We start from the raw sequence: 59,745 nt of genomic DNA, 5'->3' as shown, positions 1-59,745 counted from the left end.
TCATAATCACTGAATACATGGAGCTTTTTCAGAAATTCAAATTAAATAGTAAGATAGAGTTAACCAACTGTGAATTTTTGCATTGCTGGAAAAGTATATTTATAGTGTCCTTCTGCAATTTTTGAAGCACATAATTTGTAACACTCTACTGAGGTAGTTATTACTGTATCTCTAGTTTAGATTTCATATTCCCATCCTATCTCCCTTATTGATTCTGGAAAGCAAAAATCATATTTGTAGTCCATCTTCAATTCCCAACGTGATAACAAGCACAATAAGCATTGAATTAGAAAATGGCTGATAGTCAATCATTTTTATAGCAGGACTCCTCAGATTCAACTGGTATCAAAAGCTACACAGGATTTTTTTCATCTTATTCCTGCCCCATATCTTCCTTCCCTTTACTTCTCTTTCCCTTCCTGAATAATTCACTCCTAATGCCATTAGATGCAGTCCAGCAATGTGAGGGCACACTTTGTGGTAAAGGGGGAATAAATGGTGGCTTCAAGTCAGATATGAGATACAATTGGGAAGGAGTCCTCAGAATGGACAGCCTGCCTGAGTATGGGAGCCCAAGCAACCTAAGATGGGCTCCACAGACAGAGGTAGCCTGTCATAAACACTCGTTGACAGAATAGGGTAAAAAACACCTCGGTGAGCTAAGGAGGGCATGTGGTTTTAGAATAGGATGAATGGAATTTAGCTGTATAAAGAGAGATTGTTTAAAGAAGTAAATACATCAAGGACAATGAAATCCAGTTTTCATAGGAAATGTTGGTAAAGTGACTCTCTGGTTCAGGAAAGAAAACTGGAATTAGACCTGTGAAGGAGGACTGAAATGGAATGTATCACTGTGAATTCATGCTTTTCTAGATAGAAAAATAAACTAGTGTGTGTGTGTGTGTGTGTGTGTGTGTGTGTGTGTGTTTGGGTGTTTGCAGAAATTTAAATTCATACTTGTCTGCACTAATGGGACTGGGTAAAAGTGACATTTTAATAGCAAGGACCAATGGATCAGTCTTGGTGATCAGATCCTTGAATTAAAATACCATATTTCACTATAGGAAACAGGGTTAGTTAGATAAAAGACTGATTCCAGGTTAAAAATTGGGAAAGTCCAAACTGAACCTTTAACACCTTTTTGTGCAAAATGCAAGAACACATTCAAAAAAGGGAGGAAGGTGTCCCAGGTGTACCCAGGCCTATCCCACCTCCATCTTGGGCCCCTGTAAGCATCTCCATGGCCCTCCCCATGCAATAGCCTCCACCTTGGGACAATAGGTAGGGATTGGAGGCAGCTGCATCTCAGAACCGGCAGCCCAAAGTCACTGTAAGGCCCACTTTTTTAGCCCCATCTCTGAAAGTAGTTGCATCCATTTTGACACAACTTCACAGCTATCTTGAGTTATCTCCACTATTGCCACCACCTCATTTATTTGCAGTAGCATTTATCATGGGGCATTGACTGGGGGCTAGAAGTCCAAAACCAAGGTGAGGTACAAGTAATCTTCAGGGTCACTATAAGATTATAGGGTAGAAACTGTAATAACTCAGATTTGCACTGCAATAAAGTAAGACACATAGACGACATGAAAAAACACACCAAGATACTACAATAATAGAATTCATGGAAAGTGCAGTTGATGAAATGTCAGAGAAGGAATTAAGAATATACATAATTAAAATGACCTACAAAGTAAAGAATGACCTAAATGAGAAAACACAGGCAACCATTGATTACACCAACAAAGAGATAAGGGGGCAAATACAGATAGCTAAAGAGTACTTCAAGAAAGAGAGATTTTGAAAATAAAATCAGAAATCAAGGAAACAATCAACAAGAAAACAAACAAACAAAAACCCAACAGAAAGCATAAAGCGCAGATTAGATCACTTGGAAGAAAAATGTCAGAAAATAAAGACAAAATATACAATCTTGAAATTAACTTCAGCACACAGTGAAGATGTTAAGAAAGCATAAACAGAACACCAAATAATTATGGGATAACATCAAAAGACCAAATATAAGATTTATTGGGTTAGAGGAAGGCACAAAGATTCAAACCAAAGGAATGCACAATCTCTTCAATGAAATAATATAACAAAATTTCCCACGCATGAAGAATAAATTGCAAAATCAAATACAAGAGGCCTATAGGAAACCAAATGTATAAAATTAAAACAAATCTACACCAAGTTACATTATAATGAAAAGGTCTAGCATACAGAGTAAGGATAAAAATTTAAAAGCCACAGAGAAAGGAATGAGATCACATATATGAAAAAAATTAGGATCTCTGCAGATTTTTCAATCCAGAACCTCAAAGCTAGAATATCCTGAAAAAATATGTACCAAGCTATGAAAGAAAATGTATGCCAACCAAAAATCATATTCAGAAAAAAAAGCTTTAGATTTGATGATGAAATAAAAAACCTTCCATGACAAACTTAAGATAAAAGAATTTACAACTAGAAGGACTGCAGTACGGAACATCTTGGGAAAATAGACAATGAGAAGAAAATGAAAAACAACAATGAAAATCAGCTAAGGGAGTGATTACACTAAAGGAAAAATCAGCCAAAAGAGAAACCAAGTCAATATAAATATCAAAAATAAACAAAAATGACTGGGAATACAAATCATGTCTGAATAGTAACCCTCAATATTAATGTCCTGAACTCACCAAATAAAAGACATAGACTGGCAGGTTTAATTTTTTAAAAAACCAACAATATGCTGCATTCAAGAGGCTCATCTCATAGGAAAAAAGCATCCACAGACCAAAGGTGAAAGGTTGGGAAAAAACACACGCACATGGACTATGGAAACAAGTAAGGGTTTCCACCCTCATATCAAATAGACTTCAAGCCAAAGTTAATCAAAAGGGAAAAAGAAGAGCTTTTCATACTACTTAAGGAAACCATACATCAATAAGACATAAAATTATAAATATGTATGCCCCAATCAATAGAGCATCTATGCTCATCAATCACACTCTTCTCAACTTCAAGAGTCAAATAGACCACAGTAAAGTATATATTTCTGGATGACTTTAACATGCCTATTTCACCACTGGATAGATCTTCCAAACAAAAGCTAAACAAAGAAATTATAGAACTCAATAATACTATCAATAACTTAGACTTAACAGACATATAGAGAATATTTCATCCACCAATGAGTGAATACACTTTCTTCTCACCAGCACATAGATTCCTCTCTGAAATAGACCATGTATTATGCCACAAAGCAACTCTTAGCAAATACAAAGAAGTAGAGATACTACCCTGCATTCTATCAGATTATAATGGAATAAAATTAGAAATCAATGATAAAATAAAAAATAAAAGATACTCCAAAACCTGGAGAGTAAATATTATGCTATTGAATGAACAATGGGTTGTGAAAGACATCAAAGAGGAGATTAAAAATTATTAGAGGTTGTGGCTCAGTGGCAGAGTGCTTACCTAGCATATGTAAGGCTCTGGGTTTGATTCTTAGAACTGCTTATGAAAATAAGTAAAATAGACATGATGTCCATGTACAACTACTCAAAAAATCTAAAATAATTTTTTAAATTCTTAGAGGTAAATGAGTAGAGTGACGCAACATATCGAAATCTCTGGGACACTATGAAGGTCATACTAATCACATCAATAGACTTTATTCATTATAAAATGTAATTTATTACATCAATATCATATGATCATCTCAATAGATGCAGAAAATACAAAATACATCACGCCTTTATGTTAGAAACACTAGAAAAACTAGGGATAACAGGAATATTTTCAATACTGTAAAAGTTATCTATGCTAAGCCACAGGCTAACATCATTCTAAATGGAGAAAAATTGAATGCATTCCCTCTAAAAGCTGTAAGAAGACAGGGATGCCTTCTTTTGCCACTTCTATTTAACATAGTTTTTGAAAATCTAGCCAAAGAAATTAGATAGATGAAAGAAATTAAATGGATATGGATAAGAACAGAAAAACTCAAACTATCACTGTTTTCCAACAACATGATTGTATGCCTAGAAGATCCAAAAAATTCCACCAGAAAAATTCTAGAACTAATGAATGAATTCAGCAAAGTATCAGGATGTAAAATCAATACCCATAAATCAAAGACATTTCTTTATATCAGTGACAAATCATCTAAAAAAGAAACAAGGAAAATCACCCCTTTTACAATATCCTCAAAATAAATAAATAAATAAAATACTTGGGAATCGACTTAATGAAAGAGGTGAAAGACCTCTAAAATAAAACTACAGAACACTAAAGAAATTAAAGAAAACCTCAGAAGATGGAAGATGCACCCATGCTCCTGGACAGGCAGAATTAATATTTTCAAAATGATTATACTGCCAAAAGCACTATACATACTTCATGCAATCCCAATCAAAATTCCAATGACATTCCTCATAAAAATAAAAAAGCAATCATGAAACTCATCTGGAAAAATAAGAGACCAAGAATACATAAAGCAAACTATACCAAGAAGAGTGAGGCAGGTGGCATCATTATACCAGAACGTAAACTAAACTATAGAGCAATAGTAACCAAAACAGCATGCTATTGGCACCAATGGTACAGAAAAGAGGACACAGAGACAAACCCATATAGATGTAGTTATCTCATACTAGACGAAGGAGCCAAAAATTATATTGGAAAAAAGATAGCCTTTTTAAAAAATGGGGCAAGGGTAACTGGAAATCAACATGGAACAAAATGAAATTAAACCCCTGTCTCTCACAATGCACAAAACTCAAATCAAAGTGGATCAAGGACCTAAGAATTAAACTAGAGACACTGCACCTAATAGACAAAAGTAGGTTCAAATCTTCATCGTGTTGGATTAGGCCCTGGATTCCTTAATAAGACTCCTATAGTCCAAGAAATAAAATCAAGAATGAATAAATGGGATGGATTCAAACTGAAAAGCTTCTTATCAATGAGGTGAATGGAGAGCCTATAGAATGGGAGCAAATTTATAACCACATACACATTGATAGAGCATTAATATCTAGGATATATAAAGAACACAAAAAACCTTAAAAACAAAAAACAAATAATCCAATCAATGAATGAGCCAATGCATTGGTTAAGACCTGGAACATAATATATTTTAGTCCTAAGCACAGATTAGCCTATTGATATTGAAGTCAGTTTTTAATTATTCTATTTGTGTGTTTTATATATAATAGTGGAGTTTGTTTTGATGTAAACATACAAAAATAAAATATAAATTGCTTCACTTTTGTCCCCAGTGCATCAACTATCCCTACTCTCCCCTTTCTCTTGTTCCACTTCATTTAATCTATTGGTGTTCTATTTATTTATAGCTTTTTAAATTAGTGTTTGTAGATGTACATAAAGGTGAAATTCAATGTATGTAATACATGCATTTATGGACATAGCATAATTTGGCCAATTTTATTTTATTTTTTCTCCCTTTTTCCCATTGCTCCTCCCTTCCCCTCAATCCCCTTTCTCTGCCCCACTGTTCTCCCTTTCACTTTCATGGGATTCCACTCCCCTTTTTATTTCTTAGTTTGGTATAGCTTCTGCATATGACAGAAAACATTCAACACTTGTCTGTCTGAATCTGGTTTATTTCCCTTATCCTGATGTTCTGTGGTTCCATGCATTTCCTATCAGATGACATAATTTCATTATTCTTTATGGCTGAGTAAAACTCCATTATGTCCATTTTAACATGTGTGAGCTGTTCCTCATGTAAGCAGAGCAGGTGGAAAGTCATCTTGGATTTAGTCATAACATCATCTCAGAAAAGCACATGCTTTTATAACATTGAAACATATAGTTTCCATAGAAATGTGTTTCCAAAAGAAAATAAAAAGTTTTGGGGTTTGAGTGGACTAATTAAATTGTTTATAGTCATGAAATAATACGCCAAACTTTCCTTGTTGAATGAATGTTGTTTTACATGCATTCAAATCTTATCATATTTTGCCAGTGAGAAGCCCACATTTTCAGGCCAGTGTCAGGAATCCCTGGGGATTTACAGACCAGAGGGATGGGAAGAGTTGTCTGGGGTGGTTATAAGTTTATACAGAAGGTTAACACTAAGAACAGATAAAAGAAGAATGACCTGCTTGTGCTGCTTAAATTTCTAATCTTTCTGTTGATTTTTAAGAAATCATTTTGAAGATTTATCACCTAATTCTTTATTCCTTAGACCAAGTAGACACAGAATATTAAATAATGTTCCAATTAGATAGATAGTCCATCATATGGTGACATTAGATAATGAACTCGTGTTATTTCCAAGCAAACAGGGGATGTCTTTCATCACTAAAGTGATGGGGGCTCACAGGCAGTAATGACACCTGTTACAGAGCTGTTCCTCTCTTAGCTGTCCAGACTCAACGTCTACCCATTTAATTAATCATCTATTCACAAAAATCATGAGGCCATATATTCTGACTTATCACAAAGGAAAAGCTCAAATCATATTTTGGTGTTCCTAGACCTTGTATCTGCTCTGGCATTGCACCAAGGGGTTTGGAGGTCTATGTGTCCATGCAGGCCGCTGTTTTTATTTTCCCCTCTTTAACATCCATTGGTTTGGGACATGCAGACTTTCCAGAAAGCATGAATCTCTTTTTTTGTCAAAAATTTGGGTAACTTGCTGTATACTGCAATATTCCCTCAGGAACTGCACAGCAACATGAATACACACTGGTGGGACCATCAGCTCCATCTTGTCTGTGTCCCATCTCTCCTTGAGAGGCTATGTTCCCAACAGAATTAATACAGAATGGCCTGAAAGTATAGTGAAGGTGACTGACACAGAGCCAACTCTTCTTGGTATATTAACAAAGCAGGAAGATGGAGTGGTCACCAAAGATTCCCGAGAAAGGATCATGCACAACCACAACAATCTCACCCAATTCAACTCAGCCAACTTTTCTTGATGCCAGTGGTAAAACCTTCTGCTAGAGATCTGGCTACAATGGTGGATAATACCCAGTCTTGGTCCTTGAGAAACTTAACATCTGGTTCAGAAAAACACTGGTGGAAACAAGCAATGTGCTAGAAGAGTAGAGAGGACAACAATGGAAGTGAGTGCAGATCACAGAAGTTGCTTCTGAGGAATAAATGCTGTTGATGGTGGTGATGGTGGTGGTTTGTTCATTTCTTGGTTTGTGAGGATTGTTTTTGTTTTGTTTTGAATTGGGAATTGAACCCAGAGGAGTCTCTCCACTGAGGTGCAGCCTTTATTCATTTATTTTTTATTTATTTGTTTATTTATTTTGGTACTGGGGATTGAATCCAGGGGTGCTTAATCACTGAGCCATATAACCAACACTTCACTATTTGTTCTAATTATTTGTACATGACAGTAGAATGCATTTTGAGACATTATACAAAAATGGAGTATAACTTCTTATTATTCTGGTTGTATATGATGGAGACATACACCAGTCATGTAACCATATATGCACATAGGGTAATGACCAGTTCTTTCTACAACCATTCATATATTTATATATATATGATGCTTAGAGGATCACTGCATTTCTGAAGCTGATTTTGAACTCTTGATTTTCCTGCATAAATCTAGAGTCCTGAGGAAAAGAGACAAGGAATAAGTTGTCCTACTCTTTGAGATTAGTAAGGAAAGACTCTACCAAAATAGGTGCTATAAGAGCTGGCTTTTGGAGGCTCAGCAGGGGTCTTTTATGAGGCACAAAAATATTCTAGGCAGAGGAACCTGTGTGGGCAAAGATATATAGATGGAGCTTGTGTTGACAAAGGTCTCATGACTGGGGTTGTGCTCAGAGGTAGAACGCTTAACTACCATGCATGAGACACTGGGATTGATCCTCAGCATCACAGAAAAGTTAAATAATGATGTTGTGTCCACTTATAACAACAACAACAACAACAACAAAAAGACAAGCAGCTAGGATCCAGGAACATATAAGGATATTTAATGCCAGTGGCTTCATGTGAGTTTCTCATAATATAACATAACCTTTGGCATTATTGATTATGCAGTGATTTCTTGATTTTCCACAAAATAAGAATTGAAAGAATTACAGGAGTTCCATGCCAGGTACAAAATACAGGTCTGTCCACACATCACACACTCCTCAGAAAATCCAAAGAGTAATTGCAAAAATCAAGAAAAGAACTTTAGTCAGTGTGGCCACACCAGAAAGACAAGGGAATCCATGTTTTAAGTCATATCTTCTGGGTGCTGGAATGACCTGAAGGTTTAAATAGAAGCAGAATTGGAACAGTGGGGAAGAGGTATGCATTGTGAAGCAGTCTTGTCCAAACTGAGGTCTGAAGGATCACTATCTCACTTCTAGCACTGTTAGGTGGCTCCTGAGAACTCCTTATCACTTGAAAGGAATAAATTTTATTTATTGTTCTAGATGTTTATCTACCAGACCTGGAATCCTAAAAGGAGCAGTGTAGGTCCCAATGGATGATTGCTCATGTTGAAGGAATAAACTCCTGTGTTTATCTGTCTACAAGGGTCTAACTTAACTGGAAGTAAATGAACAATGACTGAAGACTACTTAGAACCACCCTGGAGTTCTGAAACAAGATACTGTAAAAGCTGACACTAGAGGAGCTGGGGTTCTGGCTCAATGGTTGATCACTTGACTGGCATGTGTGAGGCACTGGGTCTGACTCTCAGCACTGCATAAAAAAAATGAATTAAACAAAGGTGTTTTGTTCATGTACAACTAAAAAGAAAATTTTTATAAAAGCTGATAGTTGAATGTCCCTTCAATCTTGCCTCAATCTTCAAGGGGGATAAGATAGGTTAGATAAATTTGTAATCTATTGCTAGTTTTTATATGAGCACTCCTTAAATTATTAACATGTCTATGTGCAGAGCTGAGAAGTCACAAATATTAAGTTAGGAAAGGATATTAAATGAAGGCAGAATGCCAACCTTTATCCTGCTTTTAGTTACTCATTGTACAGCTGCAGGCCCCAGAGTCATTGTCTTTACCCAAGGAAGTATCTGTAAGTCCCTGTTTTCAAACAAAGGTCAAAGTAGGAGAGTGCATGATTCTTTGCCAACTGCAAAGAGGACACTTGACCCCTCCAATTCCAGGAGATGCAAAGGTGGCCTTTCCACTGAATTCATTTCTGGCCTCACCTCCTTCCCCAGCACAAACTGGCCTCACTGAATCGTAGCTTTTGAAGGGGCACTCTGCAGGCACAGTTCTGCAAAGGGCAGCCCATATTGCTGAAAGATACAGAATTCAAAACTGATGAAGTAAAGTGGTGAAGAATCTGACCCCAAATTCTTCCATAGAGACCCGGGTCCTCCTGGATATCAGCCTTATGCTTTTCTATCTGTGAGTCACTGTCCAGCCTTTTCTCCTCCAGGAGCCTGGAGTTGGTGGCCTAATCAGGTTCCTGTTTTCCTTAACTATTTGGAAGATCAAAATAGATGATGGAATTGAAATTGCTATAAACACTTAAGAATTTTCTATTGATTTTAGGCAGACTGCTTGAGCTTCTCCCTGTCCTGAAATCTATTTTACTATGGGTTTGGGGATTCATGAGGAGGTGTGTCCCCAGGGGTAATCTGATTGGATCAGAGTTTGCACGTAGAGCGATGAACCAGAATTCACCATATATAGCTCATGCATAAGTTCTTATCACATGTAGTGGGAATCTCACCCTTTCAAGCTTTGGGAATTCTGGGGCAAACCAGGTTCCTTGGGTTTTATCTCTCCATCTTCTGGGTTTTCTGCAAAAAGACATTCTGGAGAACTGTACCCGTTCATATAGTGATTCCTATGACCTCCTGGCTGTAGAACCATTTGTACAATGCACCATAGCCCCTCAGACTCCCTGAGAGGCTGACTGAACAATTCCCTCTTTTCTGTGAACCTCTCCTAGCACATCCTTCCCTCCTAAAATTCCATTCTCCCACCCTGAAATTCACAGAAATGTCTAAATGGTGAGTGTCTAGAACAGAAAATACCTGACAGAAATTTTAAGAAGGTTTGATTCTTTTCATTTGTATGATCTTTCCTCCCTCTGGGAGATTAGCATCAGTAAAGAGACTTATTTACCCCCAATATGAAATCTATATTTGGGGTGACAAATACCCCTAACCCAATTGGGCTTTTCTTTTTTATTTCACTCTACACTCCAGCATGAAAGAACGAATCTATACCATCTAGAAGTGATGTAATTTAATTTGATTATATTGTTATAGTTAAAGCTTCGTCCCAGGGCTTCATAAATTGACTTCCATACCACTCGCATATAATTGCATCAACCCTTTATTGAAGCACACTAGTGGCCACAGATGAGAACATAAAGCTGTTCCCCCGATCAGCCCTGAACAATTGCAAGGGTACTCCTTATAAGCCTGAAAATCTCAAAAGGTATATTCAGGAGTCTAGCAAATGCAAGCAAGCCAGGTTACAGAAGCAGGAGAGTGCAGTCAAGTGTAGGGAAGCCTAACCGATCACAGTGATCCCAGTCACCCCAGTTACAGAATCAGAGCCCCGTTACCCTAGTTACAGAAACAATGTCCCATTAGGTACTTCCATATTCTTAAAGGTTTCAATAGCAAAAGGAAAAGAACATCTTGACCCAGTCATGACCCTTCTACTTGGCATGGTTGTTTTACAGAATGGAGTCACAAAACAAAATGGAGTCACATTAGTTTTTGCTATCACATTCCCCACTGGTTTTAGTAGATTTGATATCAATCTTGCACATCATTAGAACTCAGTTTCTTTTTCATCCTTCTGTGTCTAAGGGACCATACTAGGCTCACAAGACCAAAATTCGGACCTCAGCTACACACTAGTTTAAGAGGCAGGGCCCAATAGTAGTCCCAATCAGGAGAAGGACTAGGGGCCCAACTATGTCTGAGATGATGGTAGTCAGCCAAGGAGACCATGATAATAGGTTTTGGAACTAATTGCCTGAAGCTTCTTATGTATTTTTTTTTCTTTCTCACTAGCACCAAACTGTTTTTTATTTCCCCAGAATGGTTGCATAAAAACAACACTTTTTTCCTAGGGCCATACAAAGTCCTACGTGTTTTAGAAAGAGAGGATCTAGACCCCATCTGTTTGTAATACTATTTCTGTCAGAGAGTCTAGTGAAAACTCTCGTTTGGAGATTGACATTTTTAGTTCTCCTAAATCTCTATCTATTTGATGGCTGAGGGACTTAAAATTTTTAGAGCCTGTGATAAGAGCTGCAGTTCCCAAAGCAGTATACTGATCCAGCTATTTCCATACCAGCCAGGAGGGGAACTAAAATGGGGGCAGCCTGTCTATGTTGATAAATCAGTGGGCCCTGGCCTTTTAATAAGCCCAGTTTCTTTTCCTTTTTCTCCCTGAAAATAGTAGGTTACATACTTCAGAGTATTGACAGTTTTGAGATTTAGACAAGGAGTTTGAAGTGGAAGCCGGGAAGCACAATTTTTGGTGAACAGGGAGTTGTCCCACATATAATTTGGGTTGTGGAAGCAAGTGTCTCTTTCTGGGAGATCACCCAGGGTGATCTTGGGGGTAGTTCCCCAGGTACATCTTCCTGAACTAGACATATTGGCGAACATCTATACTGATCATAATTTTTTCTCTAATATTGGGGACTTACTACTGCTGTAAGGGAAAAGGGCGATGACCATTCTTGCTGCTTCGAGCTGAGAGGGGGCAATGCAGAGTGACCAAGCAGTTTGGAGTCCCTTTGTGGAAACTGAGAGGGTCAAGGAGTCCATGGTAAAAATCTGGTTCAGGAAGAACAGATTGTAAATTCACCTGGGGGTGGGTACTTCTCGGAGAGAAACAAAAAGACATGAGTACTGAAATAAGATTAATGCAAAATAGCAGGTGTAGCATCTGAAATCTTTTCATGAATATTATGAAAATGACAGAAATTAATTATTGCTTACTAGGAGGTAGAAGACCTGAGAAATTGTCCCCATAACAAGGCCTAACAAAGCCTAATAAGGCCCTTTTTCTGGACATAAATCTTTAACATTGTCAGAATTATCAGGAATGTAGACACAACATTTAGTTAAGTTAGTTAATGTCATCTGATTTTTGTAAAATATCTTTATTGGCATGACCTCTACATTCAGTAGAGATTTCTTTGTTACTTAGGGGTAGATAATTATACTATCGAACACTGATTATGTCTACTTGTGTATGAGGTTAGGGAAATATGTAGGCCTTAATCTGACTAAAAACTTCTGGCTCTGGCAATTTTTATTATCAGGCATTCTTACCTAAATTTTTTTCTTTTGTTGCCTCCAGTCTTACTTATTTTTTTTGGGGGGTGAATACACAAGTGTACATTTTAAGTTACATTAAAATAACTGTTGTTTATTTTAAATGCCCAGGAATGGCTGTGCTTTGGTTTTTAACTGTTTTTGCTAGGTGTTTAAGACCAAGCTGGTCAAACAGAACTTTTTCCTACCTCTTGGTAAGAGTCAGCTGAGTTTTCTTGGAGGACACTCTTGGGGAAATTGTGAGCCACATTTCAGCTCTGTTAGTGCCATCTGCATTAGGATGGGTCAAGGTCTTGCTGACCATGTGGCTTCCCTTGGAAGCATCAGGCATGTCTCCCCTTTTTAATGACCCTCCTCATTTGCAGCATGTATACTCATTGGCTTTCTGTTCTCCAGTACTCATTAATCTCCCTTATCAGGATGTTATGTGGCCCAGAGTTGCAAAGCTCTTCCTCCTATCCTGGGTTCAGGCTGACTCAGAGGGCAAGAGCCAAATATTGGTTTTCTTGTCCCCTTTATTTTAACCTTAATTTTTAAGTTTGACCCTAAGCATCTAGCACGTCAGTTATATCAGTCTTAAACTGAGAATACTCTGTTTTAACTTTAATGTTTATAACTTAAAGTTATTTTTACATAATACAATATTTTTATTTCACTTATTAACTTATTTAATGTTGAGGATTGAACCCAGTGACTCACACATGCAAGGCTAGCACTCTACTGCTGAGCCATAACTTTAGCCCCTTTACCGTTAGTTTAATCCCTTTTAATTATTATCTGTCTACAGATGATGGCTTAATATCTCAAATTAACTTAGGTTGTGTGTTCATGAAGTATTACCTCTGTAAAACAGTAACAGGCATCAGTTATTGTTAGTTGCGGAGAAGGCTGAACAAATGTTAGCTTCACTTGTTTGCCTCAAGTCTGAACACTCAACCCCACTCAAGGTTGAACACTCGACTTTCACCCATCTGTTATAATGGAAACCCACATCTGGCCCCTGCCTGATCTGCCTGAAGGCAGAAGATGACACCCTTAGCAACTACAGTGATACAATCACTGTATGCCAACAAGGCAGCTTGTAGACCCAGAGAGCCCATTAGGTTTGGCTACAAAATGTCTCTCTTGCCAGGTCCCCCTCTCTTGTTCTCTCTTTCTTATCTCACTTTTGCTCTCTTTCATTCTCCCTCTCATTCTCTTTCTCTTTCTTTCTTTCTTTGTCTTTAGTCCAACATAAAAAAAAGAAGAGAGAGAAAAAGATTAAAGGAAACTGGGGGATTCTATCAAAATAGAAGTAAGATAAGTGGACTAGATAAGGTGGAATGAGAAGGGGGAGATTGTACATGATAAGGGAAGAACAGCAGAGTGAATCTGAACTAAGTTTCACATATAGGAATATATGTAAAATACCACATACATGGATATTCCACAAGGAATCTCACCATAATGTATATCCACATGTTTCTATTTAAAAACCCTGAAAGTAAATAGCAGAAAGATCAGTAGAGTAGAAGAAATAAAAGGGAGAGGGAGGAAGGAAGGGAAAGGGAAATACTACGGACTGAATTGGGACAAATTATATCCATGCTTTGTAATTATGTCAAAATGAATCCTAATGTTAGACATAACTAAAAAGAAAAAAAAAAGATTCAACACCTTCTGTCATATGTCACTTGTATTACAAATCCTTAACCCAAGTTGACATAGTTGTGTCTGTAATTCTAAGGAGGAAAAAGACCCCTCATGCTTGTTAATCACTATATAATCAGTACAGTTCTTGGAACCCACCAGGCACTCATAAAATATTTCTCAAACAATGAATAAATCATATAAATGCCAAGACTGCCTAAATTAAAACTATATTCTGTCATAAGGAAAGTACAAGATACAAGTAATAGCCTGTAGGTTTTGAAGCAAGTGATAATACATTTCCTCTACTTAAACAACAAGCCATGATATAGAGTTAAGATAAACTCAGTGAAGCAAGGCATTTTAATATCTGAGTTGAGAAAAGAGAAACAAGAATAGCTCAAATATGCTCATGATGAGAGGAGGGCAGTGAGTTAATAAAACATGGGAGTAAATGAAATGTAGGGAAATGCACTGTTCTTTCTATCTCTCCTGACAAGCTATTTTGTGTGGTCCTTAGAATTGAAGCACCAACAAGACTGAATGTGGAAATTACCTGCTGCCATTTCTATAATATGACACATGTGAGAAAAACAGAAAGGTGGCCACTGGGCAAGAAGACACTCAGACTGTCTTCTCAAAAGAGTAGCATGGAAAGGGGCTACAGAGACCTGGGTTCTGTAATAAACAGAACAAATCAGGGACTGTAGGAACAGTTACTCTATCTTATTAACTAGACCCTAGAGAGAGTATTCCCATGTTATCTTCAGAACCAGATTCCCCAATTACCCAGTTCCCCCACCCCTGCAAACAAACTTCAAGTACAGCACCATGGGATACTCACTTCAGTGCACACTGCACAGACTAATTGGTATCTTGGGTAATGGTGCCCAGAAGACATCTGGTGTGTCTTCTGAGTGGGAATCCCTGATGCCATCAGGTCTTCAGATTTCTATTCACCTCTGCTGACATCAGAGGTCCTGAGGACCAGGGGGATGTTTCATCCCTCATGGAGTATGCTCCTCTTTCCTCATGACTGGCTCAGGTCAGGCCAATCTGGCCTCTTCTGACCCCTTTTGATTACTGTTGAGGAAACATCTCTGTGGTATGGAAGGAGCTTAGTAACTGCATAACATACACATACTTGTATGTTACTACTAGGGAATGAGGGTAAATCTATGACGAGGGTGCTATAGTGATCAAAACCACAGAGACTGTAAAGAGGTTTTTTGTTGGACTCTGGGAGCATTGAGGATTAACCTGATATTATGTTTAGTACCTTACTCAGGTAACATGAATGGCCATTTCTATTTCCCAGGCTCCCGATCTGGTAATGGAAGGAAGTTCAAATATAAGTTCAGAGTCAAGAGGAAACATATGCACCACACCAAGTCCCAACTAGTAGGGGCTAAATGTGTTCAGTTTTACTTAATCTGTCTGACAGGGCTCAAAATAATGAACACAGATTTTGAGAGGCTCCCAGAACACCATGTTCTATTGTTTGTGTGATGCTCCATCCTAGGGTAATTAGTGCAAACCATGATGAGTGAGCTGGACAAATATTCTCTTGATATTCTGCTAGAAGATGCAGCTTCCAGGGTTAGAGGAGGAGTCTGAGGAGTACTTCAGCAAGTACTTTTGTGGAAGACCAATAGCCAATGTGTGGCTGGGAGGACTGTTCTTCTCAATCCATTTCACTTCTGTGCACAAATCTCTGCAGAGAAAATTGCAGGTAAGATAGTGTTGGGGCTTGAGGTGTTCAGAAGCCTTTATCAGAAACTAGGGCATTGTGAGATTATCCTTTAATCAATGGTGACATTTCATCAGCACAGGAGGATGCTTCCTGAGAAGATAGAGAAAAACATAATTTAAGGGGTATAAGTAAGAATGGGTTGCCTAAGGAAGGAAGAGAGAATAGAGCCAGATCATGGAAAACTTATACCAAGGAGGTTCATAGAGATATTCAGAAACTAATGAAGAAAGAGAAAGAGATGTGTATCTATAATTAGGTAGAAAAGAAGTATGCAGATCATGTTGACTGGGTTGGAGTAATCAGGGGCATCAGGGTTGAAATTGTTCTCTTAGTCCACAGAAGCTGATCAGGAAGTAACAGTGTGACATGACTGTCATTATAATCCTAGAGCGACCCTAGGACAGAAGAAACATAAATGTGAGCTCGTTTTTACTGGCGGAGTTGAAATTTGATCAGAATGCATTAAGTTCTGTGTTTTTTGCTTTTATTTTTGAAGTTTATTTTTTATACTCACATAATTATTTGTAATTACTGGTATTCACTCCTATAATTGTCATGATCACCTTCCTTCAATGGTGGTGGTTCTTTCCTGTTAATGTACATCAGTGATTAAGAATATGTGAAGCATAGGAAGATATTTAGGAGGTAAGACACAAGAAGTCATAGAAGGCTCTACTTAGTTTATGACTTTTTTGAGTCTAATTTCCCCATGGAGATCAACTTCTCATTCTGATTAGTGTTTGTGGGAGAACTGGAGAGAGGGCAGATTGGCAAGTGTGGCTGAATCAATGTGAAAAACCTAGTTTTGTCAGCATTTTTTGGCCTTTTGACTCACAAATCTACGCAGGATATAGGTATGGTTGCTTTTTTGTGTGTCAACACAGCACTCAGGCATTTTTTAAAAATTTTGCTCATTATTCAAATAAAGAAAACATAAAATATCCTTCTACCTAATCTGATATGACTATTCTATGTATAACCTAAGAGATCATCATCTTTTCCAAAGTAGATTATATAAAATAAGCAACCCTTTCCTCATTAAGGGAGAAAAATCCTTTATTTTGCATTTTGTGTGAAATATATTCTGTTTCTACTGAGTCATACTCCTTCATTTATATCCAGTTATTTAAACACTGAGATATGATTTTAGGTATTATCCACACCTCATGTTTGATAGGAGGACGACAATGAAATAAACAGTTAATTTGTGTAATATAAATATACAAATTCTTATCAGCATTAAGAAGAAATGCAAAAAAATGGCAGTGTGTGTTCCTGAGAGTTGTCCACATGGTCATTATTGGTGTTTATAACTATCCTATTTCACTCCACAGTCCATACTGCCTTGGTTCACAGCTGGTCATTGTTCCTGGTCAGTTGGGTGACCCAAACCTTCATCTCTGAAGTATCTGAGCCCTTATCAGTGTGACCTGACTTGGGCTTTAGTTTCCTATTGCCCTCCATCACAGGACCTGGGAGTTTGAAGAGGCACCGAGAAAATGTCCTATGTCACACTTGCTCTTCCTCTCTGTATTATGTAGTAGCAACTCAGTTTCCCTTCCTAGTCAGAATCAATCACTCCATGCCACAGAGTGACCTTCTTCTTCACCTGTTGATTCAGCTATAATGAGCATCCTTAAGTAGCTCCCTCAACTCTCAGGGATAAATTTTACCCTTGATGCCATGTCCCGTTTGTTCACGGATCTATTGGGCAGATGCCAGGACTGAGTGAGGAAACAGGGGCTGATATCCAAAGTTCAGGTTAACCCTTTTTTGCATAAGAATCTCTATTCAGTGGGTGGTAGTAATGAGTTTTTCTTTCTTGTTTCCATAAGAAAATGGAATCACTTTGTGTCTGGGTGGAAGAATCTCTCCCTTTGTGGCTAAGAGTTTTCTAAAGCAGCACAACAGAAATGATAGTGGTTCATAGGCATCAATCTTATAGGGAGAGAACACACTCTCATTTCTATCCATTGAATTCTTGGTGGTCTGATCCTATGAATTCTTGCTGTGGGAGAAGCAGTACCATAAATTAGATGCAGACCTTGAGCATGTATCACATCCTGGAGGACATTGCTCCAGCAATGAGAGGTGTTGCCACCTAGGTGTTGCTTGAGGCAGAGTCTTCCAAGGGTATTTTACCATTCTATCAGGTTCTGTGTTTCAGGAAGATGGAGGACCTATGTTAAGTATAACAAATCCCATGAACACAGGCCACATTACACACTTGTTTGCTGTGAATCGAGCTCCTTGTCTGGAAGCAATGCTGCATGGAATACCCTTATGGTGAATAAAGCATTCTGTGAGTCCAGAGATGGTAGTTCTGGCAGAAGCATTTCAGGAGAGAAGGAAAATCCATACCAAGGGTGAGTGTCCAGTCCAGAAAAAAAAAGGAATGTCCCATTCATGTTGAATGTGGTCCAATGTCATCAATGTGCTATGCAGTGGCTGGCTGATCACCTCAGGGAATGGTGCGATGTTGGGAACTCACGATGGTCTTTGCTGTTAGCCATGGGTATTCAGCAGTGGCTTCAGACAGATTGGCCTCGGTGAGTGTAAGTTTATCATGATGAATCCAGGGATAAACTTTGCCCCTGATGCCATGTCCAGTTTGTTCATGGATATATTGGGCAGATGCCAGGACTGAGTGAGGAAACAGGCGCTGATATCCAAACTACTGGTTAACCCTTTTTTGAATAAGAATCTCTATCCCATGGGTGGTTTCCATAAGAATATTTTTCATATATATTATCCAGAAAATTTTGAAGTTCCAGGATATTAAAGGGAACGCATGTATCAGAGGAATGAATGTCTCCCCTAGGCAAAATAAAGAACTTTGGATTTTCTTCTGGAGAAAGGGTTATCGTGTTTGCCTTCATGCTGGATGTATTCTATTTAGTTACACAGGTATCATTTTTGTATTTGGAGGTTAACCTGACTGATGGAGGTGTTCATGTGTACCAAAAGGGCAGAAGATGGACTGCAGTGACTTTGCGATGTGTGACGTTTTCTAGGATGAACTACATCTCACCAAATTCCCTCTAATCCATCGTTTCTGTTTAAGGTGGGTCTCAAGAGGAGCTTCCTGGGAGATTAGAGGGCAGAAGGGAAGCAGCCATCCTGTAGTACTAATACATTTTTGCTGGTCTGCTGGCTCACACCTCACTGGTAGGGAGCAGTGGCTGGGCCTGCAGTTGCTCTATCTTTCCCAGGATTCTCCTTTAGGCTCTTGGAATTCTGGGCTAGGGGTGTGCATTCAGCTTCATTAGAAATCTGACCTAAATTTCCAATGTGCCTGTATGAACATACCATATGGATCTCATCTTTATGTATAACCAAGTAACTATTAAAAAAAAACATAAATAAATAGCAGATCAGAAGAGCAGAGGGAAGGGATCAGAGGAAGGGAGGAGAGGGAAAGGGGAAGTATGGGGACTGAATTGAGGCCTATTTTATGCTTTTTAATTATGTCAAAAGAAACCCTAATATTTTGTAGAATTCAAAAGAGCCAATACAAAAAGAAGAACCTTAGTGCCTAATTCTATAGGCAAACAGACTGACTCTTTTTGTTTTCTCTTGTGAGGTCACAGCTCATGCTTTGGGATTTCGTCTGTCTCTTGTCTGCCCTGCTTTGTACTGTCTTCCCTTTCTACTGTTTGTCCTGTAGACTTTAAGTTTCCACATCAGACTTAAACATGACAGCAGTATACCAACTCCTTAACCAGCTTCCACAAAGAAATAAGGCCAAAGTTCTGGAACACAACCAATAACAATTACATGCATAACTAGAAACATCTTAGTGGTTCAGCTGCTCTTGTTAGAACCTGCCTGGTAAAATAGGAAACATCATCCAACAACCATACAAACACAGACACACACTAACACAAATCATACACATGATTACACACACATAGGCCTATATTTAGTAAGAATAGTCATAAATTCTGGCCCTTAATAGAGTCTTGGAATTTCAAATGACCATGATCGTGATGACAAATTTTAGGTTTGTCTTGTTTTGAAAAAAAATGAATTTCAATAATTTCAGTTTCTGGATACTTACAAATAGAGAAAAAACTCTTCACTAATGTTTTCTGGGATCAAGAGAGCTTATCACCCTGTACACAGGATCCCATATTTCTGGCACCACACTTTGTCTCCACTCCCTGTTTCCCCAGGGACTTTGAAGGGACCATGTGGCTGAGGAATCAGACGTCTCTGGCAGACTTCATCCTTGAAGGGCTCTTCAATGACTCCCCAACCCACCTTTTCCTTTTCTGCCTGACCATGGTGGTCTACCTTGTTGCGCTGAGTGGCAACACCCTCACCATCCTCCTCATCTGTGTGGATCGTGGGCTTCACACCCCCATGTACTTCCTGCTCAGCCAGCTCTCCCTCATGGACCTGATGCACATCTGCACAACCATCTCCAAGATGGCTACCAACTACCTGTCTGGCAGCAAGTCCATCTCCTTCCTGGGCTGTGCCACCCAGCACTTCCTCTATTTGTCTCTGGGTGGTGCTGAGTGTCTTCTGCTAGCTCTCATGTCCTGTGACAGGTATGTTGCCATCTGTCATCCTCTGCATTACACTGTGCTCATGAGCAGGAAGGTGGCACTGATGATGGCCCTCACCTCATGGTTGGGGGCATCTCTGAACTCCCTAATTCACACAGTCATCTTGATGCACTTTCCCTTCTGTGGATCTCGGAAAATGTACCACTTCTACTGTGAGTATCCAGCTGTTGTGAAGTTGGTATGTGGTGATGTCACCGTCTATGAGACCACAGTGTATATCTGTAGCATCGTGCTTCTCCTCCTCCCCATCATCCTGGTTTCTACATCCTATGGCTTCATCCTGCACAGTGTCATAGAGATGCGTTCAGCTGGGAGTAAAAGAAATGCTTTTGCCACTTGTAGCTCTTACTTCATTGTGGTCTCTCTCTGGTTTGGTGCCTGCATCTTCTCATACATGAGGCCCAGGTCCCAGCGCACTCCACTGCAAGACAAAGTTGGTTCTGTGTTCTATAGCATCATTACTCCCACACTGAATCCTCTGATTTATACTCTCTGGAATAAGGATGTAGCTAAGGCTCTGAGGAGAGTGTTGAGGAGAGGTATTATCACCCAATGACTACACCTGTAGTTGGCCCAAGTATAGAGTGTTATTATGGGTAAACCTCTAAGAATTTTCAAGAATCCAGATCCATGATGTACTTTGACTATCCCAAGAATAAAGTGGTTTACGTATACCTTCACTATTTTAACTGAGATGCAGGAATTCAAGTAGCATTGTGTATGTGTCTATAATCCTTCAGAGCATTATGGAAAAACCTTTACAAATCCCATTTAAAGTAGACATATGAAATTCAGTGATACTCTAAAAATATTAAGATAAATATATAAAGACCTTTTCTATCATTATTTTTATTGATAATACATATGTAAATCATGACAGCAAAGACTATTTAGGGAGTATAAAATTAGAATTTGTTGATTAATGTTAGAAACCTGTGAAATAAAGCATGTTTTGAAAGAAAAAGTTGATGATAAAATATTTGTAGTCAGATCTTTTGAGTTACTGAATCAGTGTTTAAGAATCTATAAGGGCAGATATGAAGAGGTGAGGGTGCAGAGGTGGGTGGATAGAATCCCCAAAAAACCAGAGAGGCTGAGTCTTCATATCTGGCACACAGATGGTCACCTCCTTTCCATCACACAACACATAATACTGTGCACAGACACTGAACAAGCCCAGCAAAGGTCCAGCCTCCTTAGTAACTCAAGAGCATCATCCACCCATAAATCCAACTTCAATATCAATTTTTATTCACAGAGAAAATCAATATGTCTTTTGTTCTGATGTACATCTTCTTTGAAGAACAGAGCAGAGATTTTCAGGGAGATTTAGACTCTACTTTCCAGGCTCATCTCTTGACACAACCTTTAGAACAATGGGTTTTTCTGGTTGAAGAAATGGTGTCTTCCTTAATTTCAGAGGAATCTGCAAACATTAAGCAAGTATATTTAGATGTAGTAAATGAAACCCGAACAACAGAAAGAATTGGAAAAGGTACATTTCAGACAATAAAGCTATACAAACATGTAAAAACTACTTTCAGCCTCTTGTGTCTTGGATTCCTTACCTACCTGATCTTTAATCTCTTGTTTTTATAAAGCCAGAGATATAGAGCTCCAAAACTGAAGAAGCCTAACATCGCACAAGTGTCTCAAAAGAGAGTCTTTGGATGAGCAGATACTTTTCTTTAAATAGGTTCCTCAACTAAATGTAACTACCCACAAGACCTTACTTTTTCATAAAGTGTCCTGACCTGTGTTTCCTTGCAAGGATGGAAGGAGAAGTTCTGCAGTAATCTGATGAGAGCAAGTTTCATGCTCATGAGAGCAAACCTCATGCCAATGCAGTTTCTGGGTCCATTTCCAAAGGGCATGTATACGTAAGGATTGATGCTGTCCTTGTTCTTCTTACTGAACCTGATTCCACAATAGTAGATGAAAACAAGTTATTGAGACATAAATCTATGAAACCTACATAATTGGGGTTGTCTCCCAAACATTCACAAGCAGCAAAACACAGGATTCTTTTGTGGAATGATCACTGAAATCCTGCTGTGACTATGCTTATAAGAATTGAAACCTACAGAACTTTTTCATTCTCCTTACACTAGAGGAGCTCTCTGTCTTGTTAAGATGTGATGAATGCTATTTAAAAGAAAATATGTCTTTAAGTACTGAAATTATATTCAGGATTGTGATCCATACACACTCTGAAAAAATTAGAAAATGAGCATATAAATGAAGAAAAGTGTGTTCCTGCCTTAACTCCCACTCCTGCATTTCATATTTTTATTGATGAAGGAGGAGAAAATGCTCCCACTATAATTAACTCTCTTCTCTATACTCCTTTTTTTCTGGATCTTCTTGTCTCCCTTCCTTCCTCTCTCCCTTCTTTTCCCCAATTCCTCTCTTCCTCTACCTCCTTCTCATTCATCTTTTTTTCTCCTTCTCCTTCTGTCTCTGCCTCTCTCCCCATAGAATATTATCATTGTCTTCTGAGTCTGTCTCATCAGGTTACAAATAATTCCTGGAATGTTGAACCCAGGTTTTATTCAAATTGAGCCCTAGTTATTTGATTACTTTAAGGAGAAAGTGTTGATTTGGAGAAAGTGATAATGACATTGTGATGGTTTTTTAATGTATTCTTATATATTTGAGAACATTTTGGCAAATTTATAGGTGATTGTGATTCAAAGTAACATGGAATCTATTGGAGGGTGTGTGGTGTGTGGAGGGTCTGATGAGGTTGGTTGATAGTTGTTTGGGCAGATGATGAGCAGATGCAGAAGCATTGAAAGCGTTTTCCAAACTACTGTCTGTAGATTATGCTTGTGTGTATGTCAAGAGTCCTCCATACCATACATCTTTGTAATTTTCCTCATCCTGGTCTAGTCCCTGATGCACCTTAAGCACTTAGTATCTTATCAGGCCTCAGTGAATCAAAGAGACGTGTGATCTCTGATTTTGTATCTGTGAAGTTCAAAAGTTGGAAGTGCTGAAATTGGAGGAAACTGGCACTGAGGAACTCATTACCAACAAGACAAGGTCACTCTAATCAAGAAGTGTAAAGTTAGGGGCCAAGAGAAGTCTTGTTCCCATGCCACCTGACCCCCCAGACACTACCCTGAAAACTTTCTCTATTTTGGTCTTCAGCACAACAACAGGAAAACAGTAACTCTTTCCAGAGTGCAAACTGTGAGGTTGGATCCAAATTTTCAGAAGACCAAGGACAAGACTTATTTAAGGATGAATATCTCAGGTGTCTTGGGGGCAGGTTACTTGGCTTTGAAAGAGTCATCAACTGTGGAGAGTATGAGAAGCTGGCCCAGAACACTCCAGAGACAAGACTCAGAGGATCTGAGCTCTCTCCATCCTCAGTGAGGCTGCTTGAACCATCTGGGGATGGGGAATTCTCAGGCCTTAACTTGTATTTAACAATTGTGCTGGAGGAACCAGGAAGCAATGTTTAATCAAGTGGAAGATAGAAGTGCTTCCTAAAGCTGGTAGAAAATTCAAGGAGCTAAAGTGAACAGGACAGAAACCCTAAAACGATTAAAAAAGATAAGCACCTAAAATAAGAGAGTGCTCAAGTGGCAGAAAGGTTCACAGATTACTGTTAAATAAAATAAAAAAACAGTTCAACATCAAATGAAATGTGATAACATTTCAGTCCTTAAAAACTACACATTTATATAAAAATGTCCATACTGACATTTATCACATTAATAATAGATAGGTCTTATCTTGATATTCTAGGGCCTTAAATGGCTATAGTCATTTATTTTTTCTAATGTTTGTTTTCTAAAACAATTACCACTTTGTAAAAGACTTCTTAAAATTTTCTTAAAACAAGAAAATTTTAAAATCACATGTATGCCATCTGCACTAAAAGACCTCAGAATATGTGTGAAACAGCCTCTTAAGGGTGGATTTCCTTTCTGAGGAGCCCTGTACCTTTCAGGGTAGAACTTTTCAGGTTCTGGCCAGTACGTGGAGTTTTGATGAAGACAATATATTGGTATAGCCACGTTTGTTCCTTTGGGAATGAGCACCCGATTGAGTTCAACATCTTTTTTACAGACTCTCTCAATTCTCTCAATAATTGGATATAATCTGAGAGTTTCCTTCACCACCATGTCCAGATACTTCATCTCAAATAGTACATCGTATGTAACAGGTGCCTGGCAAGAAAGAAATTTTTGTAAATTAAGATTTGGAAATGACTTAAAACTCTGTTGACACAGTACACTGATGTTTTCAGAGCTCCTCAAATAACTCATATTGGTAAAATACCATAGCATTTACAAAGCATTTAATAACCATCATAATTTTAGAACTGCCCAATGGCACACTGAGATGCCCAGAGATTTTACCTCTCCTCTCCCCTCCAGGTGCCATTCACTCACCTTATTGGGCAAAGTCTCATCAATCTCCTGCTGAAGCTTCTTCTGGACATCAGGGTGGGTGGCCAGTAGATACATTATAAATGAAAGAGTGCTGCTAGTGGTTTCATAGCCAGCCAAGATAAAGATAATAGACTGGGCTGCAATCTCCAGATCAGATAGACCTAAAAGGAGAGGAAAGACAATTTAGTCTAAGCAGGTCCATGCACACGTTACCGTTTACATGAACATAAATCAGAATGATGATCCAAAATCCCATGAGGAAAAACTGGAAGAGCAATTCATAATGTTCCTCATTCTGCCACCCCCTCACCATGAACACAACTGGGTGATTTCAAGGGACAGTATGGATGTCAAACAAACAGTATTTTTCAAATGTGCCTTGCATAACATGAAAGTTGTTTAGCTATAAATAGTGGGTAGCACTCTTCCCCTGGGAAAAAAATAAACTTACTATATCTAAAATGTAGGTTGAAGAACCTTGAAAGCATTTGCAATACTGGCATCTTTGCAGGGAAAATAAAGGCCATGATTGACACACTATACTAAGCCACAGAGAAATTTTTCTACACAAACTGTGGTCCATGGACCAGCAGCATCAACAGCTTCAAGGAGCTTATTAGAAACACAGAGTTTCAAGTTTCGCTCTAGAGCTACCAAATTGAAATCTGAACTTTCATGAGATGTGGTCAACTCTGTTCACAAACTAGCCTAAGAATCATCAGGTAATAGAAGACCTGGGGCACCAGTCTTCAAAATGAATGATCTCAGGGTGTGTAGAAAGTATACAGAGAAAATAACCCCAGAAGAGTAGTGATTAACCAGAGTCTAATGAGTGGTATTAAAATCACACATGAAAGAATGTGTTGATACAGGGCATTAGGCAGAAGCCATAGGAAGATGGGGTTCAGTGAGTGGAATTAACATTGCTTATCAATCTTGGGCTGAATGTCATCTTTCCTAGTACACATCCCCTCTATTTGCTGAACTTCATAATCATCAAACAGCCTTTGTGATAGAAAGTGTTGTTTCTCTTGACTTTTCTCCTGAAAAGTCACATTCAAGTATTCATCTCATTGATTGGAGAAATGATTAGGATTTGCTGATACTCGAATACCTGAAAGAAACATGGTATACATTCCAACCATGTAATTCATAACAAAAAATAATGCAAAATGAGTGTGAGAAACATCTACATGGAATTCTAGCTTACAGAAGCTTTCTATGATGCTATTGTGGGAAAAATCAAATCGAGTTTTCCCCACTACTGGCATAAACCCAATGATAATGAAATGAAATTGGATTATAAACTTAAGTTACAACTGTTCAGTACAATCTGGTAGCCATTAACCATATGCGTCTATCTAAATTTAAATTTTAATGAATTAAATCTAAATAACAATAGAAAGTACACTTCTTCAGTAACATTACCTACATGCCAAAAGCTCCGTGGCCACGTGTCCAGTGCTTACTGTATGAACAATATGTATATTTAGTACTTCATTCACCACGGAAAGTTGTAGTGGAATCAGGGAGAGTATTACTGTTTCAACTATGTATATGGACTCACATAGAAATATTTATATTGCTCAGTCTTCACTAATATATTTTATTTTCATATCTCTGTTCAGAGAAAAGTTCTAGAAGAAACTACAGTAGTAATGGTCACATTACACTTGCAGATTTTGGGTTCTAATACCGTCTCTCACTTAAAGGAGCCAGGGCTTCTAGAAAAAATGGGTGATTCCAGGCCTGATCAGAGAAAATAGACAAGGAACCTAGAGTTTCTTGCACCAGAAAGCAAGAATGTTCTCCCAAAACAATCTGAGAAAACATGCAATACTGTGTATGTTTCTACAATGTGGATATATATCCTTATATAGGTATCAAAACTGATAGAATGTACAAACTCAAGAACCCTTATGTTCACCTATGAACTTAGGGGTAAGGTGACTTATCTGTGATGGTTCATTGATTATGGCAAATATATCATTTTGGTGAGGGACGTTTGTAATGGGGGAAACATATGAATTTAGAGAAAAAAATGGATATGGGCAATCTCTATGCCTTCTTCTCAGTTTTGTTATGAAACTAAAACTGCTATAAAATATATTCAATTTTAACAATCAAAATATAAGATGAGGAAGAGGAGAGGGAGGAGGAACAGAAGGAGAAGGGAGAAGTTGTTAAAAGACTTAAGGCCAAGAGAATTTGACCATCAAAATAAAAAATGATAGCAAGAGAATAAATACATAGTATATAACATCATACTGACATAAATAAGAATGGAACTCTCTTACAATCTAATACCAACTCATAAATGTACGGTAGATGATAGAATGATAAAGACAGCAGTTTGTAAACATCATAATTCAAATGCTTTCTATCAAAAATCATCCATGTATGATAAAACTAGTTGGTGAAAGTATGCTGAGGAATAGGATGTTTACACAGTATAGGAGGTTTCCCCCACAACATTCTTATGAATTACATGGGAAAAGTTAATCTTAATATCAGATGAAGCTAGTGAACACATTTTCACCCAGTACTACCATTGACCCTCACCACTACTGGGACAGTGAACCTCCTGATTGGATGTACAAATGCAAATATCCAGGTAGAGGTTCTGATTCAGTGCATCTGAATGAGGCTGCGAATCAGCATTTGTTCTGATGTCAATGGTAAAAAGATAACAGACTAACTTCATGACTGAAATGCTATCTCCTAGTTTCCCTTCAATTTTTGAGCCTTGTTACACCTGTATGATTCTAGACAGTACATGTGGGCACCATTTGCAATATCCAAATGTGTATCTTCCTGCAATTTGGTGGAAATCTATTTTCTCTAGAAAACGTGTATATTTTCAGGATAATTTGCTTATTTGAATTTCCCTGTCAATGGACCATGAAACATTCTTGGTTACCTTGGTAGGGCTCCTTGTCTTGGGAATTCTGGGAATCAATCATTAACTGGAGAAAATCAATGCGGTGCTGGAAGCAGAAATGGAAATGGAAATGACTAAATCAGTCATAAAGTCAGAAGTAAATCTGGAATGTAGCATTTCACCTCCCTTCTTAGAATATGGCTCCTTTAAGTCCAGAAGTCTGGGTAGTGTTGCACAACCCACAAGTGAACAAAACATGCATGTATAAACCATGGAAAACAGGATATTTTCCTGAGAGAAATCCAGCTATGGTGTCCAATATCTGTTGGTCTTTTCTCTCCCTAATGCTGGGTTTGTCTCCTTCTCCTGTCACACCTGCTTGCCCAGAAAGTGGTCCTGGACTTAAATTCTTTTATTTTGCCTTAATTCTTATTCAATGGCCACACTGAATACACTTGGTAGTTTCAAAGATGATTACTAGCTTTTGTTTGTATATCATCAAATTCTCCACCCATTAGGTACATGATTCAATCTTCAGTCACACTTGGGAATGGCTGTCCTGCCTCCCTGACCTGGAGACATTCTTGTGCTGACCTCCAGGCAAAGCAGAAGGCAAAGCTGGGTTAGCATATCACCTTGATGGTCACTGAAGAGCACGGCCTGATTGTGGACAGGAAAAGACTCAGATTTAACATACACATACTTCACCAGGTGCCCAATAGGACCTTCCTTTGAAGAATGTGCCAACTAAGATGTAAAGGGCTTGGAATTGTAATGATTGTTCACCAGTCTAAGATTTGGGGAATACTTTTTAACAGTAAAATCATTTTGAAATAGGATTTTTATTTTGACAGTTGACTGAATGGGAGGGAAATGATAAGGTTTTTATTTGAATGATATTTCTTTCAAGACATAACATCATGTCTATTATTGTATCAAACATTGTCAATCTTACTCATTATCAGTTTGCCTTTTTTAAATTTGATCTTCATTCTAACCAAAATGTAAAAATTCTCCAGTGCAAATCGTAATGTATTCCATCAACTTTAAAAAATGTACAGAGAGGTTCTGGGGAATGAAGCTCAGTGATTCAGTATTTGCCTAGCATATATGAGACCTTGGATTCAATCCCCAGCACCACTTACAAAATTACATGTACATTTGTATATGCACAAGTCAGATGTACACAGCAAATAAATGATCAGAAAGCGAACATTGTCATGTCACCACCACCAGGTTTTACCTTTTCTTTATTTTCTAGGCGTTTTTGTTTCATCCTCATTACAGCATTTTTAAAAAAATCCAGAGCACTTTTTGAAAACCTGTAGACATTTAATGCTTGAAACACTGGTCTAAGGAATGGAAATATCACTAGAAAGAAAGTGAAAGAAAAAATAAAGAGAAACCTTGATGAAAAGGCAACATCCCAGGAGCATTGATTATTTTCTAAAAAATACAGAAGAGAAAAATCATCAGTTTTCTCAACCAGAAGCCATTCCCTCTGTGGCCAGTACCTGGTGTCTGGTTCATGGCTGAGCAAGGGCACTTCATACATGGGTTTCAGTCACCATAGCAGGAGATCAGTGGCCCCATCAATGCCACTGGACTGAGCAAAGGAAGAGGATTAAATTCCCTGGCCCCTTACACTTTTGTGTATTGGAATAGGGTCTCTGGGTAAACCAGTTCATAGTCTGTGCTATAATTAATTATGCATTCAAGGAAAAGTAGGCAGGATAGGTACAATTTGGCCTATGTTCCTCAGCTGTCAAGAAATGAAACCAGAAATCCATAACAGATGGAAAATCAGGAAACTCAGACAAAAAAGCAAATTAACCATAAAACTTCCAGATACAACTGTCAAGCATGAAAGATGGTATCCAAAGGCAACTAGAAGTTGTTTTTAGGTGAATTAAGGTGAAGACATGTTATATCACACTTAGGAGAAGTAGCAAAAGCAGCGCTCATAAACATACAGCTACAGATGTATAGGTTTTATAAAAGAGAGTTCTCAAGTCAATAGTCTAAGTTAAATCATAAAATGGTGAAAAGAGGAAATTAAACAAAAGGCAAGCATAAGAAAGAAAATCATAAAAACCCAAGTTGAAACAAATGAAATAGAAAAGAAATAAAATTGACAAAAACAAAAGGTGTCTATAAGTCACCTTACCCCTTTGAAAATATCATAAAAATCGCCAAACCATTAGCCAGATTGACCAAGAAATACAAAGGGATAACAGTTTCATATGATGATATTTCCTCTCAATATGTACTAGAAGTGGGCATCTGGATCAGAAGGTATATCTACTTTTATTTATTTGGGGGTCCTTCACACTCTTTTCCAGAGTGGTGTACATTTCTACCTACAATATGTAAGAGAACTTTTTCTCCACATCTAACCAGCATTTGTTATTTTTTCATTCATTCTTTCTTTTTTGATAATGGTCATTCTAACCAGGGTGAGATGATGTCTTATTGTAGTATTGATTTGCATTTCCCTGACACCAAGTGATATTGAATAGTTTTTTCATGTATTTTTAAGTCATTTGTATTTTTTTTTTTTTGAGAAATAACTATTTGGAGCATTTTCCTATTTTTAAACTGGATTACTTGGGTGTTTGGTCATTATGTTTTATAAAATTTGTTATATTATGGAAATATATATCATTTATAAATGTAATACTCTATAGATATAAAAAACATATTTTATATTAATCTATTTTTTATCTAAATGATTGGAACATCTGTACATCCAGATTTATTTCTATATTATTCTGAATACCTGAGATGTGCATTAAATCTAGGTATCCATCAATGCATGGATAAAGAAAGTGATATATATTTATTATATATTATAATATAAAATTTATGTATTTATAATATATATTATAATAAAAAATATATATACCCACACATACATATATGCCCAATGGAACATTCATCCATAAAGAAGAATGAAATCCTGAATTTTGTAGCTAAAAGTGGATGGAATTAGAGGACATTCAGCTTATGAACTAGACACATCAGTACAAGTACCACATGTTCTTTCTCATATGTGGAAGGTAAAATTATTTGACCTGAATGTATAATAGTGATTATTAAAGGTTGGAAAGGGCTATGGCAGAAGGTGGATAAAGAAAGGCTCTATTTCATTTGTGTATGCTGTGTATATATATTGAGACATCACACGGAACCCCATTTATTTGCATAACTCATACATGTTAATTAAAAATAAAATAAATATTAAACAGAAATGAATAGCAAGAGAAATGAAAGGAGAATTTATTACTAACATTGGAGAGGGATTATGAAAGAATTCTAACAATCTGATTATTCACATATATTTGTGCAGAAAATCCTAAAAGACACAAACTTCAGAAATTGATTGAGAAGTAAATATACAACCTGAATAAACTTGTAAAATGTAACATGATTGCATTAGTAATAGAAAATTATTCACAAATGCAAGCCTAGATCTGGATTGTTTTAATAGTAGATTCTAGAAAATAAAGAACTAATACCAATTATTCACAAACACTTCCAAAATTAAAAGAGCATTTCTGAATATACTCTAAAAGGCCAAAATTACCCTAATACTAACACCAAGCAAAGACAACACAGGAAATGGTTGTGTAATACACCAAATCCATGAAATAAAAAGTCAACACAGAGGATTGTTTCAATTGATGCAGAAAAAAACATTTGATAAAAATCAAAACCAACCTTCCCCCTGGAAAAATAATCCTCAAAATCATTCTTTTGTGATAAAACCCTCAGCAAATTAGGACTAGGATGAAATTTTGTAAACCTGATAAAGGATATCTATGAAAACTTGTAGCTTAATAATTTAATAGTTTCACCCCAAATCAAGAACATGACCAGCATCCCTCTCTCACCACTTCTCTTGGAGTACTGTAAGTAATAACATGTTCACCAGCATTTCATGATATAAGATCAGTACACAAAAATAAACTGCATTTCTCTACACTGTGATAAGCAACCAAAAGAAAAACTAAGAAATTAAAAAATAATTCTATATTCAATGACATTAAAAAGAATAAAATACATAGGAATCAATTTAACAAAGGTGCAAGACAAGCACAATAATAACTACAAAATAGTGTTGAAATAAAAGAAAGAGGATCTACATGACTAGGAAAAACATCTCAGGTTTGTGGATCAGAAAACTTAATATTGTCCAAATGGCAATAGTATTGAAATTGATTTGCAGATCCTAACGAACTTTGTAACAGAATCTTAGCTGGCTTCTTCTGAGGAATTGGCAAGTTGATTTAAAATTCACATAGAATTCAAAGGGACACAGAATAGCTAAAATGATGTTGAAAAATGAGATTAAAGTTGTAGGACTCACATTTCTTGATTTCAAAACCTACTCCAAAGCAAAAATAAAATGTGGTCCTACAAGATGGGTAAACATATAGATAAATGGAATAGGATTTAGAGTCCAGAAATTAACCCACATGTCTATGGCCCATGGAATTTTGAGAAAGGTGCCCTGGCCATTGAACGGGGCAGACACTCTTCAAAAAATGGTGCTGGAACAACTACATAGCCACATGCAATAGAATAACCTGTTGTCCTCACCTGGCCCTGAATGTAAAACTTAAATTAAAATGGTTGGGCAACCTTAATATCAGAGCTAAACTACAATTTTTAGTAGTAAACAAAAAAGTATGTAAGTCCATACGGTTTCAATCAATTCTTATATTTGATAATTGAAGCACAAACAATAAAAGGAAATGACATAAATCATATATCATTTAAATGTTAAGTTTCCAAGACCTGTTGAGTTTCTAACATTTATATAAATGGCATCAAATTGCATGCATCTACTGTCAATTGCTTTTCTTTTGTGAACACTACAGCTTTGAGATTAATACATTTGAAGATTTTGAAATCCAGCTCATTCATTTTAATGGTTGGGATATGTAATACCTCCCATGATAGGAATAAACTGCAAAAAACTAAAAACTTGGTGCTTCAAAGGACACTATCAAGAAAGTAAAAAGATATCTATAGAATAGGAAAAACATGTTGCAAATCATAATCTGATAAGAAACTGTGTAAGGAATATATGAAGACATATTTTTTCAATTAAATTATTTAAAAATTCTTTTTTCTTTTATTTTTAATTTGTTCCAATTAGTTATACATGACAGTAGAATACATTTTGACACATTGTACACAAATGGAGCACAAGATTTCCTTCCTCTGGTTGTACATGGTACAGACTCACACCAGTAAAATTCTTAAGCCTCAAAACAAAAAGACAAATACTTCAGGTAATTGTGGGCAAAAGATATGGATACACATTCTTTAAAATAATGAATCTGAATTATCTTTCCTATGTACATAGATGAACACCTCATAGTGAATTTCCACATCATGTACCTCCACAAGCCTGGCATCCTAATTAGAATAAGGTATACTTTATGTTTTTATAAATATGTCATGCATATCTAAAAAGAACAAATAAAAAGTGATTAACATTGCTTGTTATCAGTAACCAACAGGAAAATGCAAATCAAAACCACATAACTTGCCATCTCACATACACTACAATGTCTAAAAGAAGAGATGGAAACAGGAAGTGTTAGAAAATAAGTGAAGTAATTGGAACCCTCATACACTTTGGGTAAGAATATTAAATGGTACAGCTATTATGGAAAACGCTGACAGAAGTACTTTGTAAGGCAGCAATTTCACTCCTGAGTATACACTCAGATGAAATTGAAAACTAGAGTTCACAAACAAGTTTCACACTAATGTTCATAACGGCACCATTCATAATAGCCAAAAGGTCAAAATAACATAAATGTCTATCAACTGATGAAAGGATAACTAAATTGTAGTATATCTATACAATGGAATATTATTTGGCCATAAACATGCAGTACTGATATATATTTCACTTGGAAACAAAATGCTAAATGATATCACCTTACATCACAAAAGACCACATATTCCATGTCACCATTTTTATAATGTATACATCATATGCAAAGCTAAAGAAATAGAAAATACAGTAGTGTTTGTTTAGGGTAAATGACTTTGAAAGCTGACGGTTAAAAGATAATGAGTTTTCTGAGTTTTAACAATGGTGAGGGCTGCACATATCATTTATCATGCTAAAAATTATGGAATTTTACATTTTAAGGAATCATATAGTATGTAAATAATATCTTAATGAAGTTGTTATTTTAAAAGAAAAAAAGAAACAGTGATCCACATACTAATTATAAGAAAAATTGGACGGAAGACATCTGAACCAAGGACCTTCTTGGCTTTATTCACAAATGGATCTTGTGGATTGTTGAGGGAATTGACATTAACTCCAAAAGATGTGCTAATGATCACGTCCATGTTGTAGCTCCCCAAAATTCTGAGTAGAGAAAGAAATGTAAAATTTTAATCTGAACTGCTGTACTCTCCTACTACACATGCTGGAAGAAGTGATATGAGCACATTCACACACTGTCAGAAATATCTGTTGATCAAATGACTAGTCCATGCTCCTATCAAATGGCATGAGGCAGCTGCCCCTGTGCCAGGGAGTTAGGGACACTAGGGTAGTGAGCTCAAGGAGTTCAGTCACAGAGAGACAGACACCCATAATCAGATAAATTACATCAGTGAGTGGAGTGTAGATGATAAAAGATGATTACATATGGAGCTTCAGCAGGACCAGGGCGTTATAATTGACTCCTGGTAGGGGATCCAAGATAGGTGACCTTGACCTAGGTCCTGCCTAGCACAGTCTGTACCCAGAGCTGATTCCTCTCTAGCACATCACATAACAGCAACACCCTGTTCTGAGAGGCAGAAACATTGTCCCCCCTTCTCTGCACCCACTGCTACAGCTCCTGAGAGGTCCTGCACTCCAAGACCCAAAGTGGCCCCAAGGGCAGAATCTCGCAAAAGGGAATGAGTAAGAATATCCTCATTTAAAACATTGAAAATTTCCTCAAAATGTACTTGGATGAGCTCACAACTTGGGGAACATATTCTCTCAGATTTCCCAAGACAGTATCAGTGGTTGTTCATGGGTCAAAATAACCCATTTTATACAACAAATGATATGGTAGTTGTAATCCATATCCTTTCAGGACCTTATCTCTGTTGAGACTGGAGAAAGAAGTGGTGAGAATATTTCATATTTTGTATTTTGCTGATATTCTCAGTGCAACCATGAAGAGATTTGTTGTTCCATAACCTGCATTGTATCTTTCTTTTTAAAATTTTTTAAAATAATTTGTTTTAGTTGTAGAGGACAGCATGCCTTTATTTTATCAGTTTATTTTTATGTGGTGCTGAGGATCAAACTCAGTGCCTTACACATGCTAGGCAAGTGTTCTGCCACTGAGCTACAACCCTAGCCCTGTGTTATATCTTTCTATCCCTGCTCAATAGGTACCAGAAACTTCCCCCCATCCAACATTCCCTAGGCTCTACCCTCAACTTCTGAGTGATCATGTTCTTCATTGTAAAACATGTGTTTTGACTTACATAATATCCACATTGATGATCAAGCAGATAAACTAATTCTGTTTTTGTACACAGATGTCCCAGCACCCTGCCTCATCCTAGGAGCCTCTCCTCCTTGGGTGGCCCATTGTGGTTGTGACAGCACACACTTACTTTTGTCTGGTCAGGGGAGTAGCTCAACAGTGGTAATTTCAGTTCCCTGGCAGGCTGCTGGAAGGTCTTAAAACAGCTCAGAACCCCAGAGCTGCCTGCTACTTACTCTTTCACAGTGACAGGCTCGCCTTTCTTCACTTCCTGGCTCAGGTACTTCACCAATGCGTCTCCATTTTGGTTAATGATGGGGATCATCTAAGCACAAAACACAACTCCACCCACAGTTAGAGGAGAATCGAGTCCCCGAGGCTCTGGTTTTCCCAGGATTATAAAGTATGAGATGTTTATAATGAATCAAATAATATCTCTTCTAGGACATAAAGACAAAAGGTGATTTGAAATTTTTAATTAGTTCTTTTTATTTATACATAACAATGTTTCCTTTTGAAATAATTATAAAAGCATGGAAAAATAATTTGTTCTAACTCCCAATACTTCCCCTTTCTCTCCTCTCTTCCTTCCCTCTGATCCCTTCCTTCTACTCTATTGATCTTTCTGATATTTACTTTTAGTTTTTTTTTAATTAGGAATTTCAAACTTAGTGGAATATTCTTTGGAAAACGATGATATTCTCACGTATGTCCCATCCCCAAATCCTTATTTAAGATTCTAACTAAAGTCCTCTTAGTTTATTACCTCCTTGAGTTTCCCACTGGAGAACACTGGCGACAGCAAGACTCGAAGTCTCTTCCACTCTTCATCCCTTGCTGCAAAGAGAGCTTTTTGCACAAATCCCAATGGCAAAACTACCTGAAGTTCACAAAGAAAAAGACATTTTGTATGAGGTATGTTTTGGAAGTCTCCACATTGTAGAGAACTTGTTAAATAGGCATCAGTTTTTTTAATCAGTTATTTACTGAGTGTCTACTAGGGGGCAGGCCCTGTGCTAGATGCTCCATAAACTTTTATCCCAAATTCCTCTTCTCTTGTGAGGGTAGAGGGGGTACCCAGCCACCAGATGTGTGTTCAGTATTTATATTACAGCTGCTGTGTAAATACAAAGGCCCCTCATGGTAGGTAAACTGTTCTCCCAGGGGACAGAGAGCATTATGACCTAGGGCATCCTATACAGGCAGCACAGGAAAAAACTGATTGATGACAGTCATCCAGATAACCTTGGAAAACTAGGTTGCCCAGACCAGTTATGCTTTTCCATATATGTACAGCATGAATATCTTGCAAGGGATGCCAGGATATAGCCACTTAAAAATAGTAGCTAATAACTTAAAAGATTAGGAACTTCTTCTCAATTCTGAAAAAATAATGCAATTATATGGAAGTACTTTTTTTGAATCATCCCCCACTACACACACATGGAGGGACAGAAGGAAAAGGAAAGATAATTATGTTTCCCAGCTTGAGACTGGCCTGTCAATCCAACCTGCTCGAAGCTGTCATTCAGCTTCCAACACTGTGTTTTATTTATAAAGGTATACATCCAGTGCTCATTCATGATGAAAGCTCAAAACACTAGGAAGAAAAAAAAAACTTCTTCAATCTGAAAGAGACTCTATATACTAAAAAACCCAACACCAACAACAAAGACCTTCAGCTAACATAACATTTACTGGTGAAATGGTGAATCTATTCTCCTAAGATCAGTAACAATTTAATGTTTTCTACTTTTATCATTCTTATCCAATATTACCATACTGTAAATCCTTACTGGAGCAATGGGACAATGTTTTTTAAAAGGCATGTAAATTGGAAATGAAAGAACCTGAAGTGACCCTGTCTTCAGGGGACAAAATTACCAATGTGGAAAATCTCAAAGAATATTTTAAAACTTCTAGAAGTATTAAATAGGTTCACCAAGGTGTAAGATACAGTATTAACATGCAAAAACAAGCTACATTTCTATATAACAACAAGGGAAATGTGAAAAAAAACATTAAAAATACAATACTATTCACTGTCACTCCAAAGAAAATGAAACACATTAGGAACAGATATAAAAAAAAGTACAGGATTGCTATGTTGAAAACTATAAAATGTTGATCAAAGATATTAAAGAAAATCTCAAGAAATGGAGAAGCATAACATGGATTGAAAGATTCAATCCAGAAATGATACAGATATTCTCCAAATTATTCTATAGATTTGATTGAATTCTTATCAAAATCTCACCAAGTGGGTTTTTGCAGACAAGCTTATTCTGAACTTGTATGAAAAATTAAAGGACCAACATAAATAAAGTGGGAGGGCTGGGGATGTGGCTCAAGCGATAGCGCGCTCGCCTTGCATGCGTACGGCCTAGGTTCAATCCTCAGCACCACATACAAACAAAGATGTTGTGTCTGCCGAATATTAAAAAAAACTCTCTCTAAATAAATAAATAAATAAATAAATAAATAAATAAATAGAATAAATAAATAAAGTGGGAGTGAAACAGACAAATTGAGTCAGTCTTAGCAGGTTAACAAACATAAGAGAAAATTAGGAGTTAAACAGTATGATAGTCTCTAATGCTAACTTAACACACCAGGAGACAGGAGTTTGAGAAGTCAGCTCAGCATTCTGAGGCTATGAAGTCATCAGAAAAACCAATAAGCCAGAGGCAAAGACCAGGTCATTACAATAAAACCCACTGAGAGAGGCCACTAGTCTGCCCTGTTCTGATAATAATACTAGGGACTCCCCCAGATGAGGTGTCACATCGTTTTGAACTAAGGGGCAAATGCATGCATGGAAGTGTAACTGATGTGATTCTGCAATCTGTATACAGGGTAAAAATGGGAGTTCATAACCCACTTGAATCAAAGTGTGAAATATGATATGTCAATAACTATGTAATGTTTTGAACAACCAACAATAAAAAAAATTTTAAAAAATTTAAAAAAGTAAATTTTAAAAATGGAAAAAAAGAAAAGTTAAGATGGTAACTTCTTGGTTAAAATATATATAGTTGTAGACGGACACAATATCTTTATTTTATTTGTTTTTTTTTTTTTATGTGGTGCAGGGGACTGAACCCAGCACTTTACACATGTTAGGCAAGCACTTTACCACTGAGCCACACAACCCTGGCCCCAGGATGATAACATATTTTTTCCTTTGCTTTATTAACATAGTCACCATCCCCCAAGGTAGGTACTTAAAATGGTAATGAGACTCATTGCAAGAAAAAACACAATGGAGAGAAGAGCACAGGCACAACTAAAATAAAACAGAGTGAGAAATAGACACACCCTATCAGCCCAAATGGATGCTTGACAATGGTGAAAACAGAATGATCAGAGGGAGGACAGTCTTTCTAAAGATGGTACTGAAACAACTGGACTGTCACAGGCCAACAAAACAAGACAACAACAACAAATGAACCCTCACCGTGTTTTACAATGAGCATGACATAGATCATAGGTTTTTATGTAAATTGTAAAGTCTATAACTTTTAGGAGAGAAACAAGAACAACATAGAAGTCAGAGGCAAAGCTTTTCATGTATTAGCCTCCCCCATAAAAGACAATACTTGTTCTTATGGAGACCCTGTTAAGAGGAAAAGACAAGTGACCATCAGGACTTTAAAAGACTAGCAAGAGGGAGCCTTGGGGATCACTATATCCCAAGAAAGCTGATGATTATATGGATTTATCCACAGCAGCAATTTTGCCCAATTGTACATAGGCACACACATACACAGGCACATAAAACTGATGAAATCTAAATAAGTTCTGTGGATTGTATCAATGTCAATTTCTGGTTACTCTAGTAACAGGAATAGACTACATTCAGAGATAAGTAATATGATATTCAAAGCATGTCAATTGGAAAAAACAGAAGAAAAGTTATATGAAACCTACCTGAACAGTTTTGGAGCAAATTTCTGTGAAGCTGTGATTACTCCAAGACACAAATTTAATCAATATATATTTGTATTTTTTAAAATGACCTGAGCATACACTTCACAGAAAATGACATACACTCAATCAACAAATATATGAAAAACTATTCATCTCTAGTAATCAGAGAAATGCAAATCAAAACCACTATCATGTCACTCCAGTCAGAATGGCAATTATTATGAAGATAAACAACAATGAATGTTGGGAGAAAAAGGCACAGTCATACATTGTTGGTGGGATTGCAAATTGGTGCAGCCAATATGGAAAGTAGTATGGAGATTCCTTGGAAATCTTGAAATGGAACCACCATTTGACCCAGCTATCCCTCTCCTTGGTCTATACCCAAAGGACTTAAAATCAGCATACTACAGGACACAGCCACATCAGTGTTTATAGCAGCACAATTCACAATAGCTAAACTGTAGAACCAACCTAGATGCTCTTCAGTGGATGAAAGGATAAAAAAAAGGGTGGGAATATATACACAATGGAATTTTACTCCACAATAAAAGAGAATGAAATCATGGCATTTGTAGGTAAATGGATAGCACTGGAGAAGATAATGCTAAGTGAAGTTAACCAATCCCAAAAAAAAAAAAAAAAAAAAAAAAAAAAACAAATGCTCGAATGTTTTCTCTGATATAAGGAAGCTGATTCATAGTGGGTTGGGGAAGGGGAGCATGGGAGGAATGGATGAACTCTAGATAGGGCAGAGGGGTTGCAGGGAAAGGAAAGGGGAGGGGTTAGCAAAAATGATGCAATGTGATACACATCATTATCCAAAGTACATGTATGAAGACATGAATTGGTGTCAACATACAACCATATACAACCATAGATATGAAAAATTGTGTTACATATGTGTAATAAGAATTGTAATGCATTCTGCTGTCATTTATTTTTTAAAAAATCAATTAAAAAAAAGAGAAAGAAATTTAAAAAAATGCTTACCGGATGATTTGTAAAAACAGAATAATGTTCTTTCACCAGAACTGTTTTGATCATCTCTGGATCCGTAATAACCAACACAGGCTGTGGACCATCATACAATCTGTGGTGGGAAAGAAGAGCTCATTAAACCTACTAAGCCATATTTTTCAGTTGGAGCAACACCCAGGAATCCAAACTGATATTCCATAATCCATATGCCTGACTCTAGAATGCACAGTGACACTAGATACAAGTTCAAGGTAGGTGATGACACACAACAAGATTCTGGCCATATAAAATAAAGGTCATGTAACTGAAGCAGGGAAGAGATATTTAAAGATGAAAAAAAATCTTTATAAGAAGAGCCTGGTCGGAGATGTCTAAATGGTGCGTACATGTTTTCTATCTCATTCTCCAATAATTTTTGTATTTAAAAATATTTCATAATCAGTGCAGTTTTAATCTGCACTTCTCTAATTGCTAGATATGTTGAACGTTTTTTATATATTAATTGATCGTTTGTATTTCTTCTTTTGAGAAGGGTCTGCTCAGTTCTTTTGCCCATTTATTGATTGGGTTATTTGATTTTTTGGTGTTAAGCTTATTGGGTTGTTTGTATATTGTGAATATTAACACCATAAATTAAGTGCAGGAGGCAAAGATTTTATCCACTTCTGAAGGTTCTCTTTTTATGCTTTAATTGTTTCTTCTGATGTGAAAGGATATTAAATTAGAGAAAAGTAGACAAGTAAATTATTAAGTTCTTACAAGTGCTTAAGATGCAAGAGACAGCTGGGGTTGTATCAGTGGGACTCAGTCCTGTATGCTCTTTCCACTCAAAAAATGGCTTTTATGAGCCATGCCAGTTAGGCAGGATTATAGGGCCAGCTCTTCAGTTTTTAGGACTTGATGAGAGAAGATGAAGAGGGAGGAAGAGGCAAAGCCATCTCCCACTTGCTTATAGAACACAAGAACTACAATAATACCTCTGGAGCTGCCTTCACCAAGCATTATTAAGAAAATGGCTGCTGAAATTAGCTGATGTTACCCTAGCAGATTATGAAGTACACAAGGTCATGGAAACACAGTGGTTTAAAATGTACTGACCATCCATTCTTCAAAGTCAGTAAAATGAGGTAGGCAGAGAAATCCCTGTGTACACTTCTATTGAAAACTCCTAATTGACAGGGAAAAACAAATGAAATCCCCAAGACTTTACACTTGCAGAGAAAGTTAAAATAAAAGAAAGCAGAGGTCAAATCATTTCCCAATCTATTCAACTCTCTCTCAGCTTTTCTTTCAAAAGTACATAATAACCCCAAAATTTATATAAAGGTCACTTTTATTCAATGTGGCAATCTTGAAAGGAGATTAAGCCATGCATGGTGAACATTTTAGGAAGGTCTGACTTAATGCCTCCTATGCAGTATTAAAGGCTCCTAATGAAGAAAAAAATGGAAAAGGGGGTAGAGGCTGGGCACTGGAGAGAAGGTGAGGCCAAGAGTTTTTGGGTCATCAGAGACTGAGAAAAGTCAGAAGTATGACATTCTTGGCTTTGAACCTTGACACCTGGTGAAATATGGGACCCTTGGCAGGAGGAGGAGCCTCTAAAAGCTTTATGATAATTAATTCCCAGTAATAGCTCTAGACAGGCATTGTCCTCTTGCCCTGGAGTGCCTCATCCAACAAGTCGACCAAAGGGAAGTTTCCAAAATACTCACCCCCACATTTTCCCATACTTTTCATGACATTGGACATCATACTGCCAAAAACCCTGGGTGGAGAAACAAGAGAATTTATATTGTTATTTTGAAAATATTGAACCCTGCTTCTAATTCAGGAACCAATGATTCCAATCCCTTGAAATCAGACTGGAATATGGTCCATCACTGGCAGTTAGAGGGAAGCTCTTATTCTAAGACATCCAAAGGCAAAGAAGAGAAAATAAATGGGATATTAGTGTTCAGAGCCACAGTTTAGTCGGAATGAGGCCTGGCATTTTGCTAGAGGGAATGGTTGAAAGGTGACCCTGCTCTGGGATTAGGGTGGCTCCAGGATTAGGGCGGATCCTGCTGGGATTAGGGCGGATCCTGTTGCTTTAGGCACTCACTTCTTTGGAGTTCAGGCCAGTGGAGGGAGTGTGTTTCCAGGAAGTGTGTGTAGAGTGCGGGTGAGAGTTCTGGCATAAAGAGTTGCTGTTTGAACCTACAAGACTTTGTGGCGGCTCGGTTAATTTGTGCCCAGCCAGACTGCGGCATATTAGAAAGGGGAATTTAGAGTCCATCTTGAATTTTCTTGAAGCATTGTACATATTGAAGAAATTATCCTCTTTTTTTTTTTTTTTTAGACAAGGTATTGCCATGTTTCCTACAATGACCTTGAATTTGTGATTCTCCTGCCTCAGCCTCCAGAGTGGTTGGGACTACAGCTGTGTGCCACAGTTTCACTAGTTATCCTTGAGTATGAATATGAAGCAAGTCTAGTTTTCTGTATCATTTTCTCATGTGCATGGACTGTTTTGAAATCCTGCCAACTTTGAATCATTCCCTCCACCTGAATGTGAAAAAAATCAAAGCTGAGAGAAAGTGAGTGAGTTTCCCAGGGACATTCTCAAGGCCACTTCACTCATTTTTCCCCAGATCTTTTTTCATTTCTCTCATGAATCTCCCTAGAATACTGGGGAAATGAGGAAGTTCAAGGCACCAGTCACCTCTAAGTTGACCTTATTGATGTGAGTAGTTTAGCTGGTTATTTCACTACTGTGACCCTGACAAGAACCATGTAGAAAACTAAGATTTACTGGGCTCACATTTTCAGAGGTCTCAGTTCATACATCGCTTCCTCTGTTGCTGTGGTCTGTGGTGAGGCAGAATAACATGGCAGAAGAGTGTGAAGGAATAAAGCAGCTCAGGACGTGGCACCAGGAAGCAGACAGAAACTCCACTAACCAGGGACAAAATGTATGCCCTGAAGCCAGGCCCTCAGTGACCCACCTCTTCCATCAACACCCTACCTGCTTACAGTTGCCCCCAGTTAATCCTTACTGAGGAAATAGTGTAGAGTAGATTAAGGCTTTCACAATTCAATCACTTTATTTCTGAACTTTTTTACATTGCCTCACACATGAGCTTCTGAGGGATACCACCACCATAACAGTGATTCTCATGCATGTTGTGGAGTGAGAAAGAATAAGTAAGGATTGTCAAAATGGAGTCACCTTCCGTTTTTCCAGCTCAACGTGGAAAAGATGGAGAGATGCCACTCCTACCCATGGGAGTCAACAAATTAAGGACTTGCTCTAAGTTTTTTCTTCTAACACTTAAAAAGAAATCTTCCTATTGCTATGTTTCAGGGATGATGTTTTCATGATGCACAGGGAGACCCCCAATTATGTGGATCTTACAGCCTGTCTAGTATACTGTTGATCTGGAAAGCGTGAATAGGAAATAATGCCTTTTCAGCAGGAATAGCAGAATGGAATTCTCAGGGGGTCAGGGGGTCTATAATTGTCAGGGGGGTCTATAATTCTGCTCAGAATTATAGAATTAGAGTGTGATAAATAAGCCTCAGTGTTTGGAAGAGATAATCTGAGCAGAGTGTAGCCTATTTTTCTGGCCTCTGGTTTTGAGCTCATGAATTTCTGTCAGTAGTCAGGCCCTGAGTCAGATATCTAAATGGGTTAATGACAAAGGCTTGATGAAAATTCACATTTCTTGTGGAACATGTTACATTCCATTCAGTTAACTTAAATTTTAATTTTTGTAAATCATGTGATTACTGCTCATTTTATATGTGATACTGCCTTTGTTGAAAAACAATACACAGCTTGTGTTTAATTATGTGAAATCCATAGACAAGGGCTACCTCATCCCATTCATACTTATTCATTGCTAAGACTCACTGCTAGGGTGCTATCTTTGAATGATAAGAAGAAATGCAGAATGCTGTCATTTCATCTGGTAAATCCTCCAAATATGTCACAGGAAGTAAAACTTGGGTGAAGCCATGGAAATAACCACAGGGTATTTGCACATTCAGAAATTAAGTATGTGCAAATTATTGACTTATGAATGCTTGGGTTACTTCAGAAACTGTAGTTTCAATGACATTAATGAGGATTTTTTATTTACAAAGGGACTCATGAGATCTTGCAAAGAATAGGAGTGTTTGAAGGTGTTTACCATGCCCTCTTTCACAGACTTTTTGCTCAAATACTAATCGTCCTGGAAATGTGCACCCAGCAAGTTAAACATCTTTTTTATGATGAATTCAAAGTCTGAACAACATCGTGAAGATCAAATGCAGATGTACCAGAGATACGAGCTGTTCCACTGAGGCTCTTGAAGAGCTGACATCAGAGCTCCAGGGAAAACCTGGCCATGCTCCAGGAGGGGCCTGAACATTGTTTCTCAAAGGATAAAAACTACTAAATTTCTCCTGAAGATGGACATTTTTACTGATGGCACTAAACTGGCATTTGTACTCAGGAGAAAAAATAGAGGGAGCTCAAGCACACTCACCTTGCGGTAGTGCAGAAGAGTTCCAAATAAAGGCAGAGGTGTTGGCCCAGGTATTCCCAGCTTCTTAAATAGCCCATGAGAATAGGTTCCATATCTATAAAGTGAAATAGAAAGCCAGGGCACCCTGATTGTCATTCTATAGATAAGGGCCTGACCAGTCTCTGACTCAGAAACTGGACCAGGCAATGAGGGAGGTAACATGTAGGTGTTACATAACAACAAAAACTCCAATGGCACATTCTGTTTTCCAACACCACTTAGAGATAACTTCCTGCCACAAGAGGCACAATGATTAGGTAAAAAACTTGAGTCTGGTAGAAGATGGCCGCTGCGTACGGGGGTTGCTGAAGTGCTGAGTGTGGGGCTCTGAGCAGCGGCTTTAATTGAGATTTCACGCAGCTTGTTAGAGCTCCTATCACCTTTAATCTGTAGCGGACCACCTTGCCAAGCAGCAGAAAAAACAAAGAGATTGAAAGAAAGACGCTTTTCTGCTCAGAGCCGTGGGTGCTTTGCGCCCATCTGCTGCCTCTTTCACTTCGCTCCCAGCAGAGAAGCTGAATGCGTAATCAGCAGCGGATTGTAAGTACCTGAGACAAAGAAAGCTCAGTACACCCCCTCTTTTTTTTTTTTAATATTCTCTCTGGTTCGCATGCTTCTCATGTCTCAGCACTAACAATCCCACTGAAATAACTAGTCGGCCCACCTGAACTCACAGAGGTAAAAGCCAACTGAGCACCATAGCCGGACCCAGGGAATCAGGAGGGAGGTGGGACCTGCAGCGCAGAACTCCTGGCTATTGCTTGCACCAGCTACCAGGGGAGTTGCTACCTGAGGGCAAACAAGTTCACTGGGGGCCCTCAGCCCCAAGCCATACAAACTTATGGTCTGAGGGAGACAAACAGAAAGGGTGTGGCCAGGCATCCATGAAAACAGAGCTCCCAGGAGCAGCAGACCCAGCATGTAGCCAGTATTGTGGTAAGCGTCACAGGTGAGCGGGGCCTGGATTGAGGAACCACAAGAGAAGGCCCTAGGCACTCAGGATTGGAGACCTGCACAGTCTGGAAAGAAGAGCTGAGACACAGTGATTGGTTCCCACCTATTAAGAAGAGAAGCCTGGCAGAGTGGGCATAGCTCCACCTACTGGAAGAGAAGTTAATCGAGCTCTATGACTGCATTTATTATTATTTTTTTAATGATCATTATTAGTACTTTTTTATTTTATTTTTACTTTGTGTTGTTGACGTAGTTGTTGTTCTTTAACTTTCTTATTAATGGTTTCAATTTTTTAATTCTTTTTATTCTATTATGGTTACTATTATTTTTTAAACTTTAACTTCCATTTTTTATTATCACTATAATTTTTTGTTGTTGTTGTTTTTTGTTTTAAATTTTTATTTTTTCGTTTTTTCTGTCTTTCTTTTCACTTTTTTTCTTCTGTCTTTTCATTTCTTTTCAATTTTCTTACTTCCACTTTCCTGAATTCTACCTGCCTACACTCATTCTCTTTAGTGACTTCTTCCCTTCCCTTCTAATATCTCTCCTCCCAAGCATCAAATAAATCTATAAGAGTAAACAGTAACTCAACAGTCAAACAGAACAAGAAGTAACATGAGCAAAAAAAAGCAAGGAAGAAAAGGAGTACAAACAATGAAGGACAGCCTAAATATTCAGGAGGACCTAGAGTCATCAGAAAAATGGCCATATAAAGAACTCAAGGAACACCTTAGACAGATGGAAAAGAACCCTAAAGATCACATTGAAAATGAATTACATAAACAGATAAAAGAAGAAGTTAAGCATCTTTATCAGGAGATAGAGATTATTTTAAAAAATCAAACAATAATTCTAGAAATGAAGGAAATGATAAACCAAATTAAAAACTCAATCGAGAGTATCACCAACAGAGTGGAGCAAGTAGAAGCCAGAATGTCAGATAATGAAGACAAAATATATCATCTTGAAAGGAGTCTAGCCAACTCAGGCTGGTAAAAAATCACGAGAAAAACATCCAAGAGATTTGGGATAACATAAAAAACCCAAACTTACAAGTCATCGGGATAGAAGAAGGCACAGAGATTCATACCAAGGGAATGAGTAACCTGCTGAATGAAATACTTACAGAAAACTTTCCAGAAATAAAAAAGGAAACAGATATACAAATTGTAGATGCATACAGGACACCGAGCACACAAAATCACAGTAGACCAACGCCAAGACACATTGTTATGAAGATATCCAACATACAGAACAAAGAGAAAATATTAAAAGCTACAAGAGAAAAGAGGCAGATTACATTTAGGGGTAAACCAATAAGGTTAACAACGGATTTTTTATCACAGATGCAGAAAGCGAGAAGATCCTGGAACAATGTATTTCAAACACTGAAAGACAATGGATGCCAACCAAGAATTTTGTATCCAGCAAAATTAAGCTTCAGGTATGACAGCAAAATAAAAATCTTCCAGGATAAACAAAAGCTAAAAGAATCCGTAGCCAGAAAACCAGCATTGCAAAGCATCTTGAGCAAAACATTACATGAGGAAGAAATGAAAAACAATGACCAAAACCATCAGTGGGAAGTGCCTCTATAAAGTCAGAGGGCGGGGGGAAAGCTAATCTTGGAGAAACAAACTAAAAGAAGATAAATAATCAAACATGGCTGGAAGTACAAACCATACATCAATAGTAACTCTAAACGTTAATGGCTTAAACTCTCCAATAAAGCGACATAGGCTGGAAACATGGATTAAGAAAACAAACCCAACAATATGCTGCCTCCAGGAGACACATCTGATTGGAAAAGACATACACAGGCTGAAGGTAAAAGGTTGGGAAAAAATATACCAAGCACACGGTCCTCGTAAGCAGGCAGGAGTGGCCATCCTCATATCGAATAAAATCGATTTCAAGACTAAATTAATCAAAAGGGATAAGGAAGGACATTATATACTGTTAAAAGGAACCATTCACCAACAAGACATAACAATTATCAATATTTATGCACCAAATAATGGTGCTGCGACATTCATGAAACAAATTCTCCTCAAGTTCAAGAATCAAATAGACCACAACACAATAATTATGGGTGACTTCAACACACCTCTCTCACCATTGGACAGATCTTCCAAACAAAAGTTGAATAAAGAAACTATAGAACTCAATATCACAATCAACAACCTAGACTTAACTGACATATATAGAATATATCATCCAACATCAAGTGGCTATACTTTTTTTTCAACAGCACATGGATCCTTCTCAAAAATAGACCATATATTATGCCATAGGGCATCCCTCAGTAAATATACAGGGGTGGAGATAATACCATGCATTTTATCTGATCATAATGCAATGAAAATGGAAATCAATGATAAAAGAAGGAAGGAAAAATCCTACATCACATGGAAAATGAACAATATGTTACTGAATGATCAATGGGTTACAGAAGACATAAAGGAGGAAATCAAAAAATTCCTAGAGATAAATGAAAATACAGACAAAACATATCGGAATCTATGGGACAAAATGAAAGCAGTTTTAAGAGGGAAATTCATTGCCTGGAGGTCATACCTCAATAAAAGGAAAAACCAACAAATAAATGAGCTCACACTCCATCTCAAAGACCTAGAAAAGGAAGAGCAAAACAACAGCAAATGTAGCAGAAGGCAAGAAATAATTAAAATCAGCGGAAATCAAAGAAATTGAAACAAAAGAAACTATTGAAAAAATTAACAAAACTAAAAGTTGGTTCTTTAAAAAATAAATAAGATCGACAGACCCCTAGCCATGCTAACGAAGAGAAGAAGAGAGAGAACTCAAATTACTAACATATGGGATGAAAAAGGCAATATTACAACAGACACTACAGAAATACAGAAGACAATTAGAAATTATTTTGAAAACCTATATTCCAATAAAATAGAGGATAGTGAAGACATCGATAAATTCCTTAAGTCATATGATTTGCCCAGACTGAGTCAGGAGGATACCCACAACTTAAACAGACCAATATCAATAGATGAAATAGAAAAAGCAATCAAAAGACTTCCAACCAAGAAAAGCCCAGGACCGGATGGGTATACAGCGGAGTTTTACAAAACCTTTAAAGAAGAATTAATACCAATACTTTTCAAGTTATTTCAGGAAATAGAAAAAGAGGGAGCTCAGCCAAATTCATTCTATGAGGCCAACATCACCCTGATTCCGAAATCAGACAAAGACACCTCAAAGAAAGAAAACTACAGACCAATATTCTGATGAACCTAGATGCAAAAATCCTCAATAAAATTCTGGCGAATCGGATACAAAGGCACATCAAAAAAATTGTACACCATGATCAAGTAGGATTCATCCCTGGGATGCAAGGATGGTTCAATATATGGAAATCAATAAATGTTATTCACCACATCAATAGACTTAAAGATAAGAACCATATGATCATCTCGATAGACACAGAAAAAGCATTCGACAAAGTACAGCATTCCTTTATGTTCAAAACACTAGAAAAACTAGGGATAACAGGAACTTACCTCGACATTATAAAAGTTATTTATGCCAAGCCTCAGGCTAGCATCATTCTCAATGGAGAAAAATTGAAGGCATTCCCCCTAAAATCTGGAACAAGACAGGGATGCCCTCTATCACCACTTCTGTTCAATATAGTTCTCGAAACACTGGCCAGAGCAATTAGACAGACAAAAGAAATTAAAGGCATAAAAATAGGAAAAGAAGAACTTAAATTATCACTATTTGCATATGACATGATTCTATACCCAGAAGACCCAAAAGGGTCTACAAAGAAACTACTAGAACTAATAAATGAATTCAGCAAAGTGGCAGGATATAAAATCAACACGCATAAATCAAAGGCATTTCTGTATATCAGCAACAAAACTTCTGAAATGGAAATGAGGAAAACCACTCCATTCACAATATCCTCAAAAAAAAATAAAATACTTGGGAATCAACCTAACAAAAGAGGTGAAAGATTTATACAATGAAAACTACAAAACCCTAAAAAGAGAAGTAGAAGAAGATCTTAGAAGATGGAAAAATATAAACTGTTCATGGATAGGCAGAACTAACATCATCAAAATGGCGATATTACCAAAAGTTCTCTATAAGTTTAATGCAATCCCAATCAAAATCCCAATGGCATTTCTTATAGAAATAGATAAAGAAATCATGAAATTCATGTGGAAAAATAAAAGACCCAGAATAGCAAAAGCAATTCTAAGCAGGAAGCGTGAATCAGGCGGTATAGCGATACCAAATTTCAAACTATATTACAGAGCAATAGTAACAAAGACAGCATGGTACTGGTACCAAAACAGGTGGGTGGACCAATGGTACAGAATAGAGGACACAGAGACTAATCCACAAAGCTACAACTATCTTATATTTGATAAAGGGGCTAAAAGCATGCAATGGAGGAAGGATAGCATCTTCAACAAATGGTGCTGGGAAAACTGGAAATCCATTTGCAACAAAATGAAACTGAATCCCCTCCTCTCGCCATGCACAAAAGTTAACTCAAAGTGGATCAAGGAGCTAGATATCAAATCAGAGAGTCTGCGTCTGATAGAAGAAAAAGTTGGCTCCGATCTACATATTGTGGTGTCGGGTTCCAAATTCCTTAATAGGACACCCATAGCACAAGAGTTAATAACAAGAATCAATAAATGGGACTTACTTAAACTGAAAAGTTTTTTCTCAGCAAGAGAAACAATAAGAGAGGTAAATAGGGAGCCTACATCATGGGAACAAATTTTTACTCCTCACACTTCAGATAGAGCCCTAATATCCAGAGTATACAAAGAACTCAAAAAATTAAACAATAAGAAAACAAATAACCCAATCAACAAATGGGCCAAAGACCTGAACAGACACTTCTCACAGGAGGACATACAATCAATCAACAAGTACATGAAAAAATGCTCACCATCTCTAGCAGTCAGAGAAATGCAAATCAAAACCACCCTAAGATACCATCTCACTCCAGTAAGACTGGCAGCCATTATGAAGTCAAACAACAACAAGTGCTGGTGAGGATGTGGGGAAAAGGGTACTCTTGTACATTGCTGGTGGGACTGCAAACTGGTGAGGCCAATTTGGAAAGCAGTATGGAGATTCCTGGGAAAGCTGGGAATGGAACCACCATTTGACCCAGCTATTGCCCTTCTAGGACTATTCCCTGAAGACCTTAAAAGAGCTTACTACAGGGATACTGCCACATCGATGTTCATAGCAGCACAATTCACAATTGCTAGACTGTGGAACCAACCCAGATGCCCTTCAATAGATGAATGGATAAAAAAAAATGTGGCATCTATACACCATGGAATATTATGCAGCACTAAAAAATGACAAAATCATGGAATTTGCAGGGAAATGGATGGCACTAGAGCAGATTATGCTTAGTGAAGCTAGCCAATCCCTAAAAAACAAATGCCAAATGTCTTCTTTGATATAATGAGAACAACTAAGAACAGAGCAGGGAGGAAGAGCAGGAAGAAAAGATCAACATTAAACAGATACACTAGGTGGGAGGGAAAGGGAGAGAAAAGGAAAATTGCATGGTAATGGAGGGAGACCCTCATTGTAATACAAAATTACACATAAGAGGTTGTGAGGGGAACGGGAAAATAAACAAGGAGAGAAATGAAATACAGTAGATGGGGTAGAGAGAGAAGATGGGAGGGGAGGGGAGGGGGGATAGTAGAGGATAGGAAATGTAGCAGAATACAACAGTTACTAATAGGGCATTGTGTAAAAATGTGGACGTGTAACAGATGTGATTCTGCAATCTGTATTTGGGGTAAAAATGGGAGTTCATAACCAACTTGAATCTAATGTATGAAACATGATATGTCAAGAGCTTTGCAATGTTTTGAACAACCAATTTAAAAAAAAGAATAGTTCCCAAAAAAGGCAGAGGTGTTGGCCCAGGAATTCCCAGCTTCTTAAAATATCCATGTGAATATGTCCCATATCTATAAAGTGGAAGAGAAATCCAGATCAAGCGATTGTGACTGTGTGTATATAGTGGCTCATGATCACTGATCAAGAATGGGAGCCATGAAGCCAGGCAGGTAACAGGTAGGCCCTCCCTAAATAACAACAAAAACTCCAATGGCCCTAATCACATCTGCTCATCATCTCCTCTCTCACATTCCCTGAGAGACTCCAAAATCACAATACTTAGCTCAGAGCAGCTAATTCCATCATTAGGCTCCGAATGCTACAGTGAATATCTGATATAAGTCCCCAAACATGAACTTAAAAATTCCTGAGCAATTCAGCCTAAATTTCTTCTAGGTCATTTCACTCACTGGTGTCAGTTCAGGAAGATGACTTGTTACCATCATGTTGGCCTCTCTAGTGGCCTCCAGTGGGGGCTGTCCCCACTCTGGGCCTTCTTCCCTCAGCAGAGAGGAATATTCTCCCACTTTTTCATAACTCCTATCTGGATGCCTTTTATTGCATCCCTCATCCATATTCTCTTTTACTCATCTGCTGTAAGAGATTAAGAACACTGGCATATGGGGAAACTGTTGAATAAGAATAACCAGCTGGGAAGGTATATTTAAAGACATGTGCAATCTACGTCATGGATGTATGTATTAGATTAATATTCCTTCAATTGTTCAAAAAAGATGGGTCATTTTTAAACAGATTGGTTTTTACAAATACAAAATCCTAGAGTCCTATTTTGACCTTCAGAAGGAACGTGAGGAACTTACCTCAAAAAAAATTGTACTATTGAACAGAATGAAATTAAAACATTTCCATTAATTTTAAAATGCCACTGGAGGGAAAATAGATGCAACAAAAGCCTGAATACCACCCTTTACTTCAATTGTTACAACCAGGTTTATATTTCCTATTTTCACATCATTATGAATGCCAACTCTCATAAAAGTGGATTTAAGGTAGAACTCAAAGGTCTCCTTGGGGCAATGTCTTCTACCCTCAGTCAGAAATAACTGCTCTTTTTACCTGATCCATGAAAACAGGAATCCCACTAATTTTTTAATATTTTTTTTAGTTGTTGGCAGACACAATACCTTTATTTTATTTATTTATTTTTATGTGGTGCTGAAGATCAAACCCAGTGCCTCACACATGCCAGATGAGCTCTCTCCCACTGAGCCACAACCCCAGCCCAGGAATCCCACTATTTAAAGGAATTCTTCTACTACATTATTTTATTCATGCTCCTGTACTGGAATATCGTGGGAAAATGTTTAAAATACAAAATTGGCTTGTTAACTTCTGTCTCTTCAAGCTGCCATTAGATTTCAAATCAAGAAAGAAACAAATCTCTACACTGATGATAACCTAAAGAAAAAAGTTCAAAATTTGTCCCAAGTCTTTGCTCAGTAGTTTCATCATTCATCAGTAGATGCATATTTCAGGGCTAAGGAATTGAGTTTTTGGAGGGAGGGCTGTTCCTGTGAAAGGGAAGAGAACAGAGGGAAGAACTCGTCTGAGCCTGTGGTAGCACCTGGGGTGCATTTGGTGCATTTTACAAATGGTGCTGGGACGTGGGAGGAGAAGCAGGAACCACCTGTTCCACAGGATACAAGCCTTCTACACATCTCTTGTACTGCACATAGAACACAAAAGATAAACAATGACACAGAAACTTATGAAGACTCCTCTTTACTCCCAGAATTCTGAAAGTTTGCAAAGGGTGCATCACTTTTCAGAAGGTGGCCAGTTGTTTGTAATCTGCCTCTACAGAACTCCGGCTGATTAATCTAGGTACAAACTGAGACTCAATCAGAAGTTCATCCTCCAAATCAAATGATATCACTAAAACTCCTAGTCACAGAAATGGGAAGTTTCAAGAGGAGAGGAACTGGGACAGTTACTCACAGGTAGAGGAGCACCAGGCTGATTCCCAGGAGAGCCCAGGTTTCCATGGAAAAGTTTGGGATCAGACCCATCACTACTTTCCTTCCAAAATTTTCTCCTCTGAGTTTGACTTCCAGCTATGTGAGCTATCTTTTCACTGGCGAAGGTGCCAAGCTTGCCTTCTGTGAGCAGCTGTGAGTCAATGAAGTCAGTCTGGCATATTTGTATGCTTGGAAAGGAAGTGGAGCTGGGTGTACAGCCAGTAGAAAAAACCACCTGTGCCCCACCCCCTATTGCAGAAGCCAGATGCCTCCTCCACCTTGGCAATTGGCAGTGAGTCATGAGACATGTCCATTTTTATCTTTGAGCTCAGGTTTGTAAAAATTATTAATAAAAAATTGGATCAGAGTTATCATTACGCCCAAAGGTTATTGCTTCTTATCAGAAACTCAAGTGAAACATTGGAATTAAATGTCCTCTAATCAGTTTTTGTCTCCTTGGGTTTTCTCATTACAAAATCCTTGAATTCCACCAAAAAAAAAGTTATATCTAAATAACTACTCGTGCACTTTCCTCTGCTTGCAATGCCCTCTTGCTCAGAGAAGACTTTTTAAAATATTTTTGTTGTTGTTGATGGACCGTTTTTCCTTCTTTCTTTCTTTCCTTATTTATTTCTATGCAGTGCTGAGAATCAAACCCAGGGCCTTACACCCTAGGCAAGCCCTCTACCACTGAGTCACAGCCCCAGCCCAGAAGACTATTAATCATCCTTCAAAACCCAGCTCAGAAAAAACTTCATCTGGTAAAGCCTTCAACACCACCTCTTCACACGGAGCCACTTCCTCCCCTGGACAACATCTATTTTCCCTGGAACACATTTCTCTTTTTGTTGTTCTCTTTATGTCCTACAACATTGTTGGATTCCACCTTTGTTTAACTTTCCAGAATGTGAAATTCTCTGGAGCGGGATCTCTGTACTATCCACTATTATGCCCCTAGTCCCTAGCAGAGTTCTTTACAAAGAGCTGGTATCTGGGACGTTTGGTCATTGAGTCAGGTGAGATTGCTGGGCCTCTGCAGGTTCTTTCCCTGTGTGTCTTTGCTGACCACTTCATCTTTCTGGTTTATTAATACAGAAAGATGATTTGGCTTGTTTGGGCCACAGCCACCTTCCCAGCACATTCAGGCTGTGTGCCAGTACCCTGATGGCCAGAAGTCCCCTAAAAATACGGGGATGAACAAGATGACACTGATGGATGCTCTGAGTAATGTCAATCCAAGCTACTTCCTGTGCCACCATTAAGAGATCCCTACAGTAGCCAGCAAGTTAGACAGATTTTAGAGCAAAGAATAACCTCTGTATCTGAAAATAATGCATGTCCATGACCAATGGGTGTGAAAGGAACAAGAAGAGAACAGCATCCTGCATGGCCAGGTGAACCATAAATCTCTACCCACCCATCTCATGGCAGATGTCACCACAGAGAGCACATCCAGCACCAGAACTCCAAAAAGATGATCCCAGATTTTTCATTAGGCCAAGAGGTATCTGAGCAGGTGGCTCCCTGCTTTTTGGTAAATGGGTGGTTGTGGATGGAGAGCAGACCCTGGGAGCTAGTTTAGGAGGAGTCTTGTAAGAACAATTGTCACTTGTGAGACTCTCAACAGATTCCTGATGCGAGTGATGCCATGTCTGAGTGTTTGGAAATTATACCAGTTCATTATCTCAAGTCTGAGTCAAATTCTTTGTCTGACTAGCCTGAGAAAGAGAGGTTTAGGTAACAAAGCCTCCAAGTTTTCAAAACATAACAGAATGAGAAGACATTCAAGCTGTGCTTGTGTGCTTCCTTCTCTCTTTCTTCTGACTCTGTGCCAACTGATACTCACCCTTCACCAACCTTTCCTACATCTCTGGCATGCATTCAAACAAGGAGAGATTATGGTGTCATTTGATAACTACTGACAATTAACAATCTTGAAACAGACTGAATTCAGAGGCACCCCATATGAAATTGGGAATGACTTCCTTATGTTGAGAGTAGAAGATGGGAGCCATGGGGCTTCCACCTCCCACCCTGACAGGCACCAAATAGGATGTAAATGGGGATTTCATTCCATCTGGGACAACACAGACTAAATCTGCATCTGTGTATTTCTTGCCTTTTTTTCCAGATTGCTCCCTCTTCAGATCAACCAAATATACACATGTATATCACCTGGCTTTTGTTTCTGTAAATTATAATTGTGTCTGTGGGATAGGTAAGGAGAAGTAATCTAACCATTTCCTCCTGGGCTGATTGAACTGCATCAAGTTCAATACTCATTTTACCATATTTTGTCTATTTATTATGTGGATAGGCCGCCAAATCCAGGCAGCCAGGATTAAGGCAGGTCCCAGGGTTAGGTTGTCAGTAACAATCTTACCATAACCCAAAATCTTTTTTATACTTTCTGTATTAAAAACCTCTATAGAACTAATATAATTTCATCTTCCTTCAAATCATGTATTTGACTACTATAATGAAATAGCCAGGGCTATTATTATTTTCCCCGACTTTCATACCTCTGAACCTGGTTGGACTGGTTGGGATTTGTACCAACAAGGATGGGTTAGACATTCCTTGAGATGAAAAATGCATCCAGTGCTGGACCCCAATCTATACAAAAGTCCTTTTTCTGCAAAGGGCAATCAAAGAAGCCAAGCTCTAGCCAGGCAGGGTGGCAAACATCTGTAGTCCTAGTTGTTAAAGAGGATGAGGCTAGAGAATCACTTGAGCCCAGGAGTTCAAGGTCAGATAACACAGGGAGAAGTCATCACACACACACACACACACACACACACACACACAGAGAGAGAGAGAGAGAGAGAGAGAGAGAGAGAGAGAGAGAGAGGCATGTTCCTCATGAACTTAATTCCATAGAAGGTAATATCATCAAACACAAAGATATTTGCATACTAAATTTTTGCTGTGCATGTCCAGGAAAGCATTATATGCCAGAAGTCTGCCCTCATGACTCTGGCATCTCCTCTACATATTTAGTGAAGCACTCACCACATACTTTAAAGATATGTTCTATATATTTAAGTATTCAGATGTTTAATTCCCAGTTATTATTCTGGTTGCAGATAGTGATAGCAAAAAATAAGGACATAGTATAAATAAGGATGGTTCAACCACATAAAATTAATCATACAAGTATGAGACACATACATTCCTTATCAATATGAATGGTTTATCTTCTTTCTTGTTTTCATATGCAACAGATAAAAGTTTAATCTCAGATTACATTCAGGAAAACATCAGGCTGATATAAGTGTAAATGAACAGGTGATCCACAAACTTAGTGATGTAAGGGTCCCAATCATTATGATATTTCCATCCTTTCATAATGGTAGCCCAAGTTGTTATTCCCATGGAAAGCCTGTCTTGACTGGAATTGTCTGACTAAATTTCTCTTGGTGTAGAGAGACACAGAAGTGCTCTGGAATGATTTGTGTATAAGGTTCAAATTCCACAATTTATAATTACAATTATGAAAAAATGCAAGCAAGATTATTTATCAACTTAGTTAAGTGCCCATTCTTCTCAGTCGGGTAAAACTTGATCTTGCTAATTTGGGGAATCAGGTGGTATCTAAACTCTGGTGGCTAGAAAAGGAAATAACCAACTCTTCTGGGCTAATGGATGGGAAGGTTGAGGAGCATGTCAGGTGAAAGAGACAGTTCCTCTCATTATTGGACTCTTCCAATGTGTGCATAACATCAGTATCACTGTAGATTGGCAGGACTGTCTGGCTACTGTGTTCAGGACTTGTGCCAAATTCTACCTATAAGCCAGTCAGAATCCTTGCCCTTGTGAAATTTAACCTTAAGGGAGAGCAATGCTAATCAAATAAATACATAAATAATATTAAATTACAAATTTTATTACAAAATAAAAGAAAATTTGTTGAACTTCCCAGCAGTGTTTGACATAGGTGGTTGATGTGACAAGAGATGAGAAATTAAATCAATATATGACCCAGCTATATCATCCCCTGTTGGGGTTTAAGTGTGCAGAGTTTAGCTCCCTCAGCCTGACACTTTGCAAGAAACTGTGGCTGTGATTTAGGTCAGCTGAAGGCAAACCTCAGCTAGGAGGAGAAAATGTTCTCTTCCCCTTATCTCAAGACACAAGCTTCTGCATGGTTTGGCCTAGAGGAAGAAGCTTCCTGCATACTGGACCTGGGAACAGTACATTCAGGGATTAGATAATGTTTACAAAGAACTTTGGGAGGGTAGTTATCAAATGAACAGGAACAATCTGAATTTAGCTCTGTGTACCCGCTGAGACATGATATTTGGGCTATGTGGATGAAGTGTTACTGAAGAATTGCTTGCTTTGTTAGAAGAAGAATATAAAAGGAACTTGCAAATAAACCTCAGCATGCAGTTGCAATTGCTGCCTTGGCTCTGCATCCCCTGTGTCCCGGTTATTTCATGACCTTTACCCAGGGACCCAAACGAACTAGATGTTCACAAGTGGCGCCTGAACAGGGACCCTGCTGGATTGTCAGGAAGGGTGAGTTATTTTTCTTTATATTACAGGGTGATGGGACAATCTTTAACTTCTCCTTTTTTTACGTATTCTTAGGCATTCACTTGCCATCTATGGTATTACTATTTCTCATTCTGATATAGAGATGTGTCTTGAGGTGGTCAGGGAATGGAATCTCTGGTTCCCGGAGGAAAAATCTATGGATGTGAATAATTGGAAACGGGTCCATCATAATGTTGAAAAGGCCATAAGGCAAGGCGAAAAAATTCCGGTTCGGTTTTGGTTTATCTGGTCTATTTTATATACAATGTTTAAACCTATGGAGGAAGAAAGATTAATTGGCAATTTACAAAAGGAACTAGCTCCTTCTATCCTAGATCTCCCTCTGGATATTAGTGAAAAGGAGGAAATAATAAAAGATATGCAACAATTGACTCATAATTCTTCACAAAATTCTGCTGATTTAATTGGTAATGTGACAGAAAAGAAAACAAAAGTAAAAACGACGATTGATGATCGTTCCGTCTCGGAGCAATTCAAACTCGTTATGGAGGAGGTTCTGGGACGTCTCAATAAATTAGAAGCTAAAGCGGACTCTAGGCCTTTATGGGGAACCAGGCCCTCTGCCCCTCCGGCCATTAACCCTTTTTTGGCAGCTTTTTTAAAAGCTGTCCAGGAAATGGACTCAAAGCCTTCTGACGATAAGGACGAAACTCCTTTCTTTGCTTTTCCTATAATCAGGCCTGATCCAGCTAATGGACTGGCACATCCACCTTGGTGTGAGGGGATTAATATTGATCATATTGACAGATTAAAAAAGGCAATGACAATGTACAGACCTAAGTTAATGTTTTTCTTATAAGCTCTATTTTTGATCAACTGTGAAATATTTAAATATTACAATGAAAATTTCACCTAAAATAGCTACAAGGCCTTTATTGTGTTATGTGTGCACATTTGTAGTATATGTTGTATGTCTGTTTGTGTGTATGTCCATATATCATGTACATGATATAAACATTAATATATATGTAAAGAGCGCTCATAAAAATTAATGAAAAAAAATGGATCCAAATATTTTTAATTCACTGATTTAAATGGTTCAATTTAAATTGGGTAAACACAAAAAAAAATAAGATGTCTTTAACATGTTAATGACAGATATGCTTTGGTTCTAGGACTTTTCTTCAACAATAACAACAACAAAATGGCTAACACGGTTCATGATACTTGTCTAATGTTTTGATAAAATAGGTAAATTAATAAGACATAAGATTATTTGTTTATAAGTATTTTTGTTAAATATCAGATTAATTTACAAGGTTAATATGCTAAATGTTAAATATACCATTAAATGCTTTTAACTCCTTAAATTACATTAGATAACATTATTAATAAATTTTTAAGTTGGTAAATAATATAAATAAATAAATAAATAAATAAATAGTTTTATATATTCATCCCTAATATATAGACACTATATTTTCATAATATGGTAAACAAATGTGATTAATTATGTACTACAAATAACAAAATATCTCTTATTAAAATGAAATAATTTGCCTAAATTCAAAAATTTACAAAAATTATTTCTTTTTTTTTTTTTTTTATTGGTCGTTCATAACATTACATAGTTCTTAATACATCATATTACACGGTTTGATTCAAGTGGATTATGAACTCCCGCTTTTACCCCGTATACAGATTGCTGTATCACATCAGTTTCCCTTCCATTGATTGACATATTGCCTTTCTAGATTCTGATGTATTCTGCTGTCTGTCCTATTCTCTACTATCCCCGCTCCCCTCCCCTCCCCTCCCCTTTTCTCTCTCTACCCCTTCTACTGTAAATCATTTCTTCCATTTGTATTAACTTGTCTTACCCCTCCTTT

The 59,745-nt window shown here is 37.7% G+C and overlaps 2 protein-coding genes across 2 annotated transcripts; one reads left to right on the top strand and one right to left on the bottom strand.

The window, feature by feature from the left end:
• The first annotated feature begins 19,838 nt into the window (after window positions 1–19,838).
• On the top strand, window positions 19,839–20,777 carry LOC144256867 (olfactory receptor 2AE1-like). The gene has a single exon (XM_077802581.1). It carries the CDS (start codon window positions 19,839–19,841, stop codon window positions 20,775–20,777), a length of 939 nt encoding a protein of 312 aa, XP_077658707.1.
• A 780-nt stretch (window positions 20,778–21,557) lies between these two features.
• On the bottom strand, window positions 21,558–53,407 carry LOC144256964 (cytochrome P450 3A9-like). The gene is made up of 13 exons (XM_077802898.1): window positions 53,337–53,407; window positions 44,457–44,550; window positions 41,658–41,710; window positions 39,958–40,057; window positions 35,801–35,914; window positions 35,271–35,359; window positions 33,760–33,908; window positions 28,752–28,879; window positions 27,548–27,614; window positions 24,628–24,788; window positions 24,176–24,402; window positions 21,976–22,138; window positions 21,558–21,647 (listed from the first exon to the last, which is right to left on the bottom strand). Exons 1-13 carry the CDS (start codon window positions 53,405–53,407, stop codon window positions 21,558–21,560), a joined length of 1,506 nt encoding a protein of 501 aa, XP_077659024.1.
• Between the last annotated feature and the right edge of the window lie 6,338 nt (window positions 53,408–59,745).

This window comes from Urocitellus parryii, chromosome 9 (genome assembly GCF_045843805.1).
Source record: "Urocitellus parryii isolate mUroPar1 chromosome 9, mUroPar1.hap1, whole genome shotgun sequence".
Taxonomy (NCBI): Eukaryota; Metazoa; Chordata; class Mammalia; order Rodentia; family Sciuridae; genus Urocitellus; species Urocitellus parryii.
Note: the sequence above shows the minus strand (reverse complement) of the source record. Positions and strands in the feature narration are given on the sequence as shown.

What these genes read in the sequence shown, in the direction of transcription:
- LOC144256867 (XM_077802581.1), top strand. Translation starts at nt 19,839, where the DNA reads ATGTGGCTGAGGAATCAGACGTCTCTGGCAGACTTCATCCTTGAAGGG.
- LOC144256964 (XM_077802898.1), bottom strand. Translation starts at nt 53,407, where the DNA reads ATGGGTCTGATCCCAAACTTTTCCATGGAAACCTGGGCTCTCCTGGGA. An exon ending in CTCTTCTGCACTACCGCAAG is followed by an intron (nt 41,711 to 44,456) that starts GTGAGTGTGCTT and finishes TTCTCCACCCAG; the next exon opens with GGTTTTTGGCAGTATGATGT. An exon ending in GAAAAGTTCTACCCTGAAAG is followed by an intron (nt 22,139 to 24,175) that starts GTACAGGGCTCC and finishes TTGTGGAATCAG; the next exon opens with GTTCAGTAAGAAGAACAAGG.